A 71071-nucleotide genomic window follows, 5' to 3' on the forward strand; every position below is an offset into this window, starting at 1 on the left:
ACAGCTCAATGGGAGACAACGCATTTCCACAAGCGCTACCTGGATAACAGTTAAGCTAGGTTCCCATGCCATCTCGTGGCCAGACATTGAATAGCACCAAGGCCACACAAATCAAACAGCATTTAATTGTCACATGCTTCAAAAACAACAGGTGTAGCCTAACAGTGAAATGCTTACAAAAAAAAACCCACCACACGATGAATAAATACGCAATAATACAGAAGCTCGGAAATATATATTGGGTACCAGTACCGAGTCAACGTGCAGGGGTACGAGGAAATTGAGGTAGATATGTACATATAGTTGTGTGTTATGTGTGAGTGAGCGGTGATGCAGACAGTCAAGATGCTCTCAGTGGTGCAGCTGTAGAACTTTTTGAGGATCTGAGGGCCCATGTCAAATCTTTTCAGACACCTGAGGGAGAAGAGGTGTTGTCGTGCCCTATTTGACTGTGTTTGGACCATGATAGGTCCTTAGTGATGTGGACACTGAAGAACTTGAAGCTCTCGGCCCGTTCCACTACAGCCCCATCGATGTGAATGAGGTGTATTCGGCCCTCCATTTCCTGTAGTCCACGATAAACTCCTTTGTCTTGCCCATGTTGAGGGAGAGGTTGTTGTCCTGGCACCACTCTGCCAGGTCTCTGACCTCCTCAACATAGATGGAGAAAAAAGCTGAGAAAATATGTTTTTACTTTAAACCCAGCATGACAATTACTAATCTCAACTATTTTCTGCTGTACCATGGACAGCCACATCATATTTAGCTTACATTGATTGGAATGTATTGTTTTTGGTATCTTTTAGTTGTCACAGCCATTTTGCACATAGATGATTTTATTATGTTGAAATGTTAAAGTTGAAATGGTGCTGGAATAGTGGAGGCAGCTCCTGATTTCTTTGCGACTTAATTGTGGTAGCCTAACTCTCCATGGTTCTAAATTAATAGTTGTTTAGTGGTACGAAAATGTCAGAAACATTAACTTGCTTGACCATGCTGTAGGTCATGTAACTGTTTGTTATATGACCTACATGCAATATGCTTTGTGGACTTCACCTGACAGTGATGATGAAACACGTGGTTGAATTTATTCTGCCACTGTGCCATTTTACCCCTTGATCACACCAACAGTGTCATTGCGCAAAATGGTACGCAGCATCATCTGAATATGTGTGCAACAAAAGTTCAACAGTCACCTTCTGCTACCATTTCTGTTAAGTTACACTTTGATCACACCGACAGCATCATTGCATTTTGGTACACCAGAATTACATTAATTTCCAATTAAATGCTGCGTTTGCCTTGTAGCATTGCGTTGCATAGGCAGTTGTAGTGCTTTTGGTGTGGTGCGTAAGTTGGAATCTATGTGTCAAACTGTATGCGTAGACGGCTAGACAGAAATGGTAGCAGAAGGTGAATGTTGAACTGTTGTTGCACACATATCCAGATGATGCTGCTGGTCCCTCTCCTTGTTCGGGTGGCGTTCAGCGGTCGATGTCACCGGCCTTCTAGCCATCGCTGATCCACTTTTCATTTTCCATTTGTTTTGTCTTTGTCTTACACACCTGGTTTCAATCCCCCAATTACTTGTTCATTATTTAACCCTCTGTTCCCCCATGTTTGTTTGTGAGTAATTGTTTGTCTTGTATATGGTCCGTTATTGTGGGCTCGGTATATTGTGTTGTATTTTGTGAATAATTGAGTAAATACGTTGATTACTCATATCTGCTGTCCTGCGCCTGACTCTCTACACCAGCTACACAAAGGCTAATTACAACTATTTAGCACAATGATGCTGTCAGTGTGTTCAAAGCGTTATACACATACAGTTTGACACATACGTTTGATAAATCCAACATATGCACCACACAGAACACACTGCAACTGCCTCTCCAACACAATGCTGCAAGGCAAATTAAGCATTCCACTGGAAACGAATGTACTTCTGGTGTACCAAAATGCAAAGATGCTGTCGGTGTGATCGATGCGTTAGCATCATTGCATTTTGGTACACCAGAAGTACATTCATTTCCAAAAGAACGCTGCGTTTGGCTTGCAGCATTGCCTTGCAGAGGCCGTTGCAGTGCGTTCTGTGTCGTTGGATTTATCGAATGTATGTATCAAACTGTATGGTAGTGGACTTGACAGAAATGGTAGCAGAAGGTGAATGTTGAACTTTTATTGGACACATATCCAGATGCTGCGTACCATTTTCCGTAATTAACCTGTAGGTGTGATCAAGGAATTAGGCCTATATACAGTTGAAGTCGGAAGTTTACATACACTTAGGTTTGAGTCATTAAAACTCGTTTGTCAACCACTCCACAAATTTGTTGTTAATAAAATATAGTTTTGGCAAGTCGGTTAGGACATCTACTTTGTGCATGACACAAGTAATTTTTCCAAGAATTGTTTACAAACAGATTATTTCACTTATAATTGTAATGCGGGTCGTATAAAGGGGACCAAGGTGCTCATATTTACTTTTAATGAATATACTTAAACCAAAACAACAAAACGACCGACAACAGTTCCGTCAGGTGACATAAACTAAACAGAAAACAACTACCCACAAAAACCCAGGAAGAAAAACCCCTACTTAAATATGATCTCCAATCAGAGGCAACGAGGATCAGCTGCCTCCAATTGGAGATCAACCCAAACAACCCCAACATAGAAATAGGAAAACTAGAACTAAAACATAGAAAACATAGAAAACCCCAAAACACCCCCTGTCACGCCCTGACCTACTCTACTATAGAAAATGACATCTTACTAGGGTCAGGACGTGACAGTACCCCCCCCAAAGATGCAGACCCCGAATGCAACAAAAACAAACGAAACCACAAAACAAAAAGGGAGGGTAGGGAGGGTAGGGAGGGTGATACTTGACTATGGCGGCTCAAATGTAGTCCACATAACCTTAACCTCCAGCATAGGAGGCGGCTCCAGTTCGGGGCGTACTCCCCGCTCCACCCGCTGATCCTTCTGCTTTATTACCACCTGACAGTGGATCGTCGTCGAAGGAACCGGACTGTAGATCATTGCTGGAGGTTCCGGGCTGCGGGCCGCTGCTGGAGGTTCCGGGCTGCGGCCCGCCGCTCGAGGTTCCGGGCTGCGGTCCGCCGCTGGAGGCTCCGGACTGGGGAGCGTCACTGGAGGCTCCGGACTGGGGAGCGTCGCTGGAGGCTTCAAACGGAAAAGCGTCGCTGGAGGCTCCGGACTGGGAGGCGTCATAATAGGTTCCGGACTAGTGACCGTTGTTGCTGGCTCCATGCCATGGATCATCTCTACAGGTTCCGCGCCAAGGATCATCACTGGAAGCTTCTTACCATAGATTATCTCTACAGGTGCCGGGCCATGGATTATTCCTACAGGCTTCGTGCCATGGTTTATCCCTTCAGGCTCCGGGCCATGGATCATCACTACAGGCTTAGTGCCATGGATCATCTCTACAGGCATCGGACCATCGATTATCACTGGAGGCTTTGTACGTGGAGCAGGAACCGGTCTCACCGGACTGGGGAGACGCACTGAGGACCGAGTGCTCAAAGCAGGCACCGGCCGTACTGGGTTATGGATGCGCACTGGAGGGAGAGTGCGAAGAACAGGCACAGGACGTACTGGATTCTGGAGGCGCGCTGGAGGGAGAGCGCGAGGAGCAGGCACAGGATGTACTGTGCTATGGAGGCGCACTGGAGAGAGAGTGCGAAAGGCAGGCACATGCTCACCACAAAAAGCACGGGGAATTGGCTCAGGTCCCAGTCCTGGCCCAGCCAAACTACCCGTGTGCCCCCCCCAAAAAAATAATTTGGGGGCTGCCTCTCGATCTTCCGAGGTAGGCTCCGATATCGCACGATTACCTGGCCCCAAGTCCAGTCTCTCCTCTCAATCCACTCCTGATGTGACCAGGTGTCCATTTCTGCCCGGGCACGCCGCTTGATCCAATCATGGTGGGTAGTTCTGTAACGCGGGTCGTATAAAGGGGACCAAGGCGCAGCGTGTATAGTGCTCATATTTACTTTTTAATGAATACACTTTAACAAAACGACCGGCAACAGTTCCGTCAGGTGACATACACTAAACAGAAAACAACTACCCACAAAACCCAGGAAGAAAAACCCCTACTTAAATATGATCTCTAATCAGAGGCAACGAGGATCAGCTGCCTCCAATTAGAGATCAACCCAAACAATCCCAACATAGAAACAGAAAAACTAGAATTTAAACATAGAAATAGAAAACATAGAACAACCCAAAAACACCCCCTGTCACGCCCTGACCTACACTACTATAGAAAATGACATCTTACTAGGGTCAGGACGTGACAATAATTCACTGTATCACAATTCCAGTGGGTCAGAAGTTTACATACACTGAGTTGACTGTGCCTTTAAATAGCTTGGAAAATTCCAGAAAATAATGTCATGGCTTTAGAAGCTTCTGATAGGCTAATTGACATCATTTGAGTCAATTGGAGTTGTACCTGTGGATGTATTTCAAGGCCTACCTTCAAACTCAATGCCTCTTGCTTGACATCATGGGAAAATCAAAAGAAATCAGGCAAAAATTGTAGACCTCCACAAGTCTGGTTCATCCCTGGGAGCAATTCCCAAACGCCTGAAGGTACCACATTCATCTGTACAAACAATAGTATGCAAGTATAAACACCATGGGACCACACAGCCGTCATACCGCTCAGGAAGGAGACGCGTTGTGTCTCCTAGAGATGAGCGTACTCTGGTGCGAAAAGTGCAAATCAATCCCAGAACAACAGCAAAGGACCTTGTGAAGATGCTGGAGAAAACGGGTACAAAAGTATCTATATCCACAGTAAAACGAGTCCTATATCAACATAATCTGAAAGGCCGCTCAGCAAGGAAGAAGCCACTGCTCCAACACCTCCATATAAAAACAGACTACGGTTTGCAACTGCACATGGGGACAAAGATCGTACTTTTTGGAGAAATGTCCTCTGGTCTGATGAAACAAAAATATTAATGTTTGGCCATAATGACCGTCATTATGTTTGGAGGAAAAAGGGGGAGGCTTGCAAGCAGAGGAACACCACCCCAACCGTGAAATACAGGGGTGGAATCATCATGTTGTGGGGGTGCTTTGCTGCTGGAGGGACTGGTGCACTTCACAAAATAGATGACATCATGAGGGAGGGAAATTATGTGGATATATTGAAGCAACATCTCAGACATCAGTCAGGAAGTTATAGCTTGGTCGCAAATGGGTCTTCCAAATCGACAATGACTCTAAGCATACTTCCAAAGTTGTGGCAAAATGGCTTAAGGACAACAAAGTCAAGGTATTGGAGTGGACATCACAAAGCCCTGACCTCAATCCTTTACAAAATTTGTGTGTCACAACGTCCACAGGTGGCGCCTCTCCCCGTTCGCTCGGCGGTCGTCATCGCCGGCCTACTAGCTGCCACCGATTTCCTTTTCTGTTTCGTTTGGTAATGTCTGGTTAGGGTAGCACCTGTTTTGTGTTTAGTAATTAGTGGGGTCTGTCTGTTTTGTGTTTGGGGTTGTGCGGGATTGTTTCGTGTCTGTTATCGTAGGTTGGGGGGGGGGGATTTCTTTTCTGGTCCTTTTATATTTAGCGTTTTGGCTTTAGGGTTGCTGGGCTGCGTCCCGTTATATTCCCAAGACTGTGTTAGTCTTCCTTTGTTGGAATATTTTTTCCCTTGCCTTGTAGGCTTGATATTTTGGACTTGTTTTTCTTCATTAAAGTAACTATGTGTTTCACGTACCTGAGTCTCCTGCGCCTGACTTCACCCCTCCTGCAGAACTATTATTTGACAGAATCCCGCACCACAATGGAGTCAGCAGGAGCTGAAGCACCAGCCCCGTCCGTGGAGGAACAGGTTAGCCAACACGCCAACGTCCTTCATCGCTTGGGGGCTGCGATGGATCAGGTGTTAGCACGCCTGGAGAATTGGGAGAGACGTGCTCTTCCACCTGACCCAGCTACTGTCCACCACCCTGTTCCCCCCACAGCACCGACGGAGTCCAGCCCGAGTGGGATTAAGCTTGCGCTCCCGAGGGAGTTTGATGGGACGGCCGCTGGGTGTAAGGGGTTCCTACTCCAACTGGAGCTGTACCTGGCGACCGTTCGCCCCACTCCCTCGGGAGAGGAGAGGGTGAGTGCCCTCGTCTCTTGTCTCAGGGGTAGAGCCCTGGAGTGGGCCAACGCCGTATGGGAGGGCCCAGATTCAGCCAGGGACGACTACCCGGAGTTCACCCACCGTTTCCGGGCTGTATTCGATCATCCCCCTGAGGGCAAAGCGGCGGGTGAGCGACTGTTCCACCTGAGACAGGAGACGAGGAGCGCACAGGACTTCGCGTTGAAGTTCCGGTCCCTAGCCGCTGGAGCGGGGTGGAACGAGAGGGCCCTTATTGACCATTATCGTTGTAGCCTGAGGGAGGACGTCCACCGGGAGCTGGCATGTCGGGACACTACAAACACCCTGGACCAGCTTATCGATCTGTCCATCAGACTGGACAACCTGCTGGCTGCCCGAGGGGCGTTCTCCTCGGGCCCTTTTCGTTCCACCTTCCAGTCTTCCTGATCCAACGCCCATGGAGATAGGGGGGGCTGCAGCTAGGAGGACCGGAGGGGGGGGGTCTCTCCTGTGCCCACTGTGGTCGCAGAGGGCACACTGCCGACCGGTGCTGGAGAGGCTCACCCGGGAGTTCAGAGGGCAGGCAGAGTACCACGTCGACACCCAAGGTGAGTCAGCACCATTCTCACCCAGAGCCCCCTGTTGGCCACATGCATGTCTTAGTGTCTTTTCCTGAGTTTTCCCCGCACTCGCAGTATAAGGCGCTAGTCGATTCAGGCGCGGCTGGGAGTTTTGTGGACCGTGGGGTCGCCCATAAGTTAGGGATTCCCCTTATCCAGTTGGACCAACCCTTCCCCGTGCACGCCCTAGACAGTCGACCACTTGGGTCGGGCCTGGTTAGGGAGGTTACTGCGCCACTGGTTATGGTGATGCGGGGGAGTCATGAGGAGCGTATCAGCCTCTTCCTCATTGACTCCCCAGCATTTCCAGTGGTACTGGGTATTCCCTGGCTAGCCACTCATAATCCCAAAATTTAGTGGAGACAGAGGGCTCTTAAGGGGTGGTCGAGGGAGTGCTCGGGCAGGTGTATAGGGGTTTCCATCGGTGCTACTACGGTGGAGAGTCCAGACTAAGTCTCTACCGTGCACATTCCCTCAGAGTATGCCGATTTGGCTATCGCCTTCAGTAAAACGAAGGCGACTCGATTACCACCTCATCGACGAGGAGATTGTGCGATAAACCTCCAGGTTAACGCTGCATATCCCAGGAGTCACGTGTATCCTCTGTCTCAGGAGGAGACAGTGGCTATGGGAGACATATGTCACTGAGTCCTTGAGGCAGGAATACATTCGGCCATCCAAATCACCTGTCTCCTCGAGCTTCTTTTTTGTGAAGAAGAAGGATGGAGGTTTGCGTCCGTGCGTTGATTATAGAGGTCTAAATGCCATCACGGTGGGTTTCAGTTACCAATTAACTCTCATTGCTACGGCGGTGGAGTCATTTCACGGGGCGCGCTTCTTCACAAAGTTGGATCTCAGGAGCGCGTACAATTTGGTGCGTATCCGAGATGGGGACGAGTGGAAAACCGCATTTAGTACTACATCTGGCCATTATGAGTACCTCGTCATGCCATATGGGTTAAAGAATACTCCAGCCGTCTTCCAATCCTTTGTGGATGAGATTCTCCGGGATCTGCTCGGTCAGGGTGTGGTGGTGTACATCGACGACATTCTGATTTACTCCGCCACACGCGCCGAACATGTGTCCCTGGTGCGTAAAGTGCTTGGGCGACTGGTGGAGCATGACTTGTATGTCAAGGCTGAGAAGTGTGAGTTCTCCAAACAAGCCGTCTCATTTCTGGGGTATCGCATTTCCAGATCCGGGGTGGTGATGGAATGTGACCTCATTTCGGCCCGTGCGTAATTGGCCGACTCCAACCACGGTTAAGGAGGTGCAGCGGTTCTTAGGGTTTGCCAATTACTACCGGAGGTTTATCCGGGGTTTTGGTCAGGTGGCGGCTCCCATTACCTCACTGATGAAGGGGGGCCCGGTGTGGCTGCAGTGGTCGGCGGAGGCGAACAGAGCTTTTTGTCAGCTTAAGGCCCTGTTTACCGACGCTCCGGTGCTGGCTCACCCGGACCCCTCTTTACCATTCATAGTGGAGGTGGACGCGTCCGAGGCAGGGGTTGGAGCTGTCTTGTCGCAGCATTTGGGCTCGCCCCCCAAGCTTCGCCCCTGTGCTTTCTATTCTAAGAAGCTGAGTCCGGCGGAGCGTAACTATGATGTGGGGGACAGGAAGTTGCTAGCTGTGGTTAGAGCCCTGAAGGTGTGGAGACATTGGTTAGTGGGGGCGCAACACCCTTTCCTCATCTGGACTGATCACCGTAATCTGGAGTACATCCGGGAGGCGAGGAGATTGAACCCACGCCAAGCCAGGTGGGCTATGTTTTTTACGAGATTCCAGTTTACTATCTCGTACATCCCAGGTTCCCAGAACACCAAGGCTGACACACTGTCTCGCCTCTATGACGCCGAGGAGCGGTCCATCGACCCCACTCCCATACTTCCAGCCTCCTGTCTGGTGGCACCGGTAGTCGGGGAGGTGGATGCAGACATCGAGCGGGCATTGCGGTCAGAAACCCCTCCCCCTCAATGTCCTGCAGGGTGGAAGTACGTCCCGCTCGGTGTTCGCGATCACCTGATTCGGTGGGCACACACGCTACCCTCCTCGGGTCATCCTGGGGTTGAACGGACAGTGCGAGGTCTTAGATGGAAGTACTGGTGGCCCACTTTGGTGAAGGACGTGAGGCTCTATGTCTCCTCCTGTTCGGTGTGCGCCCAGTGTAAGGCGCCTAGACACCTGCCTAGGGGGAAATTACAGCCCCTCCCCGTTCCACAGCGGCCATGGTCCCACCTGTCGGTGGATTTCCTCACGGATCTCCCGCCGTCTCAGGGGAACACCACGATCCTGGTCGTTGTGGATCGGTTCTCTAAGTCCTGCCGTCTACTCCCATTGCCCGGTCTTCCTACGGCCCAACAGACCGCGGAGGCCCTGTTTACGCATGTCTTCCGGCACTACGGGGTGCCTGAGGACATCGTCTCTGATCGAGGTCCCATGTTCACGTACCAAGTGTGGAGGGCGTTAATGGAGCGACTGGGGGTTTCGGTTAGTTTGACCTCGGATTTTCACCCCAAAAGTAATGGGCAGGTGGAGAGAATTAACCAGGATGTGGGCAGGTTTCTGCGGTCCTATTGCCAGGACCGGCCGTGAGAGTGGGCGAGGTTTGTACCGTGGGCCGAGTTGGCGCAGAACTCTCTTCGCCACTCCTCCACTAACCTGTCGCCCTTTCAGGTGGTGTTGGGTTACCAGCCGGTCCTGGTGCCATGGCATCAGAGCCAGACTGAAGCTCCTGCGGTGGAGGACTGGGTACAGCGCTCTAAGGAGACCTGGAGTGCCGTCCAGGAATCCCTTAAACGGGCTGGGGGGCGGCACAAGGAGAGCGCTGACCGCCGCCGCAGTGAGGCCCCCGTGTTTACTCCGGGGGACAGGGTCTGGCTCTCGACTCGGAACCTGCCCCTCCGCCTACCCTGCGGGAAGTTGGGTCCGCAATTTGTGGGGCCGTTCAAAGTCCTGAGGAAAATAAACGAGGTGTGTTATAGGTTGCAGCTTCCTTCGTACTACCGTATTAACCCCTCGTTTCATGTGTCTCTCCTCAGGCCGGTGTTAGCTGGTCCAATGCAGGACGCTGAGGTGCGGGAGGTCCCTCCGCCTCCCCTGGACATAGGGGGGGCCCCGGCGTACACAGTCCGGTCCATCTTGGACTCCAGGCGTCGGGTAGGGAGTGTGCAGTACCTCGTGGACTGGGAGGGGTACGGTCCGGAGGAGAGGTGCTGAGTACCGGTGGAGGACATCTTGGATCCTGCAATGTTGCAGGAGTTCCACAGCCTCCATCCGGATCGCCCTGCGCCTCGCCCTCCGGGTCGTCCTCGAGGCCGGCGTCGGCGCGCTGCGGGAGCCGTGCGTCAGGGGGGGTGTACTGTCACAACGTCCACAGGTGGCGCCTCTCCCCGTTCGGGCAGCGCTCGGCGGTCGTCGTCGCCGGCCTACTAGCTGCCACCGATTTCCTTTTCTGTTTCGTTTGGTAATGTCTGGTTAGGGTAGCACCTGTTTTGTGTTTAGTAATTAATGGGGTATTTAGTCTGTCTGTTTTGTGTTTGGGATTGTTTCATGTCTGTTATCGTAAGTTGGGGGCGATTTCTTTTCTGGTCCTTTTATATTTAGCGTTTTGGCATTAGGGTTGCTGGGCTGCGTCCCGTTATATTCCCAAGACTGTGTTAGTCTTCCTTTGTTGGAATATTTTTTCCCTTGCCTTGTAGGCTTGATATTTTGGACTTGTTTTTCTTTATTAAAGTAACTACGTGTTTCACGTACCTGAGTCTCCTGCGCCTGACTTCACCCCTCCTGCAGAACTATTATTTGACATTGTGGGCAGAACTGAAAAAGCATGTGCGAGCAAGGAGGCCTACAAACCTGACTCAGTTACACCAGCTCTGTCATCAGGAATGGGCCAAAATACACACAACTTATTGTGGGAAGCTTGTGGAAGGTTACTTGAAACATTTGACCCAAGTTAAACAATTTAAAGGCAATGCTACCAAGTACTAATTGAGTGTATGTAAAATTCTGACCCAAGGGGAATGTGATATAAGAAATAAAAGCTGAAATAAATCATTCTCTACTATTATTCTGACATTTCACATTCTTAAAATAAAGTTGTGATCCTAACTGACCTAAGACAGGGAATTTTTACAAGGATTAAATGTCAGGAATTGTGAAAAACTGAGTTTAAATGTATTTGGCTAAGGTGTATGTAAACTTCTGACTTCAACTGTATCATGGTGGCAAGGCATATGACAGGGATCATCTACTAGATTCAGCCTCAGGATGATTTTTCTTGAGAGGATGGTCAGGAGGCGTAACATAACTACAAATAATTTGCAGACTGCAAATTGACCGCAAGAATCCCCCAAAATATATTTGACTAAAACATAGTAATTTCAAACCTTTTTTACATTTGTATATGATCACATCGTTTCTCTCTATTACGTGTGGAAATACTTTGGAACAGATTTCTTAAATGAAAATCACTCTTAGAGCTAATTTCCAGGTGTTTTTTTTTTTACAGTATTTTATGTCCAACAAATGAAATTCCACCCACCAAAAAATGTATAAATATGTACAGTACAAGTCAAAAGTTTGGACACACCTACTCATTCAAGGGTTTTTCTTTATTTTTACTATTTTCTACATTGTAGAATAATAGTGAAGAAATCAAAACTATGAAATAACACGTTATCATGTAGTAACAAAAAAAGTGTTAACTCAAAATATATTTTATATTTGAGATTCTTCAAAGTAGCAACCCTTTGCCTTGATGACAGCTTTGCACACTCTTGGCATTCTCTCAACCAGTTTAACCTGGAATGCTTTTCCAACAGTCTTGAAAGAATTCCCACACATGCGGAGCACTTGTTGGCTACTTTTCCTTCACTCTGCGGTCCAACTTATCCCAAACCATCTCAATTGGGTTGAGGTCGGGTGATTGTGGAGGCCAGGTCATCTGATGCAGCACTACTTCTTGGTCAAATAGCTCTTACACAGCCTGGAGGTGTGTTGGGTCATTGTCCTGTTGAAAAACAAATGATAGTCCCAATCAGCGCGAACCAGATAGGATGGCGTATAACTGCAGAATGCTGTGGTAGCCATGCTGGTTAAGTGTGCCTTGAATTCTAAATAAATCACAGACAGTGTCACCAGCAAAGCACACCCACACCATCACACCTCCATGCTTCACGGTGGGAACCACAGATGCAGAGATCATCCGTTCACCTACTCTGCGTCTCACAAAGACACGGCGGTTGGAACCAAAAATCTCAAATTTGGACTCATCAGACCAATGGACAGATTTCCACCGGTCTAATGTCCATTGCTCATGTTTCTTGGCCCAAGCAAGTCTCTTCTTATTATTGGTGTCCTTTAGTAGTGGTTTCTTTGCAGAAATTTGACCATGAAGGCCTGATTCACGCCGTATCCTCTGAACAGTTGATGTTGAGTTGTGTCTGTTACTTGAACTCTGTGAAGAATTTATTTGGGCTTCAATTTCTGAGGCTGGTAACTCTAATGAACTTATCCTCTGCAGCAGGGTCTTCCTTTCCTGTGGCGGTTCTCATGAGAGCCAGTTTCATCATAGTGCTTCATGGTTTTTGCGACTGCACTTAAAGAAACTTTCAATGTTCTTGAAATGTTCTGCATTGACTGACCTTCATGTCTTAACGTAATGATGGACTGTCGTTTCTCTGTGATTATTTGAGCTGTTCTTGCCATAATATGGACTTGGTATTTTACCAAATAGGGCTATCTTCTGTATACCACCCCTACCTTGTCACAACACAACTGATTGGCCCAAATGCAATAAGAAGGAAAGAAATTCCACACATTTTTTACTTTTAACAAGGCACACCTATTAATTGAAATGCATTCCTGGTGACTACCTCCTGAAGCTGGTTGAGAGAATGCCAAGAGTGTGCAAAGCTGTCATCAAGGAAAAGGGTGGCTACTTTGAAGAATCTCAAATATAAAATATATTTTGATTTGTTTAACACTTTTTTGGTTACTACATGATTCCATATGTGTTATTTCATAGTTTTGATGTCTTCACTATTATTCTACAATGTAGAAAATAGAAAAAATAAAGAAAAACCCTGGAATGAGTAGGTGTGTCCAAACTTTTGACTGGTACTGTGTATTTTTAGATTTTCTTTTGCTCAGAAAACTTGGGAGGGATAAAACTGGACCGCCGGTGAACCATGGCATATGAACTAACAGGATATTATAGTGAAAAACGCAATTATCACAACACATAGGTTGTAATATGGCTATTTTTTCCTGGCTTGGCTTCCCCAGTGATTTTATCCACTCACCGCTACTGGTAGGCCTACATGCTTGCCCTTCGCTTTATGCACACTTGCTCATACTTGGGTGCCACCAAGCATGCCATGTCAGAGAAACCTCCGCTAGCGCTTGGATTAGGCTTGGCAGCCGCTAGTGGTCGCTATGGATCCTCACTATCCATAGCTTCCAGGTTCGATATAACTTAGTTGAGAAAAGTTGTGCCTACATTGTGAAAAGATTTAGACTGCGTTTAGACAGGCAGCCCAATTCTGCTTTTTTCAATCGGATCGCATTTGAAAAAGATCTGAGAAAAGATGTGATTGGTGAGAAAATACGTATGAGTGGAAAAAAGATCAGAATTGGGCTGCCTGTTTAAACGCAGCCTTGATGTTTACTAAAGTAATTGTACACAAGAACCACACACTTCCTCCATTCAAACCTAATTTCGAAAACGATCATGTACTTTCGATTTTCAGATCTACACCCCCTCCGATGACGCAATCCTAATTTTCAACGTTGGACATTTTTAGCGAACTGTGTAAATGCTGAAAACAGCCGACGCCTTTTATTATTGTAAAAACAACAGACCTGAACAAAGGTAAGTCAATATGAACTATAAAGATATCAAAATTGAATATGCCCACAAGATTAATAACTTTCTTAGCAAATGGGTTGAAGTACATTTGAAATGGCGGAGGAAAAGGAGGTGAAGTGAAGTCGCCTCAACATTTTTCTCGACCAGCGTATGAAACGACGTAACGTTAATTACTTAAGAACTTCTTAGTTGTTACATTTAAGATAACAAATGACCCAGGTAGATGTTATGCACGAAGTTGCCAAATAAGCTATTACAGTAGATATTGCCAGATATTACAGTACAGTACACGGTCTGTTGACGATAGTAATCTTCTGACCCGGGTGCTTTGTTAAGAGCCGCCAACGCTTGCTACAAACATGAACACGTATCGCTTGCAGAACGTTTTTTTGAAACATAAGGAACGTATCTTCCAGATCAGAGAGAAATAACCTTTTGCTTTCATAAAACAAAAGTTTAAATTACTACACACCTTTATTGGGTTAGTGTTCCCACACGCCCAAATGTATCTCCAATATTTTTTGTTATTTTTTTAAAAAAATTTAAAGTTTGCACAAATCTTTATTTAACTTGCTGTAAATAACAGTAACATGCAAAACATAAACATAACATAACATAACAGCCAGAGGGAATCCAAAGAAATTAGAGAAAAAAAAAAATATATATTATATCAAATCAAATACAGACATATATCGAATACATTTTTTTGACATATTGTTTTGTATACGTTTTAAAGATTCTACGTACTGTTCCAAATCAGATAAAAAAATTAAGAAAAGGGGCTTTTTCTTCATAAATTTTGATTTATGGATAAAAGATGTTCCTAATAAAATAAAGAGATTTATGACATACTCACGTTCAATTGTGGAATCAGTGTAGTAAAATAATATGTCAAACTTAGTAATATCAATGGTTGTATGCAATTTGCGGCTAAGATATAGTTTTACATCAGTCCAAAACACTTCACTATATAAACAATTACAGAATAAGTGTTCAATAGATTCAGTTTCTAGTTCACAAAAACTGCATTCACTGGTAACGTCAAATATATATTTAGAAATCAAGCTATTACACGGATAGCATCTATGGATTATCTTAAAGGAGATCTCCTTTACTTTATTGGTCACCATAAATCTGTGTGGAGTGAGCCAAGCACGGCGCCAGTTTACATCAAACGATGAAGCCCAACAAAATATCGCAGAGGGAATAGACTTCCTGTAGAAAATATCCCTTATTAAACGATTGTTGAATTTCGTATCTAGTAGACCAATGGTATCTCCAATATACATCGCTTGTTTATGGAAGACATAGCTAATTTGCCCAGGTGGCCACCTATCTAATGCGCTCCGAACACGTGTGGAAGTGTAGTTCCTCAACAGGAGGCTTGCACAGCTTGTGGATCTGTGCAAAACTCTACAGTAAGTGTATCTTTCTTATTTGAAGGATTCTTTTTCGCTGATATGAAAGACAAGGGGCATATCAACATATGTTTCGAAAACCGGTTGGAAAGTCATGATTGTTGACTTTTTTAAACTTTAAAAACACAGCATCGGAATTGTATACTGAACAAAAATATAAACCCAACATACAACAATTTCAAAGATTTTACTGAGTTACAGTTTATATAAGGAAATAGTCAATTGAAATAAATTCCTTAGGCACTAATCTATGGATTTAACATGACTGGGAATACAGATATGCATCAGTTGGTCACAAGTAGGGGTTTGGAACACAAAACCAGTCACTGTCTGGTGGTGTGCCAACCATTTGCTTCATGCAGCACGACACATCTCCTTCACATAGAGTTGATCAGGCTGCTGATTGTGGGCTGTGGAATGTTGTCCCACTCCTCTTCAATGGCTGTGCGAAGTTGCTGGATATAGTCTGGAACTGGAACACGCTGTCGTACACGTCAATCCAGAGCATCCCAAACATGCTCAATGGGTGACATGTCTGGTTAGTATGCAGGCCATGGAAGAACTAGGACATTTTCAGCTTCCAGGAATTGTGTACAGATCCTTGTGACATTGGGCTGTGCATTATCATGCTGAAACATGAGGTGATGGCGGCAAATGAATGGCACGACAATGGGCATCAGGACCTCGTCAGGATATCTCGTCACGGTATCTGTGCATTCAAATTGCCATAGATAAAATGCATTCTCCGTAGCTTATGCCTGCCCATAACATAACCCCACCGCCACCATACACGTGGTCTGCGGTTATGAGGCCGGTTGGACATACCGCCAAATTCTCTACAATTATGTTGGAGACAGTTTATGATAATTTAATGTTAATTTCTCTATCTGGCAACAGCTGTGGTTGACAGTGCTGCAGTGAGAATTGCACGCTCCCTCAAAACTTGTGTTTTTCATGCTAGCAGTTTAATTTAGTCTAGTAGGCTATTTTTGGACAAGTTGCTGAATTTGATAAGCCAATTGGCCTATCAACCCTCTACCAGTTGTCTGTACAGGGTCTGCTATATATATAGGCTTGGGCAGTATACCGTATACCAATACAGCAGAGAAATTGAGTCTCACACTTTAACGCTCTTAGTTGTTGTCGAAATTAACCCACTATGCTGTTTACTTTCTGCATCTACTTGCGTCATATCACTGATTCTACTTTTATAAACACCTGCAGTCAACTTTTGCAATTCTCCAGGAAATAAAGCAGATCGCGTTCACCTCTCACATTATTTTACATTATGAAGCTTACTGGTAGTTCCCAGTCACATGTTGTTATTACAAGCACACAAAGACAAGAGACCGAAGCCTTTTGAGTCACTCACTGTTGTGCAGCATACACCATAGCATAGTTACAGTATTGAATTCACAACTAAATGTTTGCAGCTAGATATAACTATTAAGTTAACTGTCTATAATGTGCTAAATGCTCTGCAGTTGTGCATTTGGTTTGCTGACATAGTAGCTAGTTATCTATCAAGCTTGGTAGCCTAGTGGTTAGAGCGTTGGACTAGTAACTGAAAGGTTGCAAGATCGGAGCTGACAAGGTAAATAAATCTGCCCCTGAACAAGGCAGAACCCACTGTTCCTAGGCCGTCATTGAAAATAGGAATTTATTCTTAACTGACTTGCCTAGTTAAATAAAGGTAAAATAAAAAAAACATGAAATAAAAGCTTCACTCCATTGATCTTTGTGGGTGGAGTGGGATTTTTGGAGTAGCGAAAACCTTTTTGTAACATGGGCCCACTCTCATTCACAAGGGGGGCGATAGCAAAGATTTTTCATTTTGTGACTTTCCTTGCTAGTAGTAGCTAGCTGGCAGCCACAGATATAATAAGAACTGGAGACTGCATCCAAGATGTCCAACCGTTGTTTTCAAGGTAGATCTACTCACGTTCACATGCGCCGATTCATGGACTCGGTTGCATCCGATTTATACAGCCAACATCTCATACGCACAGGGAGCAGCCATGACGTCATCCAAAAACATGGCAGACATTGGATGAATATAACATTTTAATATCTTCGTCTGTGAGTGATGGAAAAAAATCAGCCTCAACAATTATTTGAATAATTAAAGTAATGATTTGTGCACAAAGGTGATGACTGAAGTGTTTTATTAGGAATTTTCTAATCTGACTTCTCTATGTGTCCATCTATGGAAATTATCTTTCTGGGCCGGGCATCAGTTAAACTGCAGTATCGACGCTGAACCTTTTCGAAACCGTGCTTTTAGACTGGAACCCTGGCCCTGAGCATCCTGGCAAGCTAGCTTTAACCTGGCTAAAAACATAACAAGCTAGCTAGCCTTTGTGAAATAATCAGATTTATAATTTAAAAAATATGGCCTGGAAAATATTCTTATACATGCCGATGTAACCTAAAACATGATCCCAGTTTGATATGCTGCTTGTGTATTCATTCCCATATAAGCTACAAATAGAATGTCATCATGTTGGGAGAAAAAAAGCACATGGTTCGCTAGTTGGCTACAGCAGGTTCTACCATTTCATAATAATAACTAGTTATTACTGTAGTTATTACTTTTAAACGAAATACCTTTTTGGGTTGATTCATGATGTTTGGTTTAACTGTTTAAATAGTCGCTGAGATTATATTTGGTTATCAATGCAAAATAGGTTACTTTGATGCAAGGATGGGCATTTTACATTTTTCACATGTATTCACATGTTTTTTTTTTAAGAGTACTCAAATTTTTGAACACAAGGCCTGCGCTGGAAAGAAATATGCGCGCATTTATCTATAATTTATCATAACCATTACAGACCATTACAAATCCTAATTGCTAAATTGCCCCATATACAGTACCAATCAAAAGTTTGGACACACCTACTCATTCCAGAGTTTTTCTTTATTTTCTACATTGTAGAATAATAGTGAAGACATTAAAACTATGAAATAACACATATGGACTCATGTAGTAACCAAAAAAAGGTTAAACAAATCAAAATATATTTGAGATTCTTCAAAGTAGCCAACCTTTGCCTTGATGACAGCTTTGCACACACTTGGCATTCTCTCAACCAGCTTCACGAGTTAGTCACAAATGCACATTTGTACAAACAGCTTAATGAGGTAGTCACAAATGCACATGTACAAATGGAATACTAGAGTCAAAGCAAATTAAAGTTGTCTTCAAGACAAAATAAATAAAACAATTGGGACAAAATATAACTGTGATCCCTGGTTAAAGAACAAGCTTTGACGTCTGTTCAAGTACTCGAGTAGCCTATATAGCCTATAGATCAGATCAAGGAGCCAAGCGACAACACTGCCCCCACTGTGGAAGGAATGATACAGCGTGTCTTAATTTTCAGGAAGTAAAAAAGTAAGTAAAATGCCGGAGCCTATTACAAAGAGACGCTCCTTTTGTGCCGAAAAATGATATTGCAACACTCCGAATCGTACGTCTGCGTAGAGCTTGTAGTAAGCTTAAGTGGTTAGCTTTTTGCAATCAAGGTCCTCTTGGTAACAAAAGAGAATCCCCTCCTGGATCAAGAGGCTTGCTGTCTAATACTCTTTTTTTTTGCGTGCAACAAACAGTGAGTAACATTTTTGAGTTACTTGTATGACCTGGGATGTCTGTCCTCCAAATAGTTTATGTAAAAGGTTTGCATGTTAGCATTAAGCTAGCATTTGCTATGGGATTGTACATGTACTTGTTAGCATTGATAACCTTCTGATTGAAAATAGCGCCCCTTGTGTGTTTTATACTTGCCTAACATATGGAATTGTATTAAGATGTGTAAGGCTCGGGCGTTGTGGGTGAGGAATCAAAACGCAGGAAGCAGCGAGCACAGGGTAGTGGCTTTTTAATGGGTCAAGAGGCGAACACACACAAGCCACCCCAAACAGCGAATAGCGCGCACACAAAACAAAGTGCCCCAAACACAGGGGAAAACACATGCGGCGCAAAACTAACGCACAAGCGTAAACACAAGCACACAAACAGGAATGACAATCCCGCACAATGAGAAGGTGGACCAGCTAATAATTATAGCCCCGCTAATCACCCCCACTACGAACAGGTGCAAACACTCACAAAAGGGGGGAAAACAAAAAAAGGGAATCAGTGGCAGCTAATAGGCCGGTGACGACGACCGCCGAGCGCCACCCGAGCAGGAGGGGGCGCCACCGTCGGTGGGAATCGTGACAGTACCCCCCTCCTGACGCGCGCCGACACCGGCCTCGAGGACGACCCGGAGGGCGAGGCACAGGGCGATCCGGACGGAGGCGATGGAAATCCCTCAACATGGATGGGTCCAAGACGTCCTCCGCCGACACCCAGCACCTCTCCTCCGGACCGTACCCCTCCCAGTCTACGAGGTACTGCAGGCCCCTCACCCGGCGTCTCGAGTCCAGAATGGCCCGTATGCTGTATGCTGGGGACCCCCCCGATGTCCAGAGGGGGCAGAGTGACCTCCAGCACCTAATTTTCCTGAGGAGAGACACATGAAATGAGGGGTTAATGCGGTAATAGGAAGGGAGTTGTAACCGATAACACACCTCGTTTATCCTCCTCAGGACTTTAAAGGGCCCCACACACTGCAGCCCCAGCTTCCGGCAGGGCACGCAGAGGGACAGATTCCAGGTCGAGAGCCAGACCCTGTCCCCCGGTACGAACACGGGTGCCTCACTGCGGTGGCGGTCAGCACTCCTCTTCTGCCGTCCACTGGCCTCCTTCAGGGATTCCTGGACGGCTCTCCAGGTCTCCTTGGAGCGCTGTACCCAGTCCTCCACCGCAGGAGCCTCTGTCTGGCTCTGGTGCCATGGTGCCAGGACCGGCTGGTAACCCAAAACACACTGAAAGGGTGACATGTTAGTAGAGGAGTGACGAAGTGAGTTCTGGGCTAACTCCGCCCAAGGAATGTACCTCGCCCACTCCCCTGGCCGGTCCTGGCAATACGACCTCAGAAACCTGCCCACCTCCTGGTTCACCCTCTCCGCCTGCCCATTACTCTCGGGGTGATAACCGGAGGTCAAACTGACCGAGACCCCCAGCCGCTCCATAAACACTTTCCAGACCCTGGATGTGAACTGGGAACCTCGATCAGAGACAATGTCCTCCGGCACCCCGTAGTGCCGGAAGACGTGGGTAAATAGGGCCTCCGCAGTCTGCAGGGCCATAGGGAGACCGGGCAACGGGAGGAGACGGCAGGACTTTGAAAACCGATCCACAACCACCAGAATCGTAGTGTTCCCCTGAGACGGGGGAAGATCTGTCAAGAAGTCTACAGACAGGTGCGACCATGGCCGTTGCGGAACGGGGAGGGGCTGTAACTTCCCTCTCGGGAGATGCCTAGGAGCCTTACTCTGGGCGCACACCGAACAGGAAGAGACATAGAACCTCACGTCCTTAGCCAAGGTGGGCCACCAGTACTTCCCCCTGAGACTCCGTACTGTCCTCGCCACACCAGGATGACCCGAAGTGGGTAGCGTGTGCGCCCACCGAATCAATTGATCACAAACACCGAGCGGCACATACATGCGACCCACGGGACACTGTGAAGGCGCAGGTTCCAATACTAATGCCCGCTCGATGTCCGCGTCCACCTCCCATACCACCGGTGCCACCAGTCTAGACGCTGGAATGATGGGAGTTGGATCGATGGGCCGGTCCTCCATGTCATAAAGACGGGACAGCGTGTCGGCCCTCGTGTTCAGGGAGCCTGGTCTATAGGAGATCCTAAACCTAAACCGGGTGAAGAACATGGCCCACCTTGCCTGACACAGATTCAGTCTCCTAGCTGCCCAGATGTACTCCAGATTTCGATGGTCGGTCCAGATGAGAAAGGGGTGCTTAGCCCCCTCAAGCCAGTGTCGCCACACCCTCAAGGCTTTTACCACCGCTAGTAACTCCCTGTCCCCCACATCATAGTTACGCTCCGCCGAACTGAGCTTCTTCGAAAAGAAAGCGCAGGGGCGGAGTTTCAATGGCGTACCCGAGCGCTGTGATAGCACGGCACCCACCCAGCCTCGGATGTGTCCACCTCCACTATGAATGCTAGAGACGGGTCCGGGTGCGCCAACACGGGTGCTTCGGTGAACAGCACCTTCAACTTCTTGAAGGCTCCGTCCGCCTCCGTCAACCACCGCAAACGCACCGGCCCCCCCTTCAGCAGTGAGGTAATGGGAGCCGCTACCTGGCCAAAACCCCGAATACACCTCCGGTAGTAATTGGCAAAGCCTAAGAACCGCTCCACTTCCTTCACCGTGGTTGGAGTCGGTCAATTACGCACGGCCTTAACGCGGTCGCACTCCATCACCACCCCCGTGGTGGAAATGTGATAACCCAGGAAGGAAACGGCTCATTTGGTAAACACACATTTCTCAGCCTTAACGTATAGGTCATGCTCCAGCAGTTTCCCAAGCACCTTGCGTACTAGGGACACATGCGCGGAGCGGGTGGCGGAATATATCAGAATATCATCGATATAGACAATCACGCCCTGCCCGTGCAGGTCCCTGAGAATCTCGTCTACAAAGGATTGAAAGACGGCTGGAGCATTCTTCAACCCATACGGCATGACGAGGTACTCATAATGGCCCGATGTGGTACTAAATGCGGTTTTCCACTCGTCTCCATCCTTAATACGCACCAGGTTATACGCGCTCCTGAGATCCAGTTTTGTGAAGAATTTTGCTCCGTGAAATGATTCCACCGCCGTAGCGATGAGAGGTAGCGGGTAACCAAACCCCACCGTGATAGCATTTAGACCTCTGTAATCAATGCACGGACGCAGACCTCCCTCCTTTTTCTTCACAAAAAAGAAACTCAAGGAGGCGGGTGAGATGGAGGGCCGAATGTACCCCTGTCCTAGAGATTCCGTGATATATGTCTCCATAGCCACCGTCTCCTCCTGTGACAAGGGGTATACGTGACTCTTGGGAAGCGCAGCGTTAACCTGGAGATCTATCGCACAATCCCCCTGTCGATGAGGTAGTAATTTGGTCGCCCTCTTTTTACAGAAAGCGATCGGCGTATTCAGGGGGAATGCGCACGGTGGACACCTGGTCTGGACTCTCCACCGACGTGGCATCTATGGAAACTCCTAGACACCTCCCTGAACACTCCTCTGACCACCCCTGGAGAACCCCCTGTTTCCACGAAATCCGGGGATTGTGATCAGCCAGCCAGGGGACCCCCAGCACCACCGGAAACGCAGGCGAATCAATAAGAAAAAAACGAATCCGTTCCTTATGATTCCCCTGCGTTACCATGTCCAGTGGAACCGTAGACTCCCTGACTAGCCCTGACCCTAATGGTCGGCTATCTAGGGAGTGCATGGGGAAGGGGGAATCTATCGGCAATCGCGGAATGCCCAGCTTAATGGCAAGTCCGCGATCCATAAAGTTCCCAGCTGCGCCTGAATCGACTAGCGCCCTATGCTGGGAAGAGGGGAAAAAATCAGAAAACAAAATTAGTAAGAACACGTGACCAACGGGGTTCTGGGTGAATTTGGTGCTGACTCACCTGGGGTGACCGAGAAGTGTTCTGCCTGCCCTCTCGACTCCCAGACTGACTCCTCCAGCACCGGTCGGCCATGTGTCCTCTCCGACCACAGCTGGTGCAGGAGGAGCCACCTCCTCCGGTGCCCCTTGGCACAGCCCCCCCCCCCACCTCCATAGGAGTAGGGGCGGGGTGCACGGAGGTGGAACGGACAGGACCCTTTCCAAACGCCCACGGGCAGCCAGCAGATTGTCCAGACGGATGGACATATCGATGAGCTCATCAAGGGACAGAGCGGTGTCCCGACAGGCTAGCTCCCTGCGGACGTCCGCCCGGAGACTACACCGGTAATGGTCTATAAGGGCCCTGTCGTTCCACCCCGCCCCAGCAGCCAAGGTCCTGAACTCCAGCGCGATGTCCTGCGCGCTCCTCGTCTCCTGCCTGAGGTGGAACAGCCGCTCACCTGCCGCTCTTCCTTCCGGAGGGTGGTCGAACACGGCCCGAAAGCGGCGGGTGAACTCTGGGTAGTGGTCCCTTGCCGAGTCCGGACCATTCCAGACAGCATTGGCCCACTCCAGAGCTCGGCCCATCAGGCAGGAAACGAGGGCACTCACGCTCTTCTCTCCCGAGGGAGCAGGTCTGACGGTGGCCAGGTACACCTCGAGCTGGAGCAGAAAACCCTGGCACCCAGCTGCCGCTCCATCATACTCCCTCGGGAGCGCCAGACAAAGCGCGCCAGAGACAGACGCAGTGGGAGGCGGAGGTGGCCGCGTCGGAGGAGCCGGAGGTGGAGAGAGGAGACCATCCCTCTCCCATCGGTCCATCCTCTCCATAATCTGATCCATCGCGGATCCGATTCGGTGGAGGACAGTAGTATGGTGGAGCACGCGTTCCTCCATCGAGGGAAGGGGGTTGGCCGCTGCTCCTGCTGACTCCATAGTATTGTGGTGCGGGATTCTGTAAGGCTCGGGCGTCGTGGGTGAGGAATCAAAACGCAGGAAGCAACGAGCACAGGGTAGTGGCTTTTTAATGGGTCAAGAGGCAAACACACACAAGCCACCCCAAACAGCGAATAGTGCGCACACAAAACAAAGTGCCCCAAACACAGGGGAAAACACATGCGGCGCAAAACTAACGCACATGCGTAAACACAAGCACACAAACAGGAATGACAATCCCGCACAATGAGAAGGCGGACCAGCTAATAATTATTGCCCCGCTAATCACCCCCACTACGAACAGGTGCAAACACTCACAAAAGGGGGGGAAACAGAAAAAGGGAATCAGTGGCAGCTAATAGGCCGGTGACGACGACCGCCGAGCGCCACCCGAGCAGGAGGGGGCGCCACCGTCGGTGGGAATCGTGACAAGATGGTCATACCAAGAATAATTTAGCTATTTGATTTAACCTCCCTGGGCAAGGTGGGACGCTAGTCAACAGCCAGTGGAATCGCGTGGCGTGAAATACAAATACCTCATAAATGCTATAACTTCAATTTCTCAAACATATGACTATTTTACACCATTTTAAAGACAAGACTCTCGTTAATCTAACCACACTGTCCGATTTCAAAAAGGCTTTACAGCGAAAGCAAAACATTAGATTATGTCAGGAGAGTACCCTGCCAAAAATAATCACACAGCCATTTTCAAAGCAAGCCTATATGTCACAAAAACCAAAACCACAGCTAAATGCAGCACTAACCTTTGATGATCTTCATCAGATGACACTCCTAGGCTATTATGTTATACAATACATGCATGTTTTGTTCAATCAAGTTCATATTTATATAAAAAACCAGCTTTTTACATTAGCATGTGATGTTCAGAACTAGCAAACTTCCGGTGAATTTACTTAATTACTCACGATTAACGTTTACAAAATACATAACAATTATTTTAAGAATTATAGATACAGAACTCCTTTATGCAATCGCGGTGTCAGATTTTAAAATAGCTTTTCGGCGAAAGCACATTTTGCAATATTCTGAGTAGATAGCCCGGCCATCACGGCTAGCTAATTTGGCACCCACCAAGTTTGGCCCTCACCAAACTCAGATTTACTATAAGAAAAATTGGATTACCTTTGCTGTTCTTCGTCAGAATGCACTCCCAGGACTTCTACTTCAACAACAAATGTTGTTTTGGTTCGAAATAATCCATAGTTATATTGAAATAGCTCCGTTTTGTTCATGCGTTCAGGTAACTATCCGAAGGGTGATGCGCGAGCGCATTTCGTGACAAAAAAATTCAAAATATTCCATTACCGTACTTCGAAGCATGTCAAACGCTGTTTAAAATCAATTTTTATGCGATTTTTCTCATAAAATAGCGATAATATTCCAACCGGGTGACGTTGTATTCATTCAAAGAGAGAAAGAAAAACATGGAGAATTCACATGAACGCGCATCTCCAGTGTCACTGTTCTCAGCCTGACCACTCACAAAATCTCCTGCTGTTTTTCGCCCAGAGACTGGAGAGACGTCATTCCACTTTCTGGCGACTTCTGAGAGCCAATGGAAGCCTTAGAAAATGTCACGTTACAGCAGAGATGCTGTATTTTTGATAGAGATGCCAATGAAGGAGAACATATTGTCAGACAGGGCACTTCCTGTATGGAATCTTCTCAGGTTTTGGCCTGCCATATGAGTTCTGTTATACTCACAGACACCATTCAAACAGTTTTAGAAACTTTAGAGTGTTTTCTATCCAAATCTACTAATTATATGCATATTCTCGTTTCTAGGCAAGAGTAGTAACCAGTTTAAATCGGGTACGTTTTTTATCCGGCCGTGCAAATACTGCCCCCTAGCCCCAACAGGTTAAAGACCCTGTAGGTATAAAAAAATATATATATTTGCAAAGTACTTGTTAAAATATAGAATTTGCCCATAGAAACGCATTCAATGACACGTTCATAAATGGCAAAACAGACAGTCAAAAAATGTATCCTAAGGAATAAGGTTTTGAAGTGTCTGTCCTATATCTATTAGATAGAAGAAAGCTCAGATTTCTTATTTTTAAAATATTTTTTTTAACACATATTTAACCCATTCATTTTTTGAACCGGTACCTGGTTACCTTCAGACGAGTCCTGTGACACTTGTGGGTGTCGTAGAACAAAACATTGAGCAGCATCAGTGACGATTAAAAAGTGAGTATACACAATGCCCACTGAAAAGAATAGTGGGTATACAGCATATAGCCCCCACTACACCACTGGGCTTAAGTCTTCCACTCAGGGACCAGACGCGAACCTGATGAAATGACAAAGAGAAGCAATGTCCTTCTCTATGTCTATGATGCATTTTTAGCACCAGAGTGAATAGCTGTTGTCTTTCTGGCGTGTGAAGGATATGTTGCTATGCACAGAGGCCTTCACCCCCTCTGATACCCTGCGTTATTCACTCATTGAGACATTCATTTTGGATTCCCATGAGTTGCTTGCTAGTCACTGAATGAATGCCTCGTAACAGTGATCTGTGAGGGACTGGGGGGCCCAGAAGTACTGGCAGGTATCCAGGAATGGTGGAGGCGTACTGGTGTGTTAAATTATCCAGGTCCTGCAGGAGATGGAGCCCTCGGCTGTCCTTACTCAAGCCTCTGGTATTCTGCTAATCTGAGTGGGTGTATATGAGTCAGTGGTCATTGTGTGTCTGTGTGTATCCATCCTGAATCTTTTCAGCAGTTCCATCTGTAGCAGTTCCTCTATTTGTTCCTTTCTTTGTTGTATCCTCTACAGTCTACATTCACTCCCCCAGAATCTAGCTGCCATTTTTGGATCCCCTTTCCACCCCTCCTCCCATTCCTGTCCTTTCTGCCCCCACATTCTCTCACTCCTCTACCAAGATTCCAACTGTCCCCCACCCCTCTGCTCACTGAGTATCATGCTCATGTTTTTCATGCATGTGTTTTTGATAGGGAGTCGAGAGGTCCTCAAACACAGTTACATTGTCACATTGACAGTTAGGCAGGGGCCTACATTGTTATTACAAAGTTGTTACATTGCTGTAATAACACAACATAGAGAAACAAAAAACTGAATCTGCACAGTTTACCAAATACTGAGTACAGCTAGGGGAGGACTTACTTTATATATCACAATGACTGGTCTCTATGGTCAGAGTGGTTTTCTGGGCTGTGGAGTGCAGCTCTACAACCTATCATTAGCCTGTAGTTCTCATAGTTTAACCTCTTCAAGAGGTTTTTAAGAGGGCAAATGACTTGTGAGTGATCCATCAAGGCCAGAGGATGTAGGCTAATCCCAGGATAGAAAATTATCACATTCACTCTGTTTAAGCGATCACAAGTAAAATTAAGCAAGAGTCAAGGGTGATGATAAATTCATATACTGTAGGCTACTTGCTTTAAGCTGTCACACACTGCTATGATTTGATACAAGAGTTGGCTGTTTGACATGTCCAAATGTGGTCCCTGAGTTTCCTTGCCCTTTAGTGGCTCTGTTCTGAGTAATTTGTTGTTCCTCTCTCAAAAAAGAGGAAACCAAAAAAGGAAGTGAGGTTTTCCTAAACTCAAGAAGGTGGCCGACCTTTTCCTTGCTATGAGTTAAAACCTCACAATTCTCACATGTAATCCTCATGGGTCAATCTGATGTTGTTTTATTTATTAAAATGATTATAATAAGAAGGGAAAACAGCAGGGGCTAAAGGTTGGGAGTTCAACACCCATAACTAAAAATCATAGATTATACAGACAGAGGGGATTGATAGCAGCATCATTGATTTATGGGAGCACATAACTTTGGCTATATGCAGAACAGAACCAGGGTGTTCCTGTGGACATGATTGATGCGACTACTCTGGCCTGATGGGATCAAGTGGCTTATTCATGCATCATCGTTTGCTTGGTATTTGACCGTCAGTGTGTTTTAAGAGCATATCCCTGAACCCTGACCCCTTTCTGCAGCCCCGACGCAGCACAATGAGAGGCTTAAAGTGTGTCCAAAGAGTATAACATAGTCTAGTACATAACTAACACGTGGCCCCTTACTTTGGGGAATTAGATCTTCAGGGTCTGTTGTTTTGGGTCCCAAATGAACATTTAAAGAGTTAGACAGGTTAGATTTGGACACTGTTGGGTGCGCTTTTTAATAATGTGCTCTAATTTTCCCATTATTTAGGGAGAGTGAAAATGGGACAGAAAGACACTGAGCATAAGCGAGAGAAAGAGAAAGTGCAGAAAGAGCAAGACAGCCCTGCTGCTGCAGGGAAAAGAGGGAGGGGGGATGTGGGGAAGTGAGATGGATTTCCCGTAAATCACCGTCAACCAATCACAGCTCCTACCCAGGTTGGCAGTGGGCCAGTGGGATCAAGCGACACCAAGCAACCGAGATACACAGCAAGATTACAGAGTGAAGTAGAGAGAGAGACAGAGAGAGTCGAAAGAGACCTATATTACAGAGAGTGAGTTATCATTTGGAAGGATAGGGGTATTTACTGCAGAATATTTGACTTCAGTTTAGTTTAATGAAAAACGGATAACCAGAAGAGACTGCAGACCTGCAATTCGGACCTGCCTCTGTCGGTAGGTCTATGTTTCCTTCCTCAGCGTCTATTTTTCTGTCCAGTTCTTTGTCAAAGGGCCTGTTCTTACTTCCGCCCCACTTGATTTCAGTTGGGGTGTGGTGCTGTGTTTTGGAGGAGGGGTACGTGTGCGGAGCTCTCGCTTTAGCAGGAAGTGATGATCAGTGAATGAGAAAGCTGGTGTGCCTGATCAGAGTCTGGGTTAGACAAAGTGTGTGTGGAGGAGGGGAATGAGAGATTGACAGGAAAGTGGAGGAAAATTCACTAAACAGTGTGGAGTGTTTGTTTTGAATGCTATACAGGTTCTAAGAAATTTCTAACGCGATTTGCATATCCGGGTATAAACAGGGTAGTCGAGTATTTACATAGCATTTACCCTGGCAGTCAACCTGAGCTTGGCGTGTCATAAAGGGAACAGGGCACCTGTCTAAGGGAAGATCAAAAGTGAGGGGGAAAGATAAACTCCTGTGAAGTGCTGGCACACTGATGCAACATGCAGCAACCCTAGCTCTATAGCTCTCCGCTTAGAGTGCTCACTAAGCGGGCCTAGGTCCAAAGCCTCTCTGGCCTTTCTCTACTGAATTAAACATGCTCAGATCAGAGGGGTTTTCATTTGAAAGACATACTCCATGCTTGATGCTTGTTAACTGACAATACAGAAATGAATACAGCATACACCTATATCGCTGGTATACAGACAGAAATCATGCCATATTTGACCATAGTCTAGCTCATTGTATCTTATCCCAGTAGTTTTCAAGTGTATTTTGTCAGACTTTCAACTCAAGATCTTTAAGGTAAATCTTGGCAGGTGTTGTGCACATTGTTTTGTGCTGCTCAATCTATTTTGCGCCCTCCAACACACACACACACACATTATATTCTGTGGAACTGAGGCAGTTCTGTTCCTTGAGCATGCCATGTAGCAGTCTTTACAACACAACTACTTTCTGGTGTTAACTACACAGTTGTAACTGTCAAAACAAGGCCGTGATCGAGTTTCCTGTTTCATTCGCTCACCGCAAAACGTGAAGTTTCAGCAGAGAAGGAGTTGCAATCAAGTTTTTGTGTCAAGCATACACTTCCTCCATGTTGAGAAAGTGATATGTTTCAAATCAAATCAAATTTTATTGGTCTCATGCACCGAATACAACAGGTGTGGTCTTTACCGGGAAATACTTACTTACGAGTCCATTCCCAACAATGCAGAGTTAAAAAGTACAAAAAATATTTGCTTTGGAACGAGGCGCAATACAAGGCAGAGATAAACAATTACTAGATTGACTTGTTTCACTGCCGCACAAAGCCGGCCATTGTTCCATTCTTAGCAGGTGAGAAGTTCAGTTGACATGAGGGAGGCTCTTTCCAGAAGTTAACAAGCTATACTGGGGTTTTTGATTACCCAGTCGCTGTCCCTGCAATCACAAGCTCTGCTCCGCTCTCTGCTAATGGACAGGTGTAAGGATCGCTTAGATCAGCAAGTTGGTTGTTGTGGAGATGTGCTTCAAATGAAGTGCTGTACACTGAGCTGTTCAAGGACGGACCGTTTTGAATAGTCCAACCAACAGCGAAGTTAGTAAACAGGATAAAACCATGTTTTATTCTGAATTGACATAATTTTCTGTTTCCTTCTCCAGCAGGTGAGAATGGCGGTGAATCAAAGGATCTTTAACTCGACCAGACCATTCTCAGGGTCACCCCAAATAGAGCTGAAGGGGTCTTACCCAAGCCTCCCCAGCCCAGAAGACAGGACGATTGACGAGGAGGGGAAGGAGAGCGAAGGGGACTTCATGGCTTGTTTAAAACCCAGACTAATTCAAGTCCTAACACAGGGCACAGCAGAACAAGTGGGTGAAGCAGGTCCACTGAACTATCAGAAGAACTCGTTCATAGCCCAGGCTGAATGTGAGTATACTAAGGATGGGCGATACTAGTTTTGATAGAATTAATTACAGAGAGAGAGAGAGAATGGCACCAAGCTAACACCTGCTGTCTGTCCTTCCCCAGGTGAAACCCAAGACTCCCAGCAGTTCAGCCCTTCCTGCTCCGAACGCTCCTATGTCGGGTCCCCCAACTGCTTAATCAACCGGTATGACCTCACATATCCCTCCAGTACACACTCCAACCTTATCTCGCCTTCCAACTATCTCAATCTTTGGTTTTCTTCTTTAGCTACAAAGCATTAGTAAAACCACTAATGTCTTCTTACAGTTTCGGTTTTCGTGACAGTACTGCATTTACACAGGCATTGCTGTTGTGTCTTCCACAGGGACTCATCAGAGCACAACAATGTGGCGTGTTCCACCGCAGCCTCCAACCAGGACAAACCAGGCTCCCCAGCCCACTGCTCCCCCAGGAAGAAGCCAAGGAAGAAACAGAAGAGGAAGGAGAAGAAAGAGGAGCAGAGGGAGACAGGGAAGCAGAGACAGAGACGTAGAGTACCTTCTGGTGTCCCTGAGCAGGAGACCCAGACTGGCAGTTCTCCTCAACTGATCCAGACCCAGGTAAGATGAGCACTCTCCCTGTAACATCCTACCGTCAGACACAAAATGGATGACGTTGAACTCTAATTGAACTTGAAGTGCCTTTCTTATAATTCATAGTCTGTGGTATGAACCGTAGACGGTCTCATATAGTGTTTGAGCTTCTATCAGCAAACATCCTAGCACAAACATTAGCTTTCCAACCGGGAGGAAGTGATTCAGAGAACTCTTGACTGTCTGACAAAGCTTCCTCCTCAGGTGTCCACAGTCTTGAAGCCTCACCCACATAGATAGTTGTCAGTGTCAGTATCATCACCTGGAGGTGAAAGTTCTTTCCTGGCAGACTGTCACCTTTAATCATCTGGTGGTTGGTTTGTCTTCCTCCCCTTTAGGAGGACGCTTCAGAGCCCCTAAGTAACATCAGCACTTCCTACAGTAGCAGTATCCCGAGTTTAGAGGCGCATGACACAAGACGCCCCCCTTACCCCCTCCAGGACTGCAACAGGGGCCCCAGCCATTCCCACCCCTGCTGGGGCCCCCAGGTGTTTAGCCCCTCCTGCAACCTCTCCACCTATGGGCAGGAGAGTGACTCGGACTCTCCTCTCAGCAGTGTGGGAGACTGTTCGTTGGCCCTAGCAGGGCTCAGGGGCAGTGTCAGTCAGGAGGACCGATGCTACGCAGGTCCCTTCTGCAAAGACGTGGAAAGGGATGTCAGGGAGAAGGAGGGAGAAGTCTCAGAGACTGACACCAACGAGGGCCTGATCTTCAATGAGGTAACTTTCCAGACTGCAATAGTTGTCGATAAATGCGGTTGTTTACTTGTGGCTTTTTCTGATTCCTCCTTATTCACTCAGCCAATTGTTCTCTCTTATTTCCTATTAGAATATTCAGCCTGTGAATTATGAGTACAGGGAGGGGAAGGACTACAGCCTCTGCAAGTGTATCAACACAGGGTCATACGGGGAAGTGCACAGTGTGCAAGACAACAGAACACACTTCAGATTTGGCGCCAAAAAGGTACAACAGCACTTACACTCTCTGTGTGTACATTACCTGTGCGTTATCTCCCACTATTGAGAACAATTTAACTCTCTCCTCCCTCCCAGATTCTCCTGAAGAGTTTTAGTAGTGAGGAAGTGGGTACGTGGAGTGCCCTGAAGTCTCCTCGCGTGGTGGAACTCTTCGGAGTGATCAGAGAGGGGCCCTACGTCGTCCTCTTCATGGACCTCAAAGCTGGTGAGCTATACACTATACTGTACCTACACTATACTGTACCTATACTGTACTGTCCCTCGATCTCAGGCAGTGACCTGGACGCTAGTTATGCGCGGGCCAGCTTTTTGTTCACCTGCACCCGCCCACAAATGCTAATAACCCATCCACAACCGCCAGACTATATGTGATAAAGTGACAATCTGTGGCCTGACCCTAACGCGCTAACATAGAAAAATGCTGTAGGCTACAGTCAAAGACAGTGGAATGATTTTTTGAAACGGGGTGCAGATTTTCTCCTGATTTTAGATATGTTTCTGCTTATAATTTCTGACATTTTGGTAGACTATTTGTTAGTCAACTTGTCTACAATTAAATAGATGCAGCTTCTCTTCTGTCATTTTATGTTGCCCTCAAAGACTATATTAACCCCTGCTCACCAGATTGTCATAAATCAATAGAATGAATGCTTTAATCTAGTTGACATCGGTAAAGTTTTTCTCTGTCATCTTCTTTCATGGAGCAAAGGCGTTTAGGGACCAAAAAAAATAAATAATAATAATTAAAGAGGGAATATTTTATGTGGTTGAAATTCTATCAGCTTTAATGATGCTGATATAGATACCATCTGTAGAGGTACTAACTGAGCATTTGCATTCTCTCAAGATGCTGAAAGAAAGAAATCACATTTCTCCACTCCTGTTCCTGAGTCAGAATTTTGCCTACATTTGGTGTATCATGTTACTGCAATAAATCCTTAATTTTGTAGGAGTTAATATTAAGGCTATGTGAGAGGTTATAGACCTACAGTCAGTATCCAGATTTCAGTTTCCATTTAACCCATCTGAACAGTAGGCTACAGTTCCCTTGAACTTCCCTATTTGAAGTCCCAGTCTTGTGACTGTTGAACTTGTATAGCGCCTCACAATCATCACACATTTCCCACTTCACCAAATATTTTCCCAACATTACTTTTCTGGCACTCCTTTCTCTTTATATTCAACGTTTCGAAGCTTTTCTCTTGTTGAATTAAACTCCTTTTTGCCTCCGTGGATTGACGTAACCTTTTAATAATTGTTTTTTTACAAATTACCCCTTTTTTCTCCCTAATTTCGTGGTATCCAATTGGTAGTTACAGTCTTGTCTCATCGCTACAACTCCCGTACGGACTTGGGAGAGGTGAAGGTCGAGAGCCGTGCGTCCTCCGTAACACAACCCAACCAAGCCGCACTGTTTCTTGACACAATGCCCACTTAACCCTGGAAGCCAGCCGCACCAATGTGTCGGAGGAAACACCGTACGCCTGGCGACAGCATGCACTGCGCCCGGCCCGCCACAGGAGTCGCTAGTGCGCGATGGGACAAGGACATCCCTGCCAGCCAAGACCTCCCCTAACCCAGACGACGCTGGGCAAATTGTGCGCCGCCCCATGGGTCTCCCGGTCGCGGCCGGCTGCGACAGAGCCTGGACTAGAACTCAGAATCTCTAGTGACACAGCTAGCACTACGATGCAGTGTCTTAGACCGCTGCACCACTCGGGAGGCCGACGTAAACTTTTTTGCCCGTTCCGAAAAGCATGTGGTTATTGGCATGTAGGCTATTTGGCGCTAGTACAGTTAGACCCCTAGGTTTATGCACTAATGCCAGGTAGCCTAAAATAATTAAAGAACATCCTCAATGTAGCCTATAGATATAAATTGCGCAGGAATGACACATTTATGGATTTTTAAAGGTATTGTTTTCTCTTTATTCAACCCGCCTGCTACCCACCCGCCCTTCATCCACACAATATTTAATGACCCTAAACCCGTCCGGGTTATGAGTCAACCAGGGCATCACTACTAGACGCCTCTGTTAGAGTTTCTCGAAGAATGCCTCAGATCACCACTATGATTTTGAGGTGATTTTCCATCACCCACTGACCCCTCCTCCTTCTCTCTTATCTGCTTCTAGGCTCTGTGGGTCAGCTTATTAAAGAGAGGGGTCGGCTACCTGAGGACCTGGCCCTGCACTACCACTGTCAGGTCCTGGAGGCGCTGGAACACCTGCTGAAGAGACGAGTGCTGCATCTGGACATAAAGGGTAGGCCGAGACATGAGATAATGAAAGATGACTGACTTATGAACAAAACTACAGCAGAAGGTTCATAAAACACACGGTGTCTTGACAGTTGAAAAAGAGAAATAGAAGAAGCAGACGTTCAGGATATTCATATTTTGATTCATATTTCGCCTTGGTGAGAGTAAGTTCTTTCTCAGTTGTTTTTGCAGTTGTTATGTGGAACACAAGAGTCGCAGATCGTGTCTTGATCTCCAGCACCTGTGTTGTGAAACCAGAGCACCACAGGCTGAGAACGCGCCAAGCCGGGAATTTCCCACAGCGTGACTCACCGCTGCTCTTTAGAGGGCGCATGCGCTCGCCAGCCAGAGAGAGGGAGAGACAGAACTAGAGGAAGAGAGAGAGCGACAGAGCAAAGGATAGACAGTCGGAACCACATGGCTCAGTGCTCAGACGCCACCTGGTGTCAGATATGCCACACCACAGGCACAGATACAACAGGGAGGTTTTGCCAAGTCACCAGCTGCCTGCCTGTCTATAATGCTATAAGCCCCAGATTCAGTCCTTCCCCAACAGCTGTTTCTTAATAGTCAGCATGACTTGGATTTGACTCTCTTTTCCCCCTGGTTACCAGAACCTTGCCCCGTCTGCATAGCTACAGTGCCGCTAAATATGGCTGTCTCATCCCAGGATTATAGAACAACAATAACCAAATCCAGTATATAGCCATAGATTAACATGCCTTCCTGTGTGTGTGTGTGTGTGTGTGTGTGTGTGTGTGTGTGTGTGTGTGTGTGTGTGTGTGTGTGTGTGTGTGTGTGTGTGTGTGTGTGTGTGTGTGTGTGTGTGGTGTGTGTGTGTGTGTGTGTGTGTGTGTGTGTTGCAGCGGACAATGTGTTGCTGTCAGAGGATGGGAGGGACACTTTTCTGTGTGACTTTGGACACTCGGAGAGAATGGACATCGGTGGACAGAGCCTAAGTGCATCCCAAGGAGGTAGCAAAATATGAACTCAAGACCCCACTAGATAAAAAAGAGGCATACACCAAAAAAATAAAGTGTTTGACCTGGTTGTCATGTCTGAATGTATACTCTGTGTATGTGTGTGGAAGCAGATCTGAAGGGGACAGAGACACACATGGCCCCGGAGATTGTGAAAGGGGAAACCCGCGGAGCCAAAGCAGACGTGTGGAGCAGCTGCTGCATGTTACTGCACATGCTCAATGGCTGCCAGCCCTGGACACGATACTACTCCCGCCCACTGTACTTCAAGGTATCCTTCAACACAACACCACCCTGTCTTCATACTTGACATGTGACACATATGTAGCTTTTGATGTTTGAAAAAAAAATCAGAGCCAATATTTGGCCTCCGATTGGATTGAATCTTCATGTCGTGGATTGATTGTTCATGTGGCTATGGTTACAGATAGCCAATGAACCACCGCCTCTGAGGGAGATCCCGCCCGATTGCAGTCCCTTCACTGCTGATGTCATAAAGGTGGGACTACAGAAGGAGCCAACCAAGAGGGCCTCCGCCTCGGAGCTCAAGGGAAGAGCAGCCAGAGCTCTGAGAGAAGGTGAGGGTGTAGCACCGCCACTGTTTTTAGATCAGTTCTTAGATGTTAAAAACTGTGGCTGTTAACCATGTTCATGTGAATACTGGCTAACAAACCCACTGCTTTTAGATCAGTCCTTAGATGTTATAACTTTGTTATAACTGACTACCAACCCTACTGTGTGTCTTTAGTGGGAGGACTCAGCAGCCCCATCAGAGGGTCCTATAAGGAGCCCCTACAGATAGATGACAGCCCCAGCCAGTCTAGCCAGCCCTGGCATCCCTTCAGCAGAGACACCTGCTCTGAGAAGAACCATAAGCTATTGCTGGAATCCATGAACCCAGGGAGCAGGGAGCTTAACAATGATGAGGAGGAGGAAGGCAGTGAGGCAGACACAGAGGAGACAACCTCATCTCCAGACTCACCTTGCTCTCTACTGACACAACTCCATGAATGGCAAAATCCCAAGATGGCCGACATCACCTCCAATGTGTCTGAGCTTGAACTGCGCAAACTGGAGACAGGTAAGGGTTGTTGCAACATTCTGCATGTTTGCTGTCTGTTAGTCTGTGTATCTTAGTTCATTTTACTTGAAGTATATCTGTGTGTGTCTATATCAACTGAAGTCAACTCCTCTGTTCTTACCGCTCCTCTTCTGCTTGTCTGCAGAGTTCTACCTGACCAGTCTGTCTCAGCTGCACTCAGCAGAAACCCAGGAGCAGCTACTGTCCTGCCTGAGCAGCAGTGACTGTTACTCCAACAGGGACTTATGGGACAGAAAGGTAACCCACCATACAAGCCTGCCATACCTGACATGTTAGATAATATGAACAGCTGTAGTGTGTAATGTGTTTCTGTGGGTTGGTATCTGGACCTCTCGGTCACATTATCAGCCCATTCACGGTTCTCCCTCTCTTTTCCCTGTCTCCCTCCTCCCTGACTACAGGACTCTGGCCGTTGGTCCATCAGCCCAGGTGATGACCTCAGCTCTGGCGTGTTCTCCTACAACAGCCAACCGGATGGACAGATTCTCAGTATGGACTGGCTGGTTCAACAAAGCCACCTGTCTCCACCCCGATGCTTTGAGGGTGAGTGACATCGTTTTCTGACCCTGGAAGGTGCTACAGCTCAGGACGTTTAGATAAGAGGATCATGTCATATTGTTTCCCACTGGATAGGACCACATTCCCATAGAGATATCATTCATGCTGAGAAAGCATGTGCAGTGCACTCATGTTGGCTGTTTCTCTGCGTTGTGATTGGCTCAGGAGTGGACGTCTGCATCACGGACGTAAATGGGCAAAGCATCCGGATCCGAGAGAAACGTAGGGTGAAGGTGGGCCACATTGCCACGGGGATCAGCGATCAGGTGAGTGAGGACTCATGGTTGACTTTTCAATATGCCTCCCCTGACAAGAAGTCATGCACACTCATATTTTCATTTTGATGCTCTTGTCCTTTTCACAGGCGACTACACACAGGCCTTCATTACACCACCTTACACCTGTGTGTCTCTCTCCCCCCTAGATCTCTGAGAGGGTGTTCACCATGGAGACTCAGGAGCGGGAGCCAGTGGCCCATGATGAGGAGGTGCAGGACTCTGGCCTCCTGCTCCGCTGTGTCCCTGCACCTGACTACAGCCAGGCCTGGAGATGGAGGGTCAAGGAGGGGGTGCTGGAGACTCGTGACTGAGCCATCAACTCCCCCCATTCATCAGTAGCAGTCTCATCAAGCATCAGGACTGTAGACTCACTCCTGTACGCCTGTCTCAGTCAAACCTGCTTTTTATCAAACTGTGTTATGTATAATCTTTATAACGATCGTACCCTTTTTTTCAATTTTCGCCTAAATTACATACCCAAATCTAACTGCCTGTAGCTCAGGACCTGAAGCAAGGATATGCATATTCTTGACACCATTTGAAAGGAAACACTTTGAAGTTTGTGGAAATGTCAAGTTAATGTAGGAGAATATTAACAGCAGGGATTCAATCTTTAGAACCCAGTTCCAACATTTGAATATAAAAATAGATTTTATCAAACAAAACTATGCTACATTTTATCTCTGGGACCCTCAGGATGACAAATCAGCAATATTACTGAATGTAAGTACATTATTTACCTTCAGAGGTCAATGTATCAAACCAAGTGCCGTGATAAGTTTTTTGTTGTTGTGCACTCTCAAACAATAAATGGTATTTTTCACTGTAATCGCTACTGTAAATTGGACAGTGCAGTTAGATTAACAAGAATTTAAGCTTTCTGCACATATAAGGCGTGTATGTCCTGGAAAGTTGGATGTTACTTACGTCATTCTAGTCACATTAGCAACAATTGTTCCAGTATAGGGACACCGATCCCGTAGAGGATAAAAGGACAAATGCCATGGCTTTCTTATAAATGGATATCTCTGTAAATTACAGCACACACGTGGTGTTTGTGTTCTCTTTAGAGACAATGGTTAATATGAATAAGCTCCAACTGCCTTTTCTCAAAGTAAGGTATGCAAAGTCCAACATTGCTCTTGAGCTAGCATAATTTTATACAACTTGTTAAAAATGATAGCTTTTTTCTGTACTTAGCTAGAGCACACCCAACAACAGCACTGAGCCAATAGGATGTTAACATCTCAACCCTGTGTACCTTACAGTAACATGAAATAAAAGCTCTACTCTGGAGAATTTCATATCCATTTGCTGATCAATAGGAAAGATTCAATCCAACTACTGCATTACTACTAGACACTCTCTTTAGATATAATGCTTCCAGTTGAGAATGTGTATAAGCAGGCAATAGTTTTAAATTCATCTCATTCACAACCCACAATCTTTCCCCAAATATGTCACAGCTTAATAATGATCGCAATCCATAAAATGTTTATTTTATGTTCATATTACAACATACAAAAACAAACTGTCACTGCAAAAAGATTGTTTCAGGGGACAAGAGTTTTACAAAAGATATATAGAAAAAGTTACAAAATTTGAACAATATCAAAGCAATTTATTGTAGAAATTAAAAAAGGACGAAGGCACTGACAACTTAAAAGAAATAAGAAAAGGTTCCCTTATTTATTAACACATTAACAAGGTGTATAAAAAGAGCATTTGATTGTGAAGGATTATGGTATAGTCTACTTTTAAATAGCCCACCATAGAATACAGTACTTTGAACACTATGCTGAGAGCGAGGTAAACATCTGTGAGAGAAGGACAGTGCTGTGTGTGTGCAGTAGAATTGCGCGCACACACACACACACACACGCACCTGGAACACCTGTTGATCCTATGATCACACGTAGATGCTCACAGACACACACCCCAAAATGCATACTCTAGCAAAGACATACCATGAAGACGGCTGGAGAGAATGATCAGATAGGAAAAAGGAGAGACTCAATGGGAGAAGTGCAACAGAAATAAAGCACAGCGGGAAAGCATAGGAGATTCTCATGGCTAACCTGAGGGGGGGATGATTTAATGTCATCAGTTCATGTCATAAGACTTAAGCAACAAAATGTCATGCAGCGACTTGTTTGTTTGTAAGAAATAAAAATAAATTAATTAAAAGATGTGCCCTGGCCGAGTCTCTATATAGCTCTTTCCATCCTTCTCTCCTGTATGTGCGGTCAAGAGCCGCTCACATTTTCAGCGGTGTAGGGAACAGAGGTAAGAAGAACTTTGAATCTGACTCGATCCTTTGCCATGGATGGAGGGCAGGAAAGAGGAGTGGTTGATCAGGTCCAAACGTTGCTGTTTTTCCATTCCCAACTCTATTTTTCCTCACCTTTTCCTTCTCCAGAAACACTTCCCCTTTACCCTCACATCAGGTCTGTCTCTACTACCCAGTTCTCCTCCCAGTCTTATGTCCTTCCCTCTTTGTCCTTTCTTCTCTCAGGCTCTCCTCCCCTTCACATCCTGCGGATGACCAGCACAGTGGTAAGAACTCCAGCGAGGAACACACCCACGGTCTGCCAGGTGGGAGTGCCAAAGTAGGAACGGATTCCCTCCTAAGAATTAGGAAGAGACACCATTGTCTTCAACCATCACTACAACTACAATTTCAAAAACACATTTATAAAAAAAATGAACCCTGTAAGTCAATGTGGGGAAAGCACATCTACTGATTCCTTACCCAGCCACCCTGCTCCCTAATCCAGTTGATCACATGATCTCGCAGGTAGTCTGTGGCCCAGCTGATAATGGTTCTGATGATGTCGGGGACCTTGGTCAACAGAGCCTGAGGAGAGAAAGACCATGCTGTCTTATTACACAATGAAGAAGACAACTCATCCCAAAACGTAGAAAATGCAGTTCCATTCCAAGCGTTGCGGTTTTCAAAACAGTGAATCTATTCCGACTGAGATGAGCCCCGTTTCCTTTGTCTAACGGAGGACAAGAGAGCAAGAGATTGATTGAGAGAGAAAGGAGAGCTAAATAAAACACAACCACTGACAACCCTCACCTTGATGACCAGCCGACAGGCAAAGTAGAAGAGTGCCACCACCCTGCCCCAGTTGAACTTTCCATCAGAGAAGATCTCACAGGCCACTCTCATAAAAACCTCCTGGCTGGGCTGGAGTGCAGTATCATTTATCATACTGAATGGAAAAACAAGAGAGATGCTCTGAGTATTGCACAAACTCCAGGGGTCAATTCAAAGTGAATATCGATTCAAGCAAAGAGCTGGAGTCCCTTTCTAAGTCCTTTGTTTAAGATACCTTTGGAGTTGTGTATTGCTATCCAGCTCATCTCCAATTTGCTGTAGGCAGTGGGCCAGTTTCTTTTCGTTGTGGTCACACAGCTCACTCCCGCCCAACTGGGTCCGTGACACTGACAACTGAGTACTGCTGTCAGCATGGCGACGAACCCGCTCGTAGATGAAACTGCGAAGAGAGGGTCACGGGTAAACAACTAGTTAGTAAATGTGATCCTTGTCTGATTAATCAGGGTGTAACAAACAATTCATTGGTATATACAGTCTGAAACATTGGAGTGCAAAATCTTATAAAATGTTCAGCCAGAATGTTTAATAAAAAATGTCATTTGAACTTACTCTACTGGTTGTCTGTGCAGTTTGTCCTTCAGATGCTCGAAATTTGAGACAAAATATCCACAGGAAAGTATTGTTTACCAGGCTTTTTAGAGAGCTGGTAGGTCAGATGAATGCGAGCAACGTCTGATCTGTGGTTCGCTGACCCTTGGCTATTGTTTACATATTGTGCATGTGTTTACGTCGCATTCGTCAGAAGATTGAAAATACACACTAAAAATACAAGCCAACAGAAACATATACCTACCGGCTCAGTAAAAAGTCTGGTAAACAATACTTCCCTGTGGATATTTTGTCTCAAATTTAGAGTGGCTGAAGGACAAACTGCACAGACAACCTGTAGTGTAAGTTCAAATGTAATGTTATTCAACATTCTGGCTTGTAAGGAACATTTACGATTTGGACTCCAATGTTTCAGGCTATATGTACAAATTAAATGGTGTATTACAGCCTGATTAAATCAGACAAATGTGAATAAAGATCAAATTCAGGAGTAAACAAGAAGGTATACTCACTCTGTCAGTAATCTTTTTCCCAGTTCTAGTACCTGATCAGTTCCATTACCTGAGAACACAAAGCAGCACTGGAGTGAGAGTACTACCAGGACATAAACCAACTGCAGGTAGAGGCAATTTAAGACAATGCCTATGTCTGGGTAGTCTGGCTAACTCTGAACTCTTGAAGTCCTCCTGACTGAGTCACATAGGCAGCGTCAGCCAGGCTAACATATGGGTGTCTGTGATATCAAAACCGGGCAGTCACAAATATATTATGTAATGGGCTAAATATGATTGAAATGTGACACACAAAGATATTTTTGAACAAGTAGGTACTGAAGTATGCAGGCCTCATGACCAGTTCAGTGTGACATGAATTAATGTGAAAGTTAAAACACCAGCTGGCTCATTTTCAGAAGTAGACTTCTCAGCTGACATTAGTAACAGTTTGGCTGGACCAAGATGTACTACAGGTAGGTTAGTTGGCAATGACGTTTCGGGAATGACAACAATTAAGAATGAAGTACAACGACTCATTGGACTGCCACACCTGGCCCTACCAGCCCTACAGGAGGGCAGCTCCCAATCAGCCCAGTCCAAGCTCTTCTGTGCCCTAGCACCCCAATGGTGGAACCAGCTTCCCCCTGCCAATCTTCCCGAAAACATCTGAAACACTACCCCTTCAAAGAGTATCTTAAATAATCCCACAGCCCCCCCCCCCCCCCCCCACCCCCTCTTACTTTGCTGATAGCTACTTCAGAGGGAAAATGTACTTAATATGACTGTGATATGTGGTTGTCCCACCTAGCCATCTTAAGACAAATGCACTAACTGTAATTCACAATGGAGCGTCGCTAAATTACTAAAATGCATATTAAACACAGCTAGCTAGCACCCACATACTAGTCTGACGAATCAGTCTGTAATAAACAATTAATTGGTTTAAACAGCTTGAAACAAATACCTGCAAAATCTTGTAAATGTTCCTTGCCAGAATGTTGAATAAAATTACATTTAAACTTACTATACCGATCGTCTGTGTGGTTTGTCCTTCATCTTCATTGAGACAAAATATCCCCAGGAAAGTATTGTTAAACCGACTTTTTAGAGAGCCGGTAGGTATATGGTTCAGTACCACGGTAAAGGTTGTTTTATATAGGATATTCGCTTCTTTCGCCAATAGCTATTGAACCAAGCATGTCATGACAATGGAAATATATTCTAAATCAGGGAAGGATGGAGAACAATCCGTATCTTTTTTGTGTGAATCTCTCATTTTCTTATCAGATTTCAATCTTCAAAAAGATCTAAGATTAACACACAGAAGGTGTCGATTGTTCTCCATCCTCCCCTGATTCAGATTATAATGTCACAATACTCCATGTCATGGCATGCTTGGTTCAATAGCTATTAACGAGTGAAAACCGAATATCCAATACAAAACAGAATGTTTGGGGTGTATATGTATATACCAATTAACTGTTTATTACAGACTATCACAATGACGTTACAGACTTACAAGCTAGCTTGATGAGAAAAGAAAACAAGTTAACTATAATGTAGCTTTCCCAGATAGATAGATAGCTAGCTAGTTTACCTAGTTATGGGCATGTTTCAGAGATGGGATGGCTGGGTGTTATGCTAGCGAGTTGACCAGCTGGCTAGCTCGACGCGGCTGGGTCCAACCAGCAACAAACCTCAAATCTTTAACAAGTCAACTAAACGGTGACAAATACTTTTTGTTCCGGCTCACGCTAATTACGATATCAGTGCCACGGTTCCGTATCGATTGTTGTTATCATAGTTATGTCACTTACCTGAATCGCCTCCTCCCGACGGCGTAGCCATCTTGTAACGTTACTAAGATTATTTGGAGTATGCTTCCGCCTGCAGTCATGTGACATATGTTTACAGTAACAGAGGAGTGGCTTCCTGTTGCTCGTTCATGAATGCCAGCTTGTAAGAGCACTACGCAGAGGGCCGATAACATTTATGAGTAGTCAATTTACAAAACACTAAGAGTATAGCAAGTTTAATCAGCAATGAACACAAATATTTTCACAAACGTAATCCAAGGTTCCGTTTATGCCTTGCCCTTTCTAAACGTCATATCCTGACCTTTCTGACTTCGGTCCGTCGCGCGCATGCTTAGTTCTCTTTACGACTCGGCTGGCAAAGATGGCGGATGCACAAGTACGTTTTGCAAAACAGCGTGGCGAAATTAATGTGCTTCTTTTTGACAGAAAAATAACTAGCATGTCATCGTAGCGTACAATAAATAGCTTTGGTTAAGCGAAGAGCATGAGATTGAAGTATCTCACTGTAGTTTGGTCCCGCAATTGTTGTTTCGACTGTCGCGTTCGAGGCCCTGTGCTGTGGAGCGCGTTGTCGGAGATCCAGCTAGGCGGTTTGCTAACTAGGCCTTTACAACATTGTGCGTATGCTTAATCTGTAGTTGATAACCGAAGTTTACTGATTCATGGCAGAGTTGATAGCTAAAACATGTCATTGCTAGATAAATGTATGCGCGAGAAGTCTTAACGTCCTGAAAAAGCTATAGCCGTTAGGTTCGTTTTTACGGCAACTTGGCTAGCTTGCTAGCCATATCACCCTTTCGTTGGCTAAACTCAGCGGTCTACTTTCTGAACTTGTATGTTCCAAATGTTATAGCTATTGTTTTAGTAATCTAGTTATTTTGCTCTACTTTTGAGTGCAGCCATCTCAAACTTTTCTGAACTTTCATAATGGCCAGCTTCATAGATTGTAAATCGTGCTAGTGCACCCTTTCTGATCTACTGCTTCTCTGTTAAATTAACTTACAATATTTTGTATACGTTAATGCACAGTAGTGTCTATTTTTACCTGCAAATTATGTTTTTCTCACGATGGTCTTCGTAGCCTGTGAGGCTCTGACGACACTGCCTAATGGCAACACTGATGCAGTGCAGCTTGAAGATGGGTATTTTCAGATCCATGATGGAGCAACGGGTTAGTCTCTGCATATATGTTTTTTTTGACTTGGGGTTATGTCTTTTCCCCACAGACCGAGAGGGCTTATCAGAAGCAGCCAACCATCTTCCAGAACAAGAAGCGTGTTCTGGTTGGTGAAGGTGGCAAGGAGGCCAAGGAGAAGCTCCCACGCTACCACAAGAGCGTTGGTCTAGGCTTCAAAACCCCAAGAGAGGTGATGTACCCAACGACCTAAACTATCCTAAAACTACAGTTGTGCACCTTATGGCCAGTATGATACATTTGTTTAATTGTTTTTTGAATACAGCCTTGTCTGTAGTGTCAATTAGCTAGTATGGTTAACCGCTCTTTAAAGCTGCAAATGATGTTTTTCTCACGATGGTCTTCCAAGCCTGAGGCTCTGACGACACTGCCAAATGGCAACACTGATGCAGTTATAGGAGGGCTTTGGCCATCTATACTGAACAAAAAATAGATGTAACGTTTTGCTCCCGTGTTTCATGAGCGGAAATAAAAGACCCCAGAAATGTTCCGTATGCACAAATATTTCTCTAAAATGTTGTGCACACATTTGTTTACATCCCTGTTAGTGAAGATATATCCTTTGCCAATATGATCCATCCACCTGTGGCATATCAAGAAGCTGATCACTATGATCATTACACAGGAGCACCTTGTACTGGGCACAATAAAAGGCCCCTCTAAAATGTGCAGTTTTGTCACACAACACAATGCCACAGATGTCTCAAGTTGAGGGAGTGCAATTGGCATGCTGACTGCAGGAATGTTCCCCAGAGCTTTTGCCCTAAAATTGACGACAACTCATGAAACATGAGTATTTCTGTCTGAAGCCCAGTGGGTGGGCCTACGCCTGCCCATGGCTGCGCCCCTGCCCATTCATGTGAAATCTGAAGATTAGGCCCCAATTAATTGAAATTGACTGATTTCATTATGAACTAACTCGGTTAATTGTTGTATGTTGGGTTTATTTTTTGTTCAGTATGGTTTATTTTTTAGACAGGTTTGAGGGTTTTGGAAGGAGTTGCAGAGAACGTAACTTTTTTTTTCTCAACAGGCTATCGACGGTACTTACATTGACAAGAAATGCCCCTTCACTGGGAATGTCTCCATCCGCGGTCGTATCCTCTCCGGTTAGTCTTTACATTTCCTTGCTGTTCATTGTTTTTGGTTTGGATGTAAAACATTCATCTAACATTCATCTTTGGCATTTAGAGCCCTTTATGAACATTTTCTCACTGAACTAAAAATTGTTTTTCTCACGATGGTCTTCCAAGCCTTCTGGTTATGACGACAACGCCTTATGGCATTTCTGATGCAATGACCCTAAGACCATGCTCACCCTATTCAACGGTTTACTCCTATCCCTAGATCAGTGCTTAGATGTATTCTAAGATTGACCACACATTGACCTGATTCTGCCTTTTCAGGCGTGGTGACCAAGATGAAGATGCAGAGGACCATCGTCATCAGACGTGACTACCTGCATTACATCCGCAAATACAACCGCTTTGAGAAGAGGCACAAGAACATGTCTGTCCATCTCTCACCTGCCTTCAGGTAAGAGGATCTCTGTCGAGTCTTTTCAACCTCTTCTTTGCATGTTTTTGTTCTTGCCAGGCTGTATCCAATAATTGGCTGATCTTGCCTAGCTAGTGCATTTCCTACTGCAAGGATGGCTGTAACTCACTGTTGCACTACAGTTGAAGTTCCGTTAAATCAGATTGATGTTGGCTGCAAATGATGTTTTTCCTCACGATGGTCTTCCAAGCCCATGTGGCTCTGACGACACTGCCTAATGGCTACACTGATGCAGTTTGGCCTACCTATCACATGAGATGGCAGTGGTTTCTCAATTTCCCTTGGATTATCTTGATGTTATTCCTAGAAAAGCAGTGCCATGGTCACTTTAGGATTATGCTCCAATAATCCCCTCCTTTTCCCTGCAGAGACGTCTCCGTCGGAGACATTGTTACCGTCGGAGAGTGCCGACCCCTCAGCAAGACAGTGAGGTTCAACGTCCTCAAGGTCACAAAGGCCGCTGGAGCCAAGAAGCAGTTCCAGAAGTTCTAATCTAGGATGTGCAGGAGATGAGACCAATTGACAGGAAGGCTTTCTAGGCTGACCTGCTCTGAAGTATCTGAAATAAAGAAAATGTTCTGTATCTTGGTCTACTGGCCTATCTTTTGTTAAATAATTACATTTGTACAATTCAATGGGGAACCTTTGCCAATTAACTGAAAAGGAGTGTGTTTTGTGTAATATCTGAGGCTGACTTGTGTGTTCTGCCAGACAATTCTTTCCGTTGTCCATCCGTCAACTGACTCCCATATACCACGGCTTTCAGGCAATCAGCATTCATGACTGGACCCATCCAGTTTATAATTATATATAAACCAATATACCTTGGTCTCAAAAGTCAGATGGATACACAATAGTGACCCCTAGTGGATAACTAAATCCATGTCGAGACTCAAGTGTGTGGGCTTGACCAACAGAGGGTGACAAACACCTATTTTTAAATCAAAACAAAATGTACTGATAAGGTTTGACGTAATAGTACACTGGCTTCCATCCTGGGACTGGATGTAAATAGGGTGTAGAAAGATGATAAAAAGTATTGTTAGTACCATAACAGTAAACCAATGATTCTCATGTCATTTTTATCCTTAAATTCATTCACATTTAGTGTGTCACATTCAGCTGAGGCTGAGGCAAGTTGATTATGTCACCCATGGTTCACACAGCATACATTCCAGGTATTCTCAAGTTATGGGAGGGATCTGCTGTGAACAGTGACATGCTACTGAAACTCCCAATGTGAATATAAAGAAACATCAATGTGGAATACAAAATAAATGCTTTCAGAAATCAAATGTTTCAACTGCCAAATACCAGTGGGGCTTTCCCTTTCAAACTGGCAATGTGAGATTTTTTTTTATATTGGTTGGTCTGAATGATAGTATTTCTCCCACGAGACCATATACATTTGAACCCACACACAAAATCATGTACACAAGTCCTTGGTTGGACTCATTCTAGGGTTGTCTTGTTTTTCAGCTTGTTCCATTGTTTCCTAGGTGTTTTGCTATAGGCCTGTACGCCCAATGGCTTCTGAGATCCAGAAGAAAACGTACCCAAACATATGCAATACATGCTAAATTGCCTGCATTCATCAGCTGAGGCATATCATGTGGCTTTGATTGTGATGGCCAAGCCCTCAGTCTCTACATGGGAATGAGAGAGCCCCCTCAGCCCCTCCCTCAGGCTGGGCTTCTGTCTACTTTGCTGCCTGGGTCTACCAAGGCCTTGGCGTCTGCATTTACATAATGATGCGGAGGTTGCTGCTTTCCCAGTGCCTATGTGAATGTGGACCATATGGTGGTGACGTGAGTGAGTCCAGCCATGGTAGGGGCCTGAGTGGGGCATGTTCTCACATTGTAGACACACTGATGAAGCCAGACCCATAAGTGACCTTGCTAGACAGCATTCATAAGAAGCTTGCAATCCCATAGAATCCCTGAGCCTTGGCCACTCTGCTAATGCCCACCTCCCATTTGACCTAGTCACAGATTAAGGGCTGGATTGAATTCGTATCGAGGAAGATCCACGTTATAGATTTTTGTAAGTTTAAAGGCAATGTTCCCGCGTTCGCAGAGACTGCATTCACGGTAAACGCGGATCTTCCACGATACTTCAGCTATGCAGATTGAATCCAGCCCTAAACCTTCTACCAGACTGTTGTCTGACTCCTAATCACTGCAGAATCATGGCATACAATACAGCTTCTCAAGAAAGGTAGTAACAGAAATAAATAAATGAAACATGTCTAACAGGGTAGAGTTTCTGTCAACTCCCAAGATTATGACACATCAGTTCAATGGAAATCATTCTAAATACTGGGATAAAAAAATAACTACAGGGCTAACTGCATTACTTAATCAGCAAGGCTTGTCTCCAACGCTGGGGTTGTCACTCCGTAGGCGTCCATAGACAGGGGACTGTGTAATGGGGTTAGGATAGGCCCCAGAGATGATCTGTGGGCCATAGCTCCTCTCACGCACAGACACCCCAGGGAGAGGAAGGAGAGACCTAACCATGACCCCTCAATGGTCAAGGTGCTCATGAATCCATACTGAGGGGAGGCAAGAGAGATGAATCATCATTTAGTGAGTTTGTTTTGTGAGCAGTCATAGTGTGCATCTGGTTTTGTTCTTTTTAATGCTACTCTGAAACTTGCGGCGTCACTTACAGTGAGGTCCAAAAGTGGATTTGAAATGATACAATGACTATGAGGTTAAAATGCATACTGTCAGCTTTAATTTAAGGTTACTTTAATCCATATTGGGTGAACCATGTAGAAATTACAGCACTTTTGGGAATCAAAAGTATTCTGAAAAATTCACTTACAGTTGAAGTTGGAAGTTTACATACACCTTAGCCAAATACATTTAAACTCAGTTTTTCACAATTCCTGACATTTAATCCTGGGTTTTAATGACTCCAACCTAAGTGTATGTAAACGTCTGACTTCAACTGTATATGTGTATTAAAGTAGTTAAAAATGTTAGTATTTGGTCCCATATTCCTAGCACGAAGTGACTACATAAAGCTTGTGACAATACAAACTTGTTGGATGCATTTGCAGTTTGTTTTGGTTGTTGTAGTAACTTGAAAAGGAATGCCCACACGTCTTTCAATATTACTTTCTTTTACTTTCAACCCAATAACTAAAAGGTGTATAGCCAGGTACAAATGGTACAAAAATAGCAGAACTATATAGCCCACTCAACCGGTGGTAGAATCACATTGCACAGATCTGACTCTTAGTGATGACATCATCAAAGGGGACAGGTCACGGTCAATGCCAATAATAACCATGTAATTATTTACATAGTGTCCACACTATAACACTTCTCCCCCCTCAATTTAAATCCCCCCCGTAAGGAAAACATAAGGTTAACAAGTAAACCACATCAGTGTTTTCTTTTCTTTACTACACCACACTGTAGAACTTCTGCTGGTGTTACCGTAAATGTAAACAAAACAAACAAAAAATTACAGTCCTTATGTCTTTTCAACTAGGTTTTCTGCTCCAAACAAACACTAACACCACGAGTCTCTCAGTCTCAACTACAGAGTTAGTCTTTCAGGAGGCTTGTGACCACGCTGTGATCGGCGCAGTACTCCTGGTGTGCAACGAGACAAAGGTAAGGCGTGGAGCTGGGTCTGAGGTCACAGGAGCGGGTTGGGTGTTTGTGAGAGAATGTCCATCACCCTCTGCTGGAACCACTGAATGCCCCTGTTCCTCAGATGCTGTTTCCTGTGGGGTTTCAACTTGTATACTACCACCCACAGCTGTTCCGTCTGAAAACATGGTCTTGTCTTTGTCATAGCGCAGGCGGAGGTGGTCCTGGTGTCTGCGCATGACTCGACCATCAGTCAGTTTGACCACAAAGGAGACGGGACCACTCTGACTCAGAATGATACCTGGCAACCAGCGTTGGCTGCTTGTGAAGTTGCGGATGTAGACAGTGTCATTAGGTTTTAACTGTCTCTCCCTCGCGTGGTGGTCATGTCTCTCTTTTTGTTTCTCCTGCTTCCGTTCCACTCGTGCTTTGATGTTCGGACGCAGTAGATCCAGGTGAGCTTTTGGCTTTCTGCCCATTAACATCACTGCTGGAGCCTGTCCTGTTGTTGTTTGTGGCGTGATGCGGTATTGTAACAAGAACCGAGAGAGCTTAGTTGTGATGGTTCCCCCAGTCATCTTTTTGTGCCCCTCTTTCAGTGTCTGCACACTGAAAGAGGGGCCGGGTGAAACGGGTGAAACGGGGAGCTGCAGACATGGGGAATCCCGTTTCTCCGCATGAATTCTTGGAACAAGTCACACACAGGTAAACGTTCTTGCGTTGTCGGACACCAGAGAGTCCGGCAGACCATGGGTTGAAAACACCTGCCAAAGCTTTTCGATGGTTGTGGTCGCTGTGATGTTGCTCATGATGTGCGCCTCCAGTCACTTGGAGTGCGCGTCCACCATGACAAGGAACATGTGACCCATGAACGGGCCTGCAAAGTCTATGTGCAGCCTGGACCATGGGCGGTCAGGCCACTCCCACAGATGTAGTGGCGCGGGCGGCGCCACCTTCTGGTTGATCTGGCACTCAGAACATGATTTAACTTGGTCTTCTACCTCCTGATCCATGTTAGGCCACCAGATGTAAGATCTGGCTAAATTTATCATCCGGGAGGCACCCGGGTGAGCCTCATGGACCTCATCCATGACTTGTGCACCGCCAGGGAGTGGAACAACCACTCTGGACCCCCAGAGTATGCAGCCATCCTGCACACTCAGCTCAGTTTTGCGCTTTGCATAAGGTCTTAGTCCATCTTCCTCTATGACAGGAGGCCAACCCTGCATCAGGAATCTTTTCACTTGGGACAGGATAGGATCCCGGTCTGTCCACTGTTTGATCTGTTTGGCATTCACAGGTGAGTTTGACAATCTCTCCATTAGGAAAATTGGCTCGGGAGGCACCACAGTTGTGGCAGGCATCTCTGGTAGCGGGAGACGGCTGAACGCGTCTGCGTTTGCATTGTCCTTCCCCGCTCTATACACTATAGTGTTCTGGTAAGCTGACAGTGTCAGGGCCCAGCGCTGTATCCTTACTGAAGCCATGGGCGGAATGCATCTTGATTCACTAAAAAGGCTCATCAGTGGTTTGTGGTCAGTGCATATGGTGAAGTGACGACCGTAGAGGTACTGATGGAAGCGTTTCACAGCAAAGACTATGGCCAGACCTTCCTTGTCTAACTGTGAATAACCCTTCTCAGCACTCATCAGCGTACGTGATGCGAATCCAATGGGTTTCTCTGACCGTCCTCCATCTGATGAGAGAGTACTGCCCCGACGCCATAGGGTGAGGCGTCACGACAGGATGATCTCTTTGTCTTGGTCAAAATGAACCAGAAGTTGTGCTGATTGTAGTAGTGCTTTCACTTCCTTGAAAGCTTTCTCTTGTGCTGGCCCCCACTTCCATTTACAGTCTTTGTGGAGCAGCTGATAAAGTGGAGCCAACACTGTTGACAGCTCAGGGAGGAACTTACCATAGTTGTTCACCATGCCCAGGAACGACCTGAGCTCTGACCCATTCTTGGGGTTTGGAGCATCCTTGATTGCCCTGACTTTGTCCTCCACAGGACACAGACCCTGCGCTGTGATCTTGTGACCTAGGTATGTCACACTCTGTGCTTGGAATGTGCACTTGCTACGCTTCAGGTGCAGCCCTGTCTCAGAGAATCTCTTTAACAGCTGGTCCAGATGGTGGAGGTCCTCCTAGCTTAGAGGCCCTGTTGATGGTGAGTTTGTAGTCCCAACATATACGCACCGTGCCGTCACTTTACAGAACGGGAACGATAGGAGCTGTCCAGCGGGAGAACTGAATGGGAGTAATGACGTTTGCTTCCTGCAGCCGCTCCAACTCATCTTCCACTTTCTTTTTCATGGCGTAAGGCACTGTCCTGGGCTTGAAAAAGTGAGGCTCGGCCTGAGGATCCACGAACAGCTTAACTGCAGTGCCCTGCAGTGTGCCCAGTTCATCTTTGAAAATCTCTGGGTACTTTTGAATCCCATCCTCGTCGCCAAAAAGATGTAGTAACTTGACAAGGAATGCCCACACGCTTTCAATATTACTTTCCTTTACTTTCAACAATAACTAAAAGGTGTACAGCCAGGTACAAACAGTACAAAAATAGCAGAACTATATAGCCCACTCAACCAGTGGTAGAATCACATTGCACAGATCTGACTCTTAGTGATGACATCATCAAAGGGGACAGGTCACGGTCAATGCCAATAATAACCATGTAATTATTTATATAGTGTCCACACTATAACAGTTGTGTTTCAGATTATTTTGTGCCCAATAGAAATTAATGGTAAATAATGTATTGTATCATTTTTGATACAGTTTATTGTAAATAAGAATAGAATATGTTCTGGATGTCACCATGATTACGGATAATCCTGAATGAATCGTGAATAATGATGAGTGAGAAAGTTACAGAAGCTCAAAGATCAAACCCCCAAGACATGCGAACCCCTCCCCATTACCATTAACAGAGGAGGGTAGCATTTTATATCATACCCCCAAGACATGCGAACCTCTCACCATTACCATTAACAGAGGAGGGTAGCATTTTTGGGGGGGGTATGATATTTATGCCTCTCATTATTCACGATTCATTCAGGATTATCCATAGTCGTGGTGGCATCCACATTAATGTAGAAGTGTTTACAAAATTATTCTCAAATATTTTAAATAAAAGGCACTCCAAAAAGTGCTGTAATTTCTAAACGGTTCACCCGATATGGATGAAAATACCCTCAAATTGGAGCTCACTATATCACTGACAAATAGTTGTTAGCCTCATTTTTACAATGGTCACCACGCACCATTGTTTTGGTGTTAGTTGGTGATTTGCTAAGGCAATCAATTGCAAGTAAGGAAATCAGCCCCTATAGTTTTCCGTGGAGGATGGAGGATTCTGTAACTAAAGAGACTTTATAGAGATGGTTTTATTATGAATCATAAACACAGGTCTCAGTCTGATGAGGATAGGTCCATAAATTACAGGAGATCAAAGGATGTGGAGGTTTTTAAGGTGTGGAACAGTGTCACCACTGTTCTATCCTCATAAAATAGATATAACCGTTGACCTTTGCAATGCGTTTTGCGAAAGAATACTTGAATATTTTATGATATCATCTTTATAAGGCTTTTAATTAAAATCTCTTTCATAAATCCAGCTTGATTTAGTTTCTGTAGTGGATAAAAATACATATAACCATGGTACAGTAACCCACTGTGCACAGATGTCAATTCAACGTCTATTCCACGTTAGTTCAACGTAATTTCATTGAAATGACGTGGAAACAATGGTGATTCAACCAGTTTGTACCCAGTGGGAAGTTACCCATTTCTGATTTTGTGTACATTAACTTTGTATTGCAGGTTTTCTGACCAAACCGTTGGCAAACAGGGGGAACTCCAGTGACTGATATCATTATCCTAGGCGCACACAACAATGCCATCAAGCAAGGAAATATTAACTTATGTAACAACTTGAGAAGCAACCACTTGCAGCAGTTCAAAGCATATCTGTTTCATTTATTACATGGCAGTTAAAGCTGTCAGTTATGGAGTGTACCTCATTGTTAGTCCATGTTGATACGTGCATCTTGCGCTCACACCTGCCGCAGCTGTTAGTTCAATACCAATGACTCACTGGGGGATCCATATAATTCATTGTAACTCTAAAATAAATGTTAACAATGCAAAAAGACAGGAAGAAGATGCAGATATTCTATATTGTTCTCGTCTTTTGGTTCCTTCTCAGTCAGAAACTGTTTTCGGTGGGTAGAATGGGACTGAATGATTCTTCTTGTAAGTTTTCAATATTTTGTATAGGTTCAATTAAGATGCCAAACTATCTAGATCATTTGCTCTCGCTACAATCTCATCTAATTTGTATTTTCTTCCATGTCTCAATCTTCACTGTATCATTAGTTAGGTAACCTGACTCATGAGATTTGCTACTTTTTGAGCTGTGAGTAATGTGGCTGTAAGTCTCCACTAAACAAACATCTACATGGTCTGTCTACTGGTACTGTACAGTACAGCCCATTCCAGTGGGGATCATTTCCATGTAACACCCTGATAGAGTGGGGATCATTTCTATGTAACACCCTGATGGAGTGGGGATCATTTCCATGTAACACCCTGATGGAGTGGGGATCATTTCCATGTAACACCCTGATGGAGTGGAGATCATTTCTATGTAACATCCTGATGGAGTGGAGATCATTTCTATGTAACATCCTGATGGAGTGGGGATCATTTCTATGTAACATCCTGATGGAGTGGAGATCATTTCTATGTAACATCCTGATGGAGTGGGGATCATTTCTATGTAACATCCTGATGGAGTGGAGATCATTTCTATGTAACATCCTGATGGAGTGGAGATCATTTCTATGTAACATCCTGATGGAGTGGGGATCATTTCCATGTAACACCCTGATGGAGTGGAGATCATTTCTATGTAACATCCTGATGGAGTGGGGATCATTTCCATGTAACACCCTGATGGAGTGGAGATAATTTCTATGTAACACACTGATGGAGTGGAGATAATTTCTATGTAACACACTGATGGAGTGGAGATAATTTCTATGTAACATCCTGATGGAGTGGGGATCATTTCCATGTAACATCCTGATTGAGTGGAGATCATTTCTATGTAACATCCTGATTGAGTGGAGATCATTTCTATGTAACATCCTGATGGAGTGGAGATCATTTCTATGTAACACACTGATGGAAAATCGAGCTATTTCTCCAGGTGAGGATACTGTTGAAAGAGGGCCCAGGGCAAACCTGTCCCTGTCCATCTAATTTCTCTGCTAAAAAGCTCAACACTTTCCAGCTGGAAAAAGTCCCAAAAGGTGCAGCTTAGCACTACTGAGAGGGTTAGAAGTGAATGGACCATCAATTACAGGCATGTGACCTGGGCCCATGCTGCCCTAGCAGGTTCAGATTAGACTGCTAGGGGGGCGAGAGAGAGCTGCTCTAAACGGTGGCATGCCACTGGGCACAGACATCATTTGAACATCTAGTTTTGACATACATTTTATTGAGTTGTCAGCGAGCGCAAATTCAATGTGAAATCAACAATAATTGTATCCGTGCCATTGGATTTGGGGGGGGGGGGGCAGTACAGGAATCCCTGAAATCCCTTTACATTGATGACTTTTTGCAAAACCAGTCAGTTTTCCCCATTGATTCAACGTCATCACATTTCTTTTTGTTGTTGAAATAACGTGGAAACATTGTTGATTCAACCAGTTTGTTCCCAGCGGGATGGCACTACAGACCACAGCAGATCACTGCCCTGCATTGCCTGGCTTCCTTTCCTCTCCACATTATTTACTGTCCACCAATTAACAGTCCAGTGCCTTGCAGGTTTACATGTTTACCTAGTGTCATTGAGCATGCACACAGGTTTTCTTACTTGTCCATTCAGCAACAGGGATGTTAGTCTTGAGGGTCATCTCCGTAAGGGTCATGTCTGAAAGTACAACACAGGCCTTATGGTGTCCCAGCAGGGGTCTGGGCAGGCGGCAGGAGGGGTCACGGTGCTGCACTGAGCCCTCTTCTTGGTTTGTTTTGACATGTCAGCAAGCAGCACACAAACTCTTTTCCAGCATTGGTGGAGGAGGCCCGATGACTTGAGCAGATGGGAGCAGAGTGGGGTTGTATACCGTAACGTAGTGGAACATGGACCCTGGCATCAGCAGCCCCTCAGATGGCCCCCTGCCCTCTGTCAGCATAGAGGCGGGGGTGGGGAAGGGGCTGAGTCCTCTGCTCTACTGGGTTATCAACACAGAGCTGTCAAGGTACTGCACTCTGAGGTTGCACGTAGGAGGAGGATATTGTCTTACTATGATGCCCTGGTGGCTTATGTATGATTATGTGAATGTTAAGAGTTGTTGTAGAGGACTCTCAACATGTGTTTGTAATCATACAGGAACATTTGTACTTCTGATATGTATGTTAATGCAGTTTTTATTCTCATCTTTGTTGATGTTTGTCATTCTCTTGAGATGTTTAAAATCATTAGGAAGTATTTGCTATGCTGATGTCTAGCTGTACGCTTTTCTGTTTCTCAAAGGTGAGTACATTTTCCAGGCTTGGGCAGTCTTCTGGGGCACTGTGGGTCAGCGCCGGGTCACACACCACATCTGGACAACGCATCAGCCCTTCAGATGTGCACAAGGATATCCACTGTCCCTGGATCAAATCAACTATATTTGTGTCCAACAACTTTCTATTGAAAGACAAGGGTGTCAATAGAATAACAGACAATCATATGCATATCTTACACACTTATTTTAACTAAGCAAGTCAGTTAAGAACAAATTCTTTTTTACAATGACAGCCTAGGAACAGTGCCTTAACTGCCTTATTCAGGGGCAGAACGACAGATATTCTGAGCTTGGTGATTCAATCTAGCAACCTTTTGGTTACTGGCCCAACGCTCTAACCACTAGGCTACCTGCCGCCCCTTAAAAGCAGATGATATAGGATGTTTGGTGCCAGTGAAAGTAGTTGATGTGCTGATCATTAGCATGTCAGAATACATGAGGCAAAGGTCAGAGGTGCTGGTCATGGCTTGAGGTGTCTGGTACCAACAACAGCAGTGCATTTACAAGTGTGAGGTCGACTCCTTAACTGATTAGAATGGGTTTTGCAGATGGGGCTTACCATTCTCTCATTTCATCAAAATGTGATATCCATACCATAAATCAATCTCTGAATTTTGGTTATGAAATGGCTTGAGTTGCATCCATTAAGTGAGCATAATCTTATCAAAGTTTTCATTTCCGTATTCAATGGTAAAGGTTTATTTATAAATCAATGCAAATGAAAATGCAGGTACTTCAAATTTGGTGAATTTACTCTCAAAACAAAGTTACACGTTTGTTTTGAGCAGTGAAATAGTTAATAGAAATGCACAATGATTATACTTCACCTGGTCTGTCAGTGAAAGCTGATAGCTGTTACCAGCTGCTCTTGAAGCTGGCTGGTCAGAGATGGGGCATGGGGCCAGCCTCATCCTCTTAACAGCTGGCTCCTACTTTCCAGTCAAAGCAGCAGGTCCTAATTCAATATTCCCAGGTTCTGCCGTGTCTGCCTGTCAGACCGGACGGATGGCTGGCATGTGTGGGTGTGATGGGCACCTCTGATTTTACACCAGGGTCTCAGATCAAACAGGCGCTGGGGTCAGAGATCAAGGTACAGGGTGTACCCAGCGTTAGCAGACTGGGGTCATGTGTGTGAATCATCCAACATGGCTTTCATCAGAGCATCCCTGGGGTGTGCTCTCAGTGACTGATGGTCCTGTAAACCTACTGGAATTTGAGAATCTGAAAACCCATATAATGTGGGCCACATATCTGACTGGCAGAAACACAGGTTCCATTTTCATTGTTTATGCATTGTGTTTTACAGGTCATCTCCTGTGACTATATAGACAGAATAAATCTGAAATGCTACAAATCTGTTTTTCCTTAGGATGTAGTCTGCCACTAAGGCTATGATAAACAGACACTACTATAGATGTAACTTTTTGAAAGCATTTTCATTATCATTCATCTGTTTACAAAAAGAGACAAAGAAACTAGACAAACCAAAGCCAAAACAACACAAACAGTTTGTTTCCCTGTTGAATTGGCCCTTGGCTTGAGCTCTGAGCAGGAGGAATTCTCTGTGGCAGATGGTGAGTCATAACCCCTGAGGCCAGCAGCAATGCTACACTCTGGGACCCAGATACCTAATCATGCCCTGTTGAGCTTCTCACCTGCTGCTCCTCACCCACAATGTTATCTCATCTCCCTGACCTATTGTGGCACTCACTGGCAGTAATGACAGTGGGGAGACCCAAGCTGTGATCAGGTCTCTCCCCAGAGAGAGACAAGACCCTGGGAACCTGGTAGTAATCAGCACACAGGCCCAATCTCTCCATCTTGCCTCAGTGGCATATCTCGTTTCCTATCACAGCACACAGCTAGTCGAGATACTGCTGCTCCTACTGCTGCTGTTATTTGAGGTCAGCTACCAAAGACTATGCTTTTAGTGGAATCTGTTGAATTACAACTTTGGGTGTCAGTGTAGATACTTGAGATTGTTTGTAATGAGGTTTTTGCTGAAGCTCAACCTGGTCTCAGAGCATTTGGTATTATTCTTTACGTAAATCAGAGACACTCCATTTAAGGGAAAGGGGGATATTTAGTCAGTTGCACAACTGAATGCCTTCAACTGAAATGTGTCTTCCGCATTTAACCCAACCCCTCTGAATCAGAGAGGTGCGGGGGGCTGCCATAATTGACATCTACATCTTCGGCGCCGGGGAACAGTGGGTTAACTGACTTGCTTAGGGGCAGAATGACATATATTTACCTTGTCAGCTCGGGGATTCAATCCAGTAACCTTTCGGTTACTGGCCCAACACTCTATGATATATTACATTTCGTATGGTATGTAATAATTTGTGGATGTCCATCACCCATTTGTATAATATATTACAAGTCACAATTCGTATCATATGTAAACATTTGCAAAATGTACAATATGTTACGAATCTGCAAAACGTACAATATGTTACGAATTAGCTAAATGTATGATATGTTATGAATTCTAGCTAGGCTAGGAGTTAAGGTTAGGGGTTATGGTTAAGATTAGCGTTAAGTTTAGGATTATGGTTAAAGGGTTAAGGTTAGGGTTCGGGTTAGGGAAGGGTTAGCTAACATGCTAAGAAGTTGCAAAGTAGCTAAAAAGTAGTAAGTCGCTGAAAAGTTGGTAATTATCTAAAATGCTAAAGTTGTCCATGATGAGATTCGAACTCGCAACCTTTGGGTTGCTTGACATTCATGTCATACCCCCAACCACCATACTTTTGTTTTTGCTTTAAGTAACCATCTGTCTTATGTAACCATACCAAACGTAACCTTTCGAACTAATTGGAGTGTCCCAGGTTTACATTTACTATTTTACTTCTAGTCTATGAGACCAGGCTGTGATCCTAGATAAAGTGGGTGTATATTACAGTTTGTTCTGTCTTTTGTTCCTGATGTGTTACACAATACAAATATAGTGTAAATACAGTGCAACCAAACAAAGGAGAGAAAGAAAGAATAGCAGAGAGTAACCACATAACAACAGTGTTTCCCCAAGAAAAAAAGGGTTAGCCCCAAGAGGATCTCTGTGTATTCTTACCAAACTATAAATTAGAAGGAAACAGCTGACGGATGCCTTTTAATAAAATGCACACAATGTATACAGTGTCATTACCATGACAGTAAGATATGCCAGTACCCAGGACATTTTCCCAAGATGCCAAAACAAATGGTCATATGTAGGCCAGATACAATCAGTAAAATATGTTAAGAAGAAGACGCCATGCTGACCCCAGCATATCTCGATTAGATAGTGACTGACCCAATGTCCCCATTCCCACTGCTCTCCTATGATCATTAGTTCATCAATTACACCGTTCTCATTTACAAAAAACATAATCCTTCAAACAAGACCCCCAACAAATATAATCACTGAAGTTAATGTTTTAACCATCCACCTTTATAAATATGAATAAAAAATATGATTAGATTAGTTTTTTTTATGAGCAATCCCACGATTCAGCGTCTATTCCACATTGGTTCAATGTCATTTCATTAAAATGACGTTGAAGCAACGTTGATTCAACCAGTGTGTGCCCAGTGGAATCTATCTATGAGAGTCTTTCAACAAACTCAATTGATGAAACTCAATTGTACAAAGAGGCAAAAAGTCACATTTCAATGGAGTTCCATAAACGAGGTACTTTCTATGGAGAGGAGAAAGAAACTGTATCTTGTTCCTTCAGCAAATTGTAGAGGGAAAGAGTGAACAATAGAGATCAAATGCCGACAGCACACCCAAGTGCTCTCTGAGAACCTTCAGGTTGTGATCCCATCATAGTGACAAAAGAATCATGTGACCGAGAAAACAGGAAAAAGGGCTTTCTACTTAACTTGTTTCAGACCCGGCTCAATGAGAACACTGTATCATGGCTCCACTGGGGTAGGCTCAGGAATCTGCTGCAGCTCAGCATTTAATAACACTTCCCAGGTTTTACATGACTCTACAGATATGTATACTAGCACAATGAGTGGGGACTGTGGTGTAGCTGGGTAAAAAAATAGATTGATTCGCAGTTCCCATGGTAACGTGGTACAAAAAGTGTGAGAGTTTGCAGCTGACCACCATGTGAAGTCTGATATTTGCAGTGGCAGTGAGGCAGCAGTCCGTGACATCCCTGCATGCTGGGAATGAGAGCTGTGATCAGGCACTAATTGAGAGAGAGGGAGGTTTCATGAGTGTTTGTCTGTTAAGTCTTTGTCAGGGGAGGCAGAAAAGTGACAGCAACAGATAGCCTCTGTGCCTCTGTGTCTCTGTGCAATATTACTGTATTTGTTGCCAGAAGAACATATCTCTCATTAGTCTATGGTGTGACTGGCATGAAATAGATGACTGAAATCTCAAAAGCGCAAACAAGTCACCCATTCTGTGCTATGTTAAAACACACAGTATCTCCTGTTATCTGGAGACAGATAGCATCTTTGAACCCACAGCAATTCAAAGTACGTATAATGAGGGGTTTCTGGCTATTTTAATGCCCTAGGGGACAGGGAGATAACACATTTCCATCTCTTTCTTGTATACAAAGAAGAGTATATTAGAGTATGGCACCAAATAAACTGATTTGAGGCAATCATGATAGAGTTACGGAGATACATTGCACACTATGCAGAAACGTTTCCCAAATAGCTTTAAAGTCCCAGTGCTGTCAAAAATGGAATTTGCCTGTGTTTTATATATATCTCCACACTATGATGTTGAAATAATACTGTGAAATTGTGAAAACGATGATAATGCCCTTTTAGTGTAAGAGCTGTTTTAAAAGACTGCCTGAAATTTCAGCCTGTTTTGTTGGGATGGATTTTTGACCTGCCTGTGACATCCCAGGCGGTAAATTAGTTAATAGACCAATAAGAAAGAGAGTTCCAACCCTCTCTGCCAATAACAGCTACTTTTCAGTTTTCCCCTCTACACTCAGACCACTCCCAGACAGTCCTAGCAACATTTTTGCTTGAGAAATTGCGATTTTGTTTCCTTTTGACCATTTTAATTGAAAACAATCACACTAAGGTGCTTAATTGTTACCCCAAAATTGATTTTGATATTGAGATAAAAACATCTGTATTGGACCTGATCCAGCATTCAGTTATGCTCATTGTAAAGCAAGAGGGCAACTTTTTACGCTGACTGTCAGTCCCAGCAGTAAAAGTGATGAGTGTGTGTTTTATGGGAGGAAACCTGCTTGAAACCAAACCCCCATCCTGTTATCAGCACTTTGGCCTCATGTATCCTCAACCAGCAGCTGAGGTCCAACACACATTTCCCATGGAAATTACAGAACCAGCATATCTTTTCCATACATACATACACTACTAACCCACATCATAGCCAGTCAATTAACCATTATAACATTCCTTTGGAATTTCAACAACTCTCTGATGTCTTCTAGAGCAGAGTCACATCCTGCCAATAACAGTGGAATCAAACTGTTTGCTTTGTACTTATCAAATGGAAAAAGTGACTCATCTGATGACACAGGGATCCGGAGCCCACCACTGCTGCTTCTACTGCTGCTACACTGCTTCCTACTGAGGTGGCCCCAACGTAAACACTGATCTGTTCAGCAGCAGTGTAAACTTTCCATGGTTGAACTGGTGCACACGCTTCCTGGGGGGGTTGATACTATAGAGATAGAGTTCCGTCAGATAGAAGCCTCCTCTTCTTCATAAAGCTTAAAGCTGTTTTAGGCCTCTCCACAGGCAAACAATTCACTGATACAAATTCAAGCCATGTGTCCTTTTCAATGCCTCTCTTGTGCACGGAAAAGTGTACTCGTCCAAACCTATTGTCAACATATTGTGTGTGATGCAGAATGCTTTATGATGGGATATGACATTATGAGCTATGTCAAATTCAGTGACACGTATGAGGCAGAAAATGTCACAACGTTCTTGGACTATGCTGACGTATTTTCCGTAATTTATTCTACATGTATTCATGATTTGTTATTTTCCCGAATGCGCCATTTAATTCTTAGCAAGGCCTGATCTCTCTCGAATCCTCAGTCACTCTGATCATAATAAGAGAAGGTTATAAAAGAAAACAGGGACATACCACAGTGTTATTGTTATGACAGAGGATTCATTAACTGTTTCACCCTTTTTATGTGTTTTAAGGATTATTTTTCATTTCCTGCTTAAAAACAGCAGATTAATATCTACCATGGCAGAAACCCAACTGAAACAAACTGACAGATTTCCCTCCCTGCTACTCCAGCCAACCAGGCAATAAATGTTATCTCTCAGTCCCAGTCCCTAAGACTACTAACTAGAGAAACACTAGCCAGGCAGAGAGCGAGAGAATGCATTGCAAGCATAATTGAAGACAATGGTCATGAGAACAGTAGATATGTGTGATTTCTAGCAGCCTGGGGGAAGTCCCACCCAGGGAGTTGGGAGAGGAAGCAGTGGGGAGGGAGGTCAGAGTTGGGTGCTCACATCCTACTCACAATTTAGCCTGTTATTCCACTCCCTCGTCCCCGCTCACACAGATACACTCATAGACAGGACTGTCCTAATTGTGAGAGACTCATCTAAAACAAGATTTTGTTCTCAATAAGACTTATTTTCTCTCTATGAGGATGCATATATAAGAGTAAGGTTTGGTTGTAATGGGTCCTGGTTTGGGTCCATCCATGATCGTTTTTGGTCACATAACTGTACAGATTTTTCTGGTCATCAGAGCTACTATCATAAACTCAGCAAAAAAAGAAATGTCCCTTTTTCAGGACCCTGTCTTTCAAAGATAATTTGTGAAAATTCAAATAACTTCACAGATCTTCATTGTAGAGGGTTTAAACACTGTTTCCCATGCTTGTTCAATGAACCATTAACAATTAATGAACATGCACCTGTGGAACGGTCGTTAAGACACTAACAGCTTACAGACGGTAGGCAATTTAGGTCACAGTTATGAAAACTTAGGACACTAAAGAGGCCTTTCTACTGACTCTGAAAAACACCAAAAGAAAGATGCCCAGGGTCCCTGCTCATCTGCGTGAATGTGCCTTAGGCATGCTGCAAGGAGGCATGAGGACTGCAGATGTGGCCAGGGCAATAAATTGCAATGTCCGTACTGTGAGACGCCTAAGACAACACTACAGGGAGACAGGATGAACAGCTGATCATCCTCGCAGTGGCAGACCACGTGTAACAATACCTGCACAGGATCGGTACATCCGAACATCACACCTGCGGGACAGATACAGGATGGCAACAACAACTGCCCGAGTTACACCAGGAACGCACAATCCCTCCATTAGTGCTCAGACTGTCCGCAATAGGCTGAGAGGCTGGACTGAGGGCTTGTAGGCCTGTTGTAAGGCAGGTCCTCACCAGACATCATCGGCAACAACATCCCCTATGGGCATAAACCCACCGTCGCTGGACCAGACAGGACTGGCAAAAAGTGCTCTTCACAGACGAGTCGCGGTTTTGTCTCACCAGGGGTGATGGTCAGATTTGCGTTTATTGGTCGAAGGAATGAGCTTTACACCGAGCCCTGTACTCTGGAGCAGGATCGATTTGGAGGTGGAGGGTCCGTTATGATCTGGGGCGGTGTGTCACAGCATCATCGGACTGAGCTTGTTATCATTGCAGGCAATCTCAATGCTGTCCGTTACAGGGAAGACATCCTCCTCCCTCATGTGGTACCCTTCCTGCAAGCTCATCCTGACATGACCCTCCAGCATGACAATGCCACCAGCCATACTGCTCGTTCTGTGCATGATTTCCTGCAAGACAGGAATGTCAGTGTTCTGCCATGGCCAGCAAAGAGCCCGGATCTCAATCCCATTGAGCACGTCTGGGACCTGTTGGATCGGAGGGTGAGGGCTAGGGCCATTCCCCCCAGAAATGTCCAGGAACTTGCAGGTGCCTTGGTGGAAGAGTGGGGTAACATCTCACAGCAAGAACTGGCAAATCTGATGTAGTTCATGAGGAGGAGATGCACTGCAGTACTTAATGCAGCTGGTGACCCCCCGTTTGTTCAGAGACACATTATTCAATTTCTGTTAGTCACATGTCTGTGGAACTTGTTCAGTATATGTCTCAGTTGTTGAATCTTGTTATGTTCATACAAATATTTACACATGTTAAGTTTGCTGAAAATTAACACAGTTGACAGTGAGAGGACGTGTCTTTTTTGCTGAGTTTATAATGTCACATAGAGCTGGTAAACCAGGATAATTAGCAAAGGCTCTCCTGCTAAGATGGTATTAACAATGTACAATGGACCATAGATCCAGAAGACAACACGGCAGTGCCAGTAGCAAGCCCTTTAATGCTTTGAAGATTTTAAACCAACACCTGAGGCTAAATTGATCAAATCCCAGATCAGCCAAATTTCATGTTTGCTCACTTCCGATTTACTGAAGTTGTAAACAAACGTTTTCTGGACTATTGTGTGTAATATCCCTTATCCTCACATTATTTTAATTTGTTAGTGTTTGTACGGTTTCTGTTATACAGACAGTGTTGTGTTTCTCAGTTTGCATGCATACAGTATCTCAGTATCTTCAAGATATATGTTATGTACACAACCATGTTCCTGAATTTGAACAGAAAATAATAACACTCTGGGAAGTTATTTTCATCCTGTCTACAATAGCAAAGGGTCACCCCCAGCTGCTAAATACATCTCCAGCATTAAACACTTCTAAACAAATCTATATTTCTAAACAGATTCCCTGATCCTCTAAACAAACATCTTTAGCAGCGGCTTCTTTGGACAAGGCAAGCGTTAAAGTAGATGATAAACAAATATCTTGATGCTTTCCAGAAAACGCCTTCACAGCAGACAATGGTGGGAAATAACAAATTGAAAACAGTAAACACTACTGAACACATAAAAGGACAAGGACTCTCAAAGTCAACACTGCCTCAACTTGAACGCCCTAGCTTCAGTCACTCTTTGAAAATACACACGCTGCATACATATTGGAAACATATCAGAGATACACATGAAGCAAGCCTGTGCCCACGATAAAGAGGAAATGGGAGAAGAACAGAGAGGAACACATGCTGACCACAAAGGTATAATCATAATCAGGAGTCTTCCTGCAGATGTGACCGTGTCCATATGGTCTCACAGCAGGGCTCAGACCTGCCAAGATGAGCCCGATCTACATCAAACATTACTTGGTTTGGACCAGCGATGGTTCCGCCAACAGTAGTGATCATCATATCCCCTGAGGGGAAACAGTGGATAGGATTTTTTCTCGTCGGAACAGACACAAAGGGATGTCAGGGGAGGATGACCCTTTATTCCCACTAATCAGGAGGAGATTGGCTGAGAGGAAGGGGTCCTCCCCGGGCCTAACTTCTGCTCCCACTATGATGAGGTTTCCATGTTTGACTTGGCTCAAACTGAAAAACACAGACATGAGGATTGATCGTAATGCTCCTGGCTTGCTACTGACTGAGCACCCTAGCTCATGTGCTCACTCAATGAATTATTTCAATGTAATCTCATTCAATTTGTTTTAAGTCCCTCAACATAGCCAGGGTGCTGGTCACTCTGAACTACTGGAAATTACACTGAACAAAAATATAAACGCAACATGCAATCATTTAAAAGATTTTACTGAGTTACAGTTCATATAATGAAATCTGTGAATTGAAATAAATTCCTTATTCCCTGATCTATGGATTTCACATGACTAGGAATACAGATATGCGTCTGATGGTCACAGATATCTTAAACAAAAGCTAGGGGCGTGGATCAGAAAACCAGTCAGTATCTGGTGTGACCACCATTTGCTTCATGCAGCACGACACATCTCCTTTGCATAGAGTTGATCAGGCTGCTGATTGTGGGCTGTGGGATGTTGTCCCACTCCTCTTCAATGGCTGTGCGAAGTTGCTGGATATTGGCGGGAACTGGAACACGCTGTTGTACAAGTCTATTCAGATCATCCCAAACATGCTCAATGTGTGACATGTCTGGTGAGTATGCAGGCCATGGAAGAACTGGGACATTCTCAGCTTCCAGGAATTGTGTACAGATCCTTGCGACATAGGGCTGTGCATTATCATGCTGAAACATGACGCAATGGCGGCGGATGAATGGCACCACAATGGGCCTCAGCAAACCGCTCGCAAAGACGATGCATTTACATTTACATTTACGTCATTTAGCAGATGCTCTTATCCAGAGCAACTTACAAATGCCATACACACTGTCTGCCATCTGTCCAGTACAGTTGAAACTGGGATTCATCCGTGAAGAGCACACTTCTCCAGCGTGCCAATGGCCATCGAAGGTGAGCATTTGCCCACTGAAGTCGGGTATGACGCCAAACTGCAGTCAGGTCAAGACCCTGGTGAGGACGACGAGCATGCAGATGAGCTTCCCTGAGATGGTTTCTGACAGTTTGTGCAGAAATTATTAGGTCGTGCAAACCCACAGTTTCATCAGGTATCCGGGTGGCTGGTCTCTGATGATCCTGCAGGTGAAGAAGCAGGACGTGGGTGTCCTGGGCTGGCGTGGTTACATGTGGTCTGCGGGTGTGAGGCCTGTTGGACGTACTGCCAAATTATCTAAAACGAATTTGGAGGCAGCTTATGGTAGAGAGATCAACATTCAGTTCTCTGGCAACAGCTCTGGTGGACATTCCTGCAGTTAGCATGCCAATTGCAAGCTCCCTCAACTTAAGACATCTGTGGCATTGTGTTGTGTGGCAAAACTGCACATTTTAGAATGGCTTTTTATTGTCCCCAGCACAAGGTGCACCTGTGTAATGATCATGCTGTTTAATCAGCTTATTGATATGCTGCACTTGTCAGGTGGATGTATTATCTTGGCAAAAGGAGAAATGCTCACTAACAGGGATGTAAACACATTTGTGCACAACATTTGAGAGACATACGCTTATTGTGCAGATGGAAAATGTCTTGGATCTATTATTTCAGCTCATGAGACATGGGACCAACACTTTATATGTTGCGTTTATATTTTTGTTCACTATATTTTCCTACCTCTAGGGATCTTCTGGACTACGCCAATATGATTGAGCAAGATGTCATAAAATGAGCTGTGCTGGATTCCTAAAATAACCGTTGCTTTACAACCCGTTTGCCCTAGCAATACAGCAGTGAAGAATAACCTCTAAGTTGCTCCTCTCTATTGTAATACTTTTGTCTGTATTGTAACGACACAGTAGGAAACAAACCCTGGGAAAGACTGTTGTCAGTTTGTCTGTGAGGAAGATCATATCTCAGAGGTGAGAACCAGAAACTGCTGTAGGGTTTGTGGTTGTGGTAGAAAACATGTGAAAGTCTGACAAAAAAAATGATTGTGGCAATGTGTCTCATATTTTAGCCTATTTTCTATAAGGTGTTTCTGGGGGTTTCTGAGAGCTGAAAGTGATACATATTTAAATTATATAGGAAGAGCTAGAAGAGCTACAGAGTAAGTTGCTGCAGCCATTAACTGGGAGATGAATCCACCTTTCAGCAGGACAATAACCTAAAACACAAGGACAAATCTACACTGGCGTTGCATACCAAGAAGACAGTGAATGTTCTCGAGTGGCCGAGTTACAGTTTTGGCTTAAATCTGCTTGAAAATCTATGGCAAGACCTGCAAATGGTTATCTAGCAATGATCAACAACCAAATTGACAGAGCTTGAAGAATTTTGAAAATAATAATTGGCAAATGCTGCATAATCCAGGTACGAAAGCTCTTAAAAGACTTACCCAGAAAGAAAGACAGCTGTAATCACTGGAAAAGATGCTCTACAAAGTATTGACTCAGTGGTGTGCAAACATATGTAAATTAGATCATTCTGTATTTCATTTTCAATACATTTGCCCACAAAAAATGTAACATGTTTTCACTTTGTCATTATGGGGTATTGTGTGTAGATGAGGGAGAAAAAAACTCAATTTATTCCATTCTGAATTCAGGCTGTAACACAACAAAATGTGGAATAAGTCAAGGGGTATGAATACTTTCTGTATATTTCAGTTATATTGAAATCAACTTCATGTTCATTAAATTTATAGACTTACATGTGCGCAATGATTTGTCAAATCTATTATAGGGTAAGCGTTAGAATAAGCCGCATAGGTTATAATATCTTTCTAGGAGTTGATCCGCCATCAGTATTGTGGAATAATTATATTGTTAAGGTAAGATCTGAATGGAGAAAGCTGACCCGAGAGCAGCGCTGCCTTTCCATCCTATCAGTATCGACACATATTTTTATTTAACTAGGCAAATCAGTTAAGAACAAATTCTTATTTACAATGACGGCCTACAGGGGCAGAAAGACAGATTTTTACCTTGTCAGTTTGGGATTCGCTCCAGCAACTTTTGGGTTACTGTCCCAATGCTCTAACCACTACGCTACCGGCCGCCCCAAATGCCTCAACGACGCGCTTAGCGAACGTTCTCTGCGTGGTGTTTTGTGAAATGTAGGAAAGATGCATCGTTAAGCCTAAATTCCATCGCTATCTAGAAACTGGGCATAGGTCTGTTCATTTGCATGCTCAACAAATCACATTGTAAATCAGTGGTGTATCATTTACTAATCTCACAAAATAAATACACTTGAAACTTGGCTAGATCTGATACATTCAACAGGCCACATTACATTTACATTTACATTTACATTTTAGTCATTTAGCAGACGCTCTTATCCAGAGCGACTTACAAATTGGTGCATTCACCTTATAATATCCAGTGGAACAACCACTTTACAATAGTGCATCTAAATCTTTTAAGGGGGGGGTTAGAAGGATTACTTTATCAGACCATGTCCGATCAATTGAATTTACCACAGGTGGACTCCAATCAAGTTGTAGAAACATCTCAAGGATGATCAATGGAAACAGGATGCACCTGAGCTCAATTTCAAGTCTCATAGCAAAGGGTCTGAAGACTTATGTAAATAAGGTATTTCTGTTTTTTTATATAAATATAATTATGAGGTATTGTGTGCAGATTGATGAGGAAAAACATTGATTGAATCCATTTTAGAATAAGACTGTAACGTAACAAAATGTGGAAACAGCCAAGGGGTTCCACCACCAGCAACTGATTTCTGTTAAGACGTCTATTTAAAAATACAGCTCTCTCTCTGTCTCCATCTTTCTTTCTCCCTCTCCCTCCATCTCCCTCTTTCTCTCTTTCTTTCTCTCCCTCTTTCTCTCCCTCCGTCTCTCTCTTTCTCTCTCTCCGTCTCCCTCTTTCTCTCCCTCCGTCTCTCTCTTTCTCTCTCTCCGTCTCCCTCTTTCGCTCCCTCCGTCTCAATCTTTCTCTCCCTTCGTCTCCCTCTCTCTCCCTTCGTCTCCCTCTCTCACATTATGTATCTGTCCCAAAAATATAACAGATCTTCATCCCCCATAAAAAAAACTTCCATGCAATAGTATTACTTTTGTCAACACAAATTCCATAAGGTAAATAAATGAAGTGGTCACAATTAGAAGAAGCAAATGGTAGACCTCATATTGTACAAACTGTACATCATCTCTATAGGTTCTGAAGGGGCTTTCTTTGGTGTCTCTCAATGGGAGATGATGACCATGGCTTTTGGGGCATAACATTTAAAGCAATAATCTTTAGATCCTTTCAAAGACTTGATAGCCGAGCTAAAGCCAAGATGTGTATCTAAGGGTTATTTGACCTGTGCTTTCTTCCTGATGGCTGAAGTTCAAGATTTATCCTCAGGCCTGGCCCTGGCTCTTTCTTTTCCCTGGGTCACTTTGACCCAAGGCTGTGAACCCAGTAATGTTATACAAATGTCATGCATCATTGGACTGACATCTCCCATGCAAGGCACCAGCGTTTACCCTCCGAACATTGTCCTGGAGGCAGAAGAGCAGAGACCCCTGGAAAAATGAACAAAGATATTTTATAGATATTTTCTACTCACAGCAGCTTCCTTTTAGAACCGCTTCCTAAGACTTTCTCCTCGGTTCCTGCCCGATTACCATTTACTCTTAGAGGTTGCCTGTTCTCCCTCCGTTTCCCCCTGAGCATTTCATGTGAAAACCTTCCAGGAACTAAGTTCAAAATGCCCTCTGAATGTAAATTCAATGCAACAAAAACAGGTCAGCACGGAGAAAAGTCAATGCGAGGTCTTCCCACAGATTTGTCTGAGTGAAAAATCATCCTGTGTCACTCACTGTGGAGTGCTGAACAGCTACAGTTTCTCCATGTATTGTTCCCCATATCTTTCATATATCTTTCATCATTATATTGTTTTGGTTTTATGACCTTCCATGCACCTTCCATTCCAATCACCTTCATCATTCTTGGGCTCCTGAGTGGCGCAGCGGTCTAAGGCACTGCATCTCTAGTGCTAGAGGCATCACTACAGACCCTGGTTTGATTCCAGGCTCTATCACAACCAGCTGTGATTTGGAGTCCCATAGGGCGGTGCATAATTGGCCCAGCGTCGTCTGGATTTGGCTGGGGTAGGCCGTCATTGTGAATAAGAATTTCTTCCTAACTGACTTGCCTAGTTAAATAAAGGTAAAAAAACATGTCCCTTCCAAGATCATTTTATGGTGGCCAGGCTGGAGAAACTAGATCTAGACTAGCTGCAGAGACTCTCTCCTGTCCATGAAGGTTTACTACAGTAGTGATGCAATGTGCTTGTGTGCATTATTACTCAATTGGAAAGATTTGTCAGCGATTGAAGCTATTGAAGTGACTGGTTTACTGCTCATTTATTGAGTACTATGACCTGATTAGGCCGTGGATTGATCAAAGACAGTGGCAGACTCTCACATTCCTCTGCAGCAGCCATCTCCTCAAAGGAAACGACCCAAGCGCAGTAAACAGACAGGACAACAAGCTGTGCTGTCTGCTACACCCCACCGCTTTGAAGCTTTAGCAATTCCATGTTGGAATTGTCCCCAGACACAGTGCATTCCTCAGACACTCTGTCCATGTGCGTTGGTCAGGATTCAAGACGGAGTCTATTACAACTATAGGACCTGGGCCTGTTTTCATAATTTGGCTGATCTAGGAACAGGTCCCCCCTTGTCCATATAAGCAGATGATCTAAAAGACTAAACTGATCCTAAATCAGCACTCCTACTCTTAGACGCTTTATGAATAGGGGCCCAGGAGCCTGCAGAACACTGACTCTCTGACTGCGCAGTGGACACAAAACTGTTTGTTTGTCAGAGACGGTTCAAATGCAACCGATCTTCTTTCATCATCCCACATAATGGAAATTACTCCACAATTGTGGCACAGTTAACCATATTGTACAACCTCCATTTTGGTTTTATACAAATGAGTGGTGCAGGCATGATCTATTCATGAAGTCACATGCAAACAGATGGTGAGAGACATGATGAAACCATATGGC

The 71071-nt window shown here is 44.8% G+C and overlaps 3 protein-coding genes, 1 long non-coding RNA gene and 4 other non-coding genes across 10 annotated transcripts; 6 read left to right on the forward strand and 2 right to left on the reverse strand.

Annotated features, from left to right (window-relative positions):
* Positions 1-11346: 11346 nt before the first annotated feature.
* Positions 11347-14056, reverse strand: LOC145877592 (uncharacterized). Its single transcript, XR_014391933.1, has 2 exons — positions 13913-14056; positions 11347-11763 (listed from the first exon to the last, which is right to left on the reverse strand). It is a non-coding gene; the product is annotated as an uncharacterized LOC145877592 (long non-coding RNA).
* Positions 13470-38986, forward strand: LOC100380862 (mitogen-activated protein kinase kinase kinase 14). Of its 3 annotated transcripts, none has more exons than XM_045715044.2 (16): positions 13470-13626; positions 29742-30009; positions 30112-30193; positions 30374-30608; positions 30980-31360; positions 31470-31604; positions 31694-31823; positions 33753-33881; positions 34744-34851; positions 34971-35128; positions 35285-35435; positions 35606-35938; positions 36084-36196; positions 36361-36502; positions 36683-36783; positions 36942-38986. In XM_045715044.2, exons 2-16 carry the CDS (start codon positions 29751-29753, stop codon positions 37104-37106), a joined length of 2622 nt encoding a protein of 873 aa, XP_045571000.2. In that variant the 5' UTR covers positions 13470-13626; positions 29742-29750; the 3' UTR covers positions 37107-38986. The 3 variants fall into 3 exon arrangements, with proteins under 3 accessions (XP_045571000.2, XP_045570999.2, XP_045571001.2); XM_045715043.2 differs by lacking the exon at positions 13470-13626 and adding an exon at positions 27847-28105; XM_045715045.2 differs by lacking the exon at positions 13470-13626 and adding an exon at positions 27893-28105 and having other exon boundaries at positions 29745-30009.
* Positions 38273-43038, reverse strand: LOC106601126 (apoptosis regulator BAX). Its single transcript, XM_014193075.3, has 6 exons — positions 42780-43038; positions 40981-41029; positions 40134-40298; positions 39878-40013; positions 39548-39652; positions 38273-39422 (listed from the first exon to the last, which is right to left on the reverse strand). The coding sequence occupies exons 1-6, from the start codon at positions 42808-42810 to the stop codon at positions 39324-39326; spliced, it is 585 nt and encodes a 194-aa protein (XP_014048550.1). The 5' UTR covers positions 42811-43038; the 3' UTR covers positions 38273-39323.
* On the forward strand, positions 42999-46114 carry LOC106601127 (small ribosomal subunit protein uS17). Its single transcript, XM_014193076.3, has 5 exons — positions 42999-43155; positions 44006-44146; positions 45008-45083; positions 45381-45510; positions 45900-46114. Exons 1-5 carry the CDS (start codon positions 43141-43143, stop codon positions 46021-46023), a joined length of 486 nt encoding a protein of 161 aa, XP_014048551.1. The 5' UTR covers positions 42999-43140; the 3' UTR covers positions 46024-46114.
* Positions 43826-43909, forward strand: LOC123741942 (small nucleolar RNA SNORD35). The gene has a single exon (XR_006769465.1). It is a non-coding gene; the product is annotated as a small nucleolar RNA SNORD35 (small nucleolar RNA).
* Positions 44289-44370, forward strand: LOC123741941 (small nucleolar RNA SNORD35). Its single transcript, XR_006769464.1, has one exon. It is a non-coding gene; the product is annotated as a small nucleolar RNA SNORD35 (small nucleolar RNA).
* LOC123741944 (small nucleolar RNA SNORD35) lies at positions 45190-45275 on the forward strand. Its single transcript, XR_006769467.1, has one exon. It is a non-coding gene; the product is annotated as a small nucleolar RNA SNORD35 (small nucleolar RNA).
* LOC123741940 (small nucleolar RNA SNORD35) lies at positions 45686-45770 on the forward strand. Its single transcript, XR_006769463.1, has one exon. It is a non-coding gene; the product is annotated as a small nucleolar RNA SNORD35 (small nucleolar RNA).
* Positions 46115-71071: the final 24957 nt, after the last annotated feature.

Source organism: Salmo salar, chromosome 03 (genome assembly GCF_965601325.2).
Source record: "Salmo salar chromosome 03, fSalSal1, whole genome shotgun sequence".
NCBI lineage: Eukaryota > Metazoa > Chordata > Actinopteri > Salmoniformes > Salmonidae > Salmo > Salmo salar.

What these genes read in the sequence shown, in the direction of transcription:
- LOC100380862 (XM_045715044.2), top strand. Translation starts at nt 29,751, where the DNA reads ATGGCGGTGAATCAAAGGATCTTTAACTCGACCAGACCATTCTCAGGG. An exon ending in CCTAAGTGCATCCCAAGGAG is followed by an intron (nt 34,852 to 34,970) that starts GTAGCAAAATAT and finishes GTGTGGAAGCAG; the next exon opens with ATCTGAAGGGGACAGAGACA. An exon ending in TCCACCCCGATGCTTTGAGG is followed by an intron (nt 36,503 to 36,682) that starts GTGAGTGACATC and finishes TGATTGGCTCAG; the next exon opens with GAGTGGACGTCTGCATCACG.
- LOC106601126 (XM_014193075.3), bottom strand. Translation starts at nt 42,810, where the DNA reads ATGGCTACGCCGTCGGGAGGAGGCGATTCAG. An exon ending in GTCGGGAGGAGGCGATTCAG is followed by an intron (nt 41,030 to 42,779) that starts GTAAGTGACATA and finishes TTGTGTTCTCAG; the next exon opens with GTAATGGAACTGATCAGGTA. An exon ending in AGCAATACACAACTCCAAAG is followed by an intron (nt 40,014 to 40,133) that starts GTATCTTAAACA and finishes TTTTCCATTCAG; the next exon opens with TATGATAAATGATACTGCAC.
- LOC106601127 (XM_014193076.3), top strand. An exon ending in CCGCGGTCGTATCCTCTCCG is followed by an intron (nt 45,084 to 45,380) that starts GTTAGTCTTTAC and finishes CTGCCTTTTCAG; the next exon opens with GCGTGGTGACCAAGATGAAG. An exon ending in CATCTCTCACCTGCCTTCAG is followed by an intron (nt 45,511 to 45,899) that starts GTAAGAGGATCT and finishes TTTTCCCTGCAG; the next exon opens with AGACGTCTCCGTCGGAGACA.